The 71,642-nt window shown below is 46.4% G+C and overlaps 4 protein-coding genes across 4 annotated transcripts; 2 read left to right on the forward strand and 2 right to left on the reverse strand.

The window, feature by feature from the left end:
• Positions 1-11,106: 11,106 nt before the first annotated feature.
• Positions 11,107-29,223, forward strand: LOC144933575 (interferon-induced GTP-binding protein Mx-like). Its single transcript, XM_078858504.1, has 14 exons — positions 11,107-11,249; positions 18,538-18,750; positions 19,114-19,257; positions 20,067-20,221; positions 21,185-21,323; positions 21,633-21,831; positions 22,766-22,847; positions 23,228-23,350; positions 23,811-23,955; positions 24,549-24,707; positions 25,283-25,359; positions 25,898-25,990; positions 27,907-28,092; positions 28,723-29,223. Exons 1-14 carry the CDS (start codon positions 11,231-11,233, stop codon positions 28,945-28,947), a joined length of 1,959 nt encoding a protein of 652 aa, XP_078714630.1. The 5' UTR covers positions 11,107-11,230; the 3' UTR covers positions 28,948-29,223.
• Positions 29,224-32,534: 3,311 nt separating this feature from the next.
• On the reverse strand, positions 32,535-39,428 carry LOC144933351 (glycine receptor subunit alphaZ1-like). Its single transcript, XM_078858034.1, has 9 exons — positions 39,371-39,428; positions 38,814-38,881; positions 38,037-38,272; positions 37,183-37,265; positions 35,780-35,917; positions 34,703-34,917; positions 32,998-33,115; positions 32,887-32,904; positions 32,535-32,662 (listed from the first exon to the last, which is right to left on the reverse strand). The coding sequence occupies exons 1-9, from the start codon at positions 39,426-39,428 to the stop codon at positions 32,535-32,537; spliced, it is 1,062 nt and encodes a 353-aa protein (XP_078714160.1).
• An 11,281-nt stretch (positions 39,429-50,709) lies between these two features.
• Positions 50,710-60,115, reverse strand: LOC144933285 (glycine receptor subunit alpha-2-like). Its single transcript, XM_078857978.1, has 9 exons — positions 60,060-60,115; positions 58,830-58,954; positions 57,343-57,410; positions 55,940-56,175; positions 54,857-54,939; positions 53,760-53,897; positions 52,674-52,888; positions 51,518-51,652; positions 50,710-50,838 (listed from the first exon to the last, which is right to left on the reverse strand). Exons 1-9 carry the CDS (start codon positions 60,113-60,115, stop codon positions 50,710-50,712), a joined length of 1,185 nt encoding a protein of 394 aa, XP_078714104.1.
• Positions 60,116-66,058: 5,943 nt separating this feature from the next.
• ATP5PF (ATP synthase peripheral stalk subunit F6) lies at positions 66,059-69,633 on the forward strand. Its single transcript, XM_078857979.1, has 4 exons — positions 66,059-66,173; positions 67,273-67,443; positions 68,405-68,529; positions 69,503-69,633. Exons 2-4 carry the CDS (start codon positions 67,274-67,276, stop codon positions 69,532-69,534), a joined length of 327 nt encoding a protein of 108 aa, XP_078714105.1. The 5' UTR covers positions 66,059-66,173; position 67,273; the 3' UTR covers positions 69,535-69,633.
• The last annotated feature ends 2,009 nt before the right edge of the window (positions 69,634-71,642 follow it).

Here is a 71,642-nt window from a genome sequence, read left to right on the forward strand (position 1 = left end):
CCACACTCATTGAACGTTTCCACAATCATAGAACGTATCCACACTCATTAGAACGTTTCCACAATCATAGAACGTATCCACACTCATTAGAACGTTTCCACACTCATAGAACGTATCCACACTCATTAGAACGTTTCCACACTCATAGAACGTATCCACAATCATAGAACGCGTCAACTCTCCATAACACCCATATACCTAACAGTCACCAGCTCACTCTCACGAGTTCATGGACGTGAACTATTGTGCTAATGAAACCCGTGCAGCATCACCGCGCGATCGCAGGCGGTGCGGGGACTGGGACCGTACGCCTCCTTGCCTGCTGTGAGAGAAGGCCGTGTCTTTCTAATGCAGTTACTGTCTCGATGATGGCATCTGCTTTACTGGGAATATTTAGCAGTCATCATCCGGATCAGCCCAACGATAGACACGTTTGTAGCGACTATGCAGACCGTGAGGTCAACTTTCAGCACAGGAGGTCGTGGATTCGATGCCGACCCTGACGCCTGCTTCATATTTGGAGTGCGCGTGTCTCTTTCCCTATTGGTCGCGTGGATTTTTCTCCTGGTCTTCTGGTTGTCGCCTCCGCTTATAGAAACATGCGTTTAGAGTATTTGACTGCTATACATTTCCACGTGATAAGACACTTCGTTGGGCTATCACTTGTGCCCAGGTTGCTTCTCATAAAATATATCTCCATATATATAAAAGGCAAAGTTGTGATTATGTGTGTCTGTTAAAAATGTTTAGCGTACTTCCCGACATGCAACAAACTTGAAATTTTGCCATGTTGGTACTTTCCAGACTGTACACCATGCAAAAATGAAAAAAAAATACACAGCAAGTGAGCTGTGACGTCAAAGAATTGGAGCTCACCCCAAAATAGAGAGCTTCTGGAGTGGCGCTATCTTGGAAGGGATATGATCCCTAGAGAAATTGTGTTCACGATTTCATAAACTCCTTTCATGACCAGTTTAAGGAAAAAGACTGCAAACTGTTTGCAAGGAGAAAGGTGGAGTGTCGAGACGACACTCATTATGTGGGGGAGAGTGTGGCACATTAGGAATGGATCACTCTTTTAATTATGTCCTTGTGCAGCAAGGGAGTAAAGTGTGGTTCTGTGAAAGTCCTGATGTGCTGTGCAGTGCATCAATGCATTTGTGTACAGCAGCATGTGATGACTGAGTTGGGCCTGTAGGTGGCTCGCAGGGTTAATGAATAACCGCACGGATACACCAGCCACATGGTTAATGGCGACTCGGAATAATTGCTGTGTGTGACACGTGCTGATGCATTTTACAGATAAAGGATCCAAAGGTTGTTTTTGATCGTTATATAAATGTTCTAAACTCGTTCTAGACTTGTTCTAGACGTTAAGCTTGGCTTTGAATTGTTCGTTTGTGATATATGCAGTTAGAGGGGTTTTAGCACTGTGCATTGTAAAGGGATGACGCACTGTAATTACCTACTGTCATTGTAATTCTCTAACTCTAATACTGTTTAGTCTATAACCATGCCCATGTACCCAGAGTATTACTACTTGCAATGCTGTTGAGAATAGAACACATGTAAAGTAGTAAGCTGTACAATGGTGATATACAGTACGTATACTGTACACATACAGTACATATAATGGGTGTAAGATATCGATATAAGTGGATGGTATAGATAGACATACAGCTTAGGATTAAAGGAATATTCGAATAGTGATGTGCAAATGTGATTGTCAAAGACAAAGATGGTTTATCAGTAGTAGAAAAGGGTTAATACAGGTAGGAACAATGTTCCACACTGCCCACCAGGAATTATTTGTCTGTCTGTCGTGCATATATATAATATAAACAGCTCTTTGATTGATGGAGACCTACTGCCGGGTACGGAGAAAGGAGGTGCCTAAGGGAGGAGGGTCAGGGGAGGGGCCTAAGGAAGGGGGGAGTCAGGAGAGGGGCCTCGGGGGGGGGGGGGGTCAGAGGAGGGGCCTAAGGGAGGGGGGGTCAGGGGAGGGGCCTAAGGATATGGGGGGGGGGGTCAGGGGAGGGGCCTAAGGGAAGGGGGGTCAGGGGAGGGGCCTAAGGATATGGGGGGTGGTCAGGGGAGGGGCCGATAGTTATGGGGGCTGGCTACCTGGCTGGCTGCCTGGCTACCTTAAGTCAAGTTATCTTTTATACAGGTAGGAACAACAGTTTCCACACTGCCCACCAGGGATACAGGTCGGAACAGCAGGTTCCACACTGCCCACCAGGGATTATGTGTCTGTCGTGCATCGGAATGCAGCCCACCCATACACCCCCCCCCACCGACCGCCTAGCAGGGCCACGATTGGTTGAGGATGTCGGGGAGGGTGGGGGGAAGGTAAACACGCCCAATCATCCAACTTCCCCCCCCCCCTCCCAAACGCCGAGCGGGGCTGCCATTGGTAGAGGTGGGGTATAAACACGCCCACTCATGCAATCCCCTCCCCCACCGAACAACGAGCAACGCCGCAATTGGTTAACAATGTCGGGGAAGATGGGGGGTAAACATGCCCACTCATCCAACTGCCCCCCCCCCCCCTGAACGCCGCGCTGTCCAACCGAGTTCCTACCTGCCCACTCCGAAGGAACGCGTTGAATAACCGCATGGATACACCAGCCACATGGTTAATGGCGACTCGGAATAATTGCTGTGTGTGACACGTGCTGGTGCATTTTACAGAGTGACGGTGCTGTTCTTCACAAGATTGCTATTAACCACAATAAATGTGCTTGCCCTCGATTTGGAGCACCTGCCCACGTCTTTCATTTCGAGTGTGCAACTTCGTATTTTACGGTTAATACCACATCGCATTTATTCACAATCGGAATCTTTATAACATCCTGGACAAATCCGATGAGCTATGAAGTTCTTTTTCACACGTCCAGCGGAGGCGTGGGTCAGAAATTTACAATATAAAAAACCGTTTGGAGTCCAAATTATAGCAGAGGTAATCAAATCACTAAACATAAGTACGTAAAAAATATATGAAGTATGAGTACAAATTGGAAAAGTACATTATTCACCAAGGGGAACGCTGGATTCGAACCGTGAACTTCTACAACCAGCAGCAAACACGCGACTGCTGATTCACGTGTTGTATATGTCGGGTCATGAAATTTTGATAACAATTATAAAAATAAGAAAATGTGAAAAAAATGCATATTTCGTGGGAATTATGCAAATGTATGCAATTATATGCATAAATTATGATAATCACGGAGATGATCGTATTAATGTATGCAAATGCTTGAGATTATGTTAATGTGTGCAGTTATGATAATTAGGCTGTGCTTCGTTATCCAGAGTTGTATCAATCAGGATAAAACGATTATCTTTGATTAAACATTTATTGATTATCTTAGTGTGTTTATGTTATGTTAGGTCTCCAAATTCATATCTCAACGCAGGATACAGTTCTTATAAATAAGAGTTTTGCATGGACTTGGAAAGAAACACTCAACCACTTTGTGTTAAGCGATTTTAATTCTAAACAAACATATGACACTCTAATATGCAAAGGCAAAAGTATACATCAATTGATTCATCGGCAAGATTATGCAATTAACGAAAATAAATGACTGAAACACTTCTTATTTATGTAACTCGACGGCAGCAACTGCTTTGCGCGATCAGTTGATATTGAACGCATCACCTTGAAATTGCAACCCTTTTCGAAACACAAAGATAACTTTTTGAAATAGTCTTATTCGTGTGCATGTTGTGTTTGCGTTGTCCCCTTGTAAAATTATTTATTATTATTTTTAGAGCCGGGAGTCGTGTTGTTAGCTTGCGGGGGGTGGGGGAGGGGTATACCACCAGCAGCAGCTTCCCGCCCTGCTCCCTCACTCGGGCGTGTCCCTGCTCTTTTGCCCACTCTCTCCACTGCTAGATGAGTGGCGTCGGCACGACGCTCGCTGTCGTGATGCGCGATGATTCCGTCGTCGGATAGCGCGCAGCTCCTTCACTGCTAGATGACGAGTCGGCACGACGCTCGCCGTCGTGGTGCGCAATAATTCCGTCGTCGGATAGCGCGCAGCTCCTCCACTGCTAGATGACGAGTCGGCATGACGCTCGCCGTCGTGGTGCGCGATGATTCCGTCGTCGGATAGTGCGCAGCTCCTCCACTGCTGGATGATGAGTCGGCACGACGCTTGCCGTCGTGGTGCGATGATTCCGTCGTCCACTGCTGGACGTCTTGTCTGTTCTCAGCGGGTGCTGGTCGATGTGTGTGTGTATTAAACACACGGCACATTCGATGGCGCTCTCCTCTTCCTCACGGGCGGTCGATCAGGCTTTTTCCCCTGTTGGATGATGGGTTGACAGGACGCTCACCACTTGTCCGCTGATGGCTGACACCCTTTTGTCGGTGGCGCTCGGTGGCGCTCGGTGGCGCTCGGTGGCGCTCGGTGGCGCTCGGTGGCGCTCGGTCGCTGGCGCTCACACTCTTGCGTTTCTACCCTTCCTCGCGGCTGATTGCTTGTCAGCGCAACTCTGTCGGCTCATACCGAACTCAGCCCCTAACGACCCCTCCTCGTCCCAACTCCCCTCGAGGCACGGCACCCATGGTTGGTGTTGATGCCTCGGCAAGCCTCCGCCACAACTCCCTTGCGAGCCTCCCTCGCAACGCTGTGTCGCAAGTCGAGTCAAGAGACTGAGCGCGACTCGAACCAGACTGCACTGCGTGATGTGCATTTGTGTTTAAAACCCAAAAACGTGAACCCCTCCCCTCTGCGCATCTCTTGCGAGAGAAGCAACAACAAAAGAAAAACAGACGTCCCAGGAATGAACCCTTTTCGCGACCCTCTAACTCCCTTGCTCCCCCTGCGTGGGTCATCCCGAGGCTGGCATGTTTGTGCTGAACTGTTGGAAGACAAAGGTGGCGGGGAGGTCTTGACGTTTGCTGTTTTTGATGGCATTCCACGTTTTCCAGATGCCCGGCGTGGAATGTGACGAGTAGTGGGTTGTTCTCATTATTTAATAATATATATATATATATATTTTGGCCTAATTATTCTTAATATTAATTTTTGAAAAAAGGGGCATAAATACAACACACGTCACCACATGACCACTGCAGGTTCCAACCCAGATCGTCACATCCACACAATCTGAATGAGCGTGCAAAATCACCGCCACCATCACCATGGTGTGGCGGTTTGCTCGCGCGTTGAGTTCCAGGATTCAAGTCCGGTTAGTGGGGTTTTTCCAACCACTCCCTTGGGCATTTGCCCACTTTTCAATCGGGAGTTATCAACCAATGTTGGGCGTTGGAATCCGTCCATAACAAGCTGCACCTGGTTCATTACATTCACGGTGTCGTTGTTTACCCAGCGAAACCTCACCGAGTCTAAAGACTCTTTTCGGTAAGGTACTGCTTATATTTTGGTTGATTACAAGACACATCAGTGTCTTATAAGACCCACCCCCACAAACGGTGGGGGTGGGTCTTATAATCTGGAGCATCTAACCTATTTAATTAGTTTTTTGTCTGTCCGTCTGTCTGTCCGTCTGCGTATGCTCGCTTGCGGGGGATTTGGCTCTCGGACCGTGGGGTTCGCTGAGAAAATGTTTTGCGGGGAGGCACGCCCCAGCCCCGCGGTAGGAATAGGCATTCCCGTTTTTTCGTTCCTAAACTTTAAAGTGGTCTGATTATCGATTTAGTGCGATTTCTATTTATTTATTTATTTATGTTTGCCGACCAGCGCGCGACGAAGCACACCGGATGCTGACCGAGGGTTGCCCCTGGTAACGGGCGGTTGCCCCTGGCAACAGGCACCACGCCGTCGCTGCCGGGGCGGACCCCATTTTGCATTCCCGTCAAAAATATGCACAAGCATTAACACGCGACGCTGAGGTAAATTCATCAAAGTTTCATGTCCTCTCCCCCCTCCCCCACCCCAATGTGTGCAATTACTATTATAGGGTCGATAGATAATAAAATTATAGCGATTAGACAGTATTATTCTAGCGCGGGGGGGGGGGTGTAGCGGCCCAGCCCCCAGCCTCGGCCGGCTGGGCAATCTAGGCAAGGCTAGAGGCTCTGCACGGTACTAGGCCTCGACACACCACTCTTGTCAGGCGAAGACTTTGTGCTGTAAACTCGATATACCCAGCGTTGCTCGGGGGAAAATACATTTAAAATCTTCTGAAAACTTTAAAACATAACATACCAATGAAAATAAAACTCTGTAATAAAAAATGTAAACCCCCAGCGTGCCAAGAATCGATTATTTGAATCGCGCAAATGAATCGAAGGTTGCAGATTCCTTTAGAATCGGCCTATTCCCGTTTAATATAAGTTGGTTATAAATGTAGACAGTAGAAATAGTTATTAAACTGGGTGAGTGTACTGGCAGTCTATAATGTAGACTGTACAAATAGTTATTAAGCTGGGTGAGTGTACTGGCAGTCTATAATGTAGACTGTAGTATGGTTATTTAGCTGGGTTAGTGTACTGACAGTCTATAATGTAGACTGTAGCCTGTTTTTAAAGCCAGGTGAGTGTACTGGCAGTCTATAATGTAGACTGTAGCCTGGTTATTAAGTAAAGTGAGTGTAATGGCATGCTATAATGTAGACTGTAGCAATGGTTATTATAAGCCGGGTGAGTGTACTGGCAGTCTATAATGTAGACTGTAGCCTGGTTATTAAGTGAAGTGGGTGTACTGGCAGTCTATTATGTAGACTGTAGCCTGGTTATTAAGTAAAGTGGGTTTACTGGCAGTCTATAATGCAGACTGTAGACATTGTTATTAAGCTGGGTGAGTGTACTGGGAGTCTATAATGTAGACTGTAGCAATGGTTATTAAACCATGTGAGTGGACTGGCAGTCTATAATGTAGACTGTAGCAATGGTTATTAAACCATGTGAGTGTATTGGCAGTCTATAATGTAGACTGTAGCCTGGTTATTAAGTAAAGTTAGTGTACTGGCAGTCTATAATGCAGACTGTAGAAATTGTTATTAAGCTGGGTGAGTGTACTGGCAGTCTATAATGTAGACTGTAGCAATGGTTATTAAACCATGTGAGTGTACTGGCAGTCTATAATGTAGACTGTAGCCTGGTTATTAAGTAAAGTGGGTGTACTGGCAGTCTATAATGTAGACTGTAGCAATGGTTATTAAACCAGGTGAGTGTACTGGCAGTCTATAATGTAGACTGTAGCCTGGTTATTAAATAAAGTGGGTGTACTGGCAGTCTATAATGTAGACTGTAGCAATGGTTATTAAACCAGGTGAGTGTACTGGCAGTCTATAATGTAGACTGTAGCCTGGTTATTAGGTAAAGTGAGTGTACTGGCAGTCTGTAATGCAGACAGTAGAAATTGTTATTAAGCTGGGTGAGTGTACTGGCAGTCTATAATGTAGACTGTAGCAATGGTTATTAAACCAGGTGAGTGTACTGGCAGTCTATAATGCAGACTGTACGAATAGTTATTAAGCTGGGTGAGTACTGGCAGTCAGTAATGTAGACAGTAGAAATTGTTATTAAGCTGGGTGAGTGTACTGGCAGTCTATGATGCAGACTGTAGCCTGGTTATTAAGTAAAGTGAGTGTACTGGCAGTCTATTATGTAGACTGTAGCCTGGTTATTAAGTAAAGTGAGTGTACTGGCAGTCTATAATGCAGACTGTAGCCTGGTTATTAAGTAAAGTAGCAGGTACCACCACAGCAGTATGCACTGCTGTGGTCATAGCAGGAACCACCACAGTCCGTATGCACTGCTGTCGTGAAAGCAGGTACCAACACAGTATGTACTGCTGTCATCATAGCAGGTACCAGCAGTCAGTATGCACTGCTCTAATCATAGCACGTACAACCACAGTATGCACTGCTGTAATTAAAGTAGGTTCCACCACAGTATGCACTGCTATAATCATAGCAGGTACGACCATAATATGCACTGCTGTAATCATAGCAGGTACCAACACAGCAGTATTCACTGCTGTAATCATAGCAGGTACCACCACAATATGCACTGCTGTAATAATAGCAGGTACCACCACAGCAGTATGCACTGCTGTAATCATAGCAGGTACCATCACAGTCGGTATGCACTGCTGTAGTGATAGCAGGTACCACCACAGTTGGTATGCACTGCTGTAGTGAAAGTAGGTACCACCACAGTCGGTATGCACTGTTGTAATCATAGCAGGTACCACCACAGCAGTATGCACTGCTGTAATCATAGCAGGTACCACCACAGTCCGTATGCACTGCTGTAATCATAGCAGGTACCACCACAGCAGTATGCACTGCTGTAATCATAGGTACCACCACAGTCAATATGCACTGCTGTAATCAAAGCAGGTACCACCACAGTCGGTATGTACAGCTGTCATCATAGCAGGTACCACCACAATATGTACTGCTGTCATCAGAGCTGGTACCACCACAGTCGGTATGCACTGCTGTCATCATAGCAGGTACCAGCAGTCAGTATGCACTGCTCTAATCATAGCACGTACCACCACAGTATGCACTGCTGTAATTAAAGTAGGTTCCACCACAGTATGCACTGCTATAATCATAGCAGGTACCACCACAGCAGTATGCACTACTGTAATCATAGCAGGTACCACCACAGCAGTAAGCACTGCTGTAATCATAGCAGGTACCACCGCAGTCAGTATGCACAGCTGTAGTCATAGGATACCACCACAGCCAGTATCCACTGCTGTAATCATAGCAGGTACCACCAGTCAGTATGTACTGCTGTAATCATAGCACGTACCACCACAGTATGCACTGCTGTAGTGAAAGCAGGTTCCACCACAGTATGCACTGTTGTAATCATAGCAGGTGCCACCACAGTCAGTATGCACTGCTGTAGTGAAAGCAGGTCACACCTCAGTCGGTATGCACTGCTGTAGTCATAGTAGATACTGCTATCGAGTTGGTAGATACTAAAACAGTCAGTATATACCACTACAGTCAGCCAATACTGCTACTAAGAATATATTACTGCTACAGTCAGTATATACTACTATACAGTCAGTACATACTGCTACGATGAGTAGCGACTAGAGTCAGTAGATACTACGTTAGAGTGAGTAGATACTGCTATAGAGTTAGTAGTTACTACTATAGTCAGTGGATACTACTATATAGTTAGTCGTCACTACTATAGAGTCGGTAGATACTACTGTAGGCCCAGTAAATACTACTACGGTCAGTAGTTACTACAGTCAGTAAATACTACTACACAGTCAGTGGATACTACTGGCTCAGTAGATACTACTGTACAGTCAGTAGATACAACTACCGAGTCAATAGATACTACTTCCTCTGTTGTATGTAGGGTGTGTAGGTATATATACCTACGTGGGGTCCACAATCTTCGGAAACCTTTTACATTAATTATTTACCCCACACTTTCTATAACTTTTTGGACTTGTGCAAGCCTCATATAATTTTGTTGGTGAAGAAATGGACAAACGGCCCACCGGGCTTTCACAATACCTTAGTACCTCTGTATATGTAAGGTTTTTAAGAGAAGTTTTGAAAGATATTTTTCACCCGGGCAACGTCGGGTACTTCCCGCTAGTCTTATATATATGTAGTGTGGTGCAACCACGCGGAGACGAGGAATGTTACTCGGGCTGCTCGTCGTTTATTTACGCACAGCACATCCAACACTCACACCAGCTGTAGGTGCACGCTAGCCTCGGTCCTTCACACAGACACCCCGCGAACATTACAACGCCCTGCTACGGCTACCCCTATCTCTACTCACTCGTCTGTCCCGGGAGGGGGTTTAGCCAACACCGCCCGGCGACGAGGTGAGATGTCCTACACAGAAGGTCCTCCTCACCCTTGCCCCAACCACGAACGCAGGCAACGGGGGTCCCTTTAAACCTCCTGCGTGGCTCCTCCCTCCGGCTAGGCTCCACCCACTTTCGGAAAGTACTTTCCGAAAGTTGGTGGAGCCTAGCCGGAGGGAGGAGCGTAAGTACTTTCCGAAAGTTATTCACGTCACCTCTCAAAGTTACATCTTCCATGCCCTTACGTCACCTCTCAACCAACCCGCACTTCCCTACGCTCGCCCTCATTGGCTATTCGCGATACTCCTCGACATGTATAAAAAAAGTCAGGATCGGAATCGGGATGAAACCCACACGCTCATGCATACCAGGCGAGGGAGCTAACATCTCACCACTGGAGTACCCCGATAGGTGTATACGGTAACATTGTCCTACTGCACCTCTTCTCCAACCCACTGTCTTTATATATTTTTACACCCCCCCCCTTCACCTCGCTAGGGGAGGTGGGTGACTGGAAGAATCACTTCTCTGCATCGCAGCTGGAAGCGTTTGAGCAAGACTACAGCAAGAAGATGCCCGCTGATGGGCCGAGCTTGAGTGGCACTCTGCCCTGACAAACTCAGGATCCACTCAAGCCCCAGAGTTCATTCGACTTTGTTTTGACTTTGTTCTGACTTTGTTCTGGCTTTTCAACTCCGCATCTACAAGTGAATGCGGATAACTCGCTCCGTACTTTTAGTTTAGTGCATTCATTGTTTGCACCTCAGATCTTCATTGGGATAGAGATGTTGTCTAAGCGAGACCTCCCCCCCTGGCTATAAACGTTCACCTGAGAAACTGGAGATTAAGAGATGCATTCAACGCCTTGTCATGTTTTTTTTAAATTAATTAGGTAACGCACTGCGAATAATTTTAGGGAGGTTTACTTTAATGTTGAGATTGAGTGTTTGAGGCACGAATATTGCCGGCGGTATGGGGTACAGAATGGGTCAGGAAGGTTTGACCAAAGCAACTGGAGGAAAACACGTGTGATGTTTCAATGTGGATCTCACGGCAAGGGTAAGCGAGTGGATTATTAACTTAGCTTTTGTGTCCTGGTCACAAAAGCAAAGTTTGTGGGGAATAATGGCCATTTTCTGTACTTTTGAGGCATAAGCAATTAGGAAATAACATTACCCAGTGACAATTTTTGGTTTGTGACAGTTTTATCGCGGGGGTGGGGCGGTCGAAATCTGAGATTGGTGGCTCGAGACGCGTCGATTCTCAGCAATTGCGCGTCCCTCTGTTCAGCGGCAGGGCAGGCGCGCAATGACGATGTCGGGTGACGGGAAAATCCCGACGGCTTCATAACGTACTGTTCGCGGAAACGACGCTCACACCACCACCACCACCGCCGGTGCCGTGAACGAAGAGTTCTGCTTCATCCAGCGCTCCGGAGTGTTCGTGCGATCATGGATCCGTCCGACTCTGGTAACGTGGCGGGTTGTATTCACAGGCTCTTTGAGTGCGGTGCGAGTGTGACAAGCCAGACGTTAGCGTATCGCCCTGTGTTGTTTGAATTGCAATTGCTCGTCGCGTAGCTGGTCGTTGATGTGGAGCCACAACCACAAGGTGGCGTTGAGGTTGGTTAAATGACGATGCGAATAAATGATGCCAGGAGTGAAGTGTCTGGCTGCGGCGGTGATGCCTCCTCCTCCGTGTTTGTGAATCGTAACGACGCGCGTACACAGACCACCGTGAACCCACATTTTTTTGTTTGTTGAACATTTATACAATGCCGGTGACACCCGAGTCGGTGATGTGACCGAGCGAACAGTACCCGCCTCAAAAAAAGTAATGAGAATCAGTGGGCTTTCCTGCTGAAACAGTGCAACAATGATAACAATAATAACCTTGATCTAACGATTAACGCGCCTTATGGGATGTTGAACTTCTTTCACATCCTACGTAGCCAACCGCGGTAATCAGCTAAATAAGACAAACAAGTTAAACATGTTATATGAATGCAAAATATGCCGAGGATATAATTCCAGACCAGAGGAAACGTGGGTACAGTATTTTGAAGATGCAATGAGGAAGATGGGTGACGTGTGCAAGGATGGAGGAAGCAAGATTTAAGCGACACCGCTGCCTTTACAAATACAAGCCCGGCCCTGGTCTGCAGGAAGGGGTGGTTGGGGTCTTGTGATGCGGGGGAAGGGGGGCTGAAGCGGGGGGTGGGTGGGGCTTGAAGAGGATGAGGCCTGAAGGTGGGAGGGGGGCTAAAGAGGAAGTGGATGTTTTCAGTTTCAATTTCATTTATTTGGTTTTGCCCTGTGAGGCATTCGGTTCTTGTATCGGGTGCAACCACAACAAAAAAAATTAACCCGTTAAAACAAAGTTTTTCACTATAAATCCTTTATATGCGTGGCATCGGTTTTATTTTATTATTCATTTCTGTTTTTCTTGAGTAAGAGTTTCATTTTTATCACATTGATATTTTAAATTAAATAAAAAAATTCCTAAAAAGTGGAAAATTTTGGAAAAAAAATTTCACGAAAATAAATTGTCACGCACAACGAGTCTGTGTGCAAAATGTCAGCTCGATTGGATCACGGGAAGTGGGTTACAAAACGACCAAAAGATTTGCACGGTCGTAAGCGCGCAAGCAAGCAAGCAAGTGAACTTAATATAAAGGATTTAAAAACACGAACAAGGAAACATCATAAAGTGACAATGTGACTGTGCAAACAGAAAATCCTGGAAAAAACAGCAAAATATTCCAGAAAACGCACCGTACACCAACGCTGTGTGCAAAAATGCCAGTGGGATGCAAGTCAAACAACAACAATCACAAGACAAATTAGATGTAGGCCATCAGTCTAACTCTGTACTACAACACACAAACATGGCCAAACCAAAAAACTTTTCTAAATCACCAAAATAAAGCCGTAAATGCAATGTAACAGTGATCATAGGAACTGTGACCGATTTTTTACAACAAACGACAAACACCATGTACCACCAAACCCTGCAGCCATAGCTGGCTGCATGAGTCACTCCACAACAGCAGGAGCATCAGTCGGAGTATCAAATTTTCCAATGCACCTTTAAGATCAGCACACTAAATCAAAATACAGATAATACTTTGCAGCGGTCATCCGGAGCGAAACATTTTATTTTATTTTAGGCCACTGAATAGCAGTGGCAGCGAGGGGTGTACAACTCTTCTAGAGCAGTTTTAAGTGAATATCTCATAAGTAGTGATTCAAGTTGCAGTTTATTGGCAATAGCATTCCAGACCCTGGGGGCATCAATAGCAAAGGCTCTTCCTCCAGTATTTGTACGGCAATAGGGAATGTGAAGCTGGTAAATGAGCGAAGACCTTAGGTGAAATTTGCTCTTTGAAACAGAGAGGAGATCCAGCAGGTATTCTGCGGATTTTATTGTAAGTACATCGTGAATAAATAAGATATGATGCACACGCCGTCGATCATTAAGAGAAGTTAAGTTTGACCCAATGTAGAGATCACAGTGGTGAGTCCTATACAGTGAGGGAAAAAAGTATTTGATCCCCTGCTGATTTTGTACATTTGCCCACTGACAAAGAAATTATCAGTCTATAATTTTAATGGTAGGTTTATTTAAACCGTGAGAGACAGAATAACAAAAAAAATCCAGAAAAACGCATATCAAAATTTTTATAAATTGATTTGCATTTTAATGAGGGAAATAAGTATTTGACCCCTCTGCAAAATATGACTTAGTACTGGGTGGCAAAACCCTTGTTGGTAATCACAGAGGTCAGACGTTTCTTGTAGTTGGCCACCAGGTTTGCACACATTTCAGGAGGGATTTTGTCCCACTCCTCTTTGCAGATCTTCTCCAAGTCATTAAGGTTTCGAGGCTGACGTTTGGCAACTCGAACCTTCAGGTCCCTCCACAGATTTTCTATGGGATTAAGGTCTGGAGACTGGCGAGGCCACTCCACGACCTTAATGTGCTTCTTCTTGATCCACTCCTTTGTTGCCTTGGCCGTGTGTTTTGGGTCATTGTCATGCTGGAATACCCATCCACGACCCATTTTCAATGCCCTGGCTGAGGGAAGGAGGTTTTCACCCAAGATTTGACGGTACATGGCCCCGTCCATCGTCCCTTTGATGCGGTGAAGTTGTCCTGTCCCCTTAGCAGAAAAACACCCCAAAGCATAATGTTTCCACCTCCATGTTTGACGGTGGGGATTGTGTTCTTGGGGTCATAGGCAGCATTCCTCCTCCTCCAAATACGTCGAGTTGAGTTGATGCCAAAGAGCTCCATTTTGGTCTCATCTGACCACAACACTTTCACCCAGTTGTCCTCTGAATCATTCAGATGTTCATTGGCAAACTTCAGACAGGCATATATATGTGCTTTCTTGAGTAGGCGGACCTTGCGGGCGCTGCAGGATTTCAGTCCTTGACGGCGTAGTGTGTTACCAACTGTTTTTTTGGTGACTATGGCCCCAGCTGCCGTGAGATCATTGACAAGATCCTCCCGTGTAGTTCTGGGCTGATTCCTCACCATTCTCATGATCTTTGCAACTCCACGAGGTGAGATCTTGCATGGAGCCCCAGGCCGAGGGAGATTGATAGTTCTTTTGTGTTTCTTCCATTCGCAAATAATCGCACCAACTGTTGTCACCTTCTCACCAAGCTGCTTGGCGATGGTCTTGTAGCCCATTCCAGCCTTGTGTGGGTCTACAATCTTGTCCCTGACATTCTTGGAGAGCTCTTTGGTCTTGGCCATGGTGGAGAGTTTGATATCTGATTGATTGATTGCTTCTGTGAACAGGTGTCTTTTATACAGGTAACAAGCTGAGATTAGCACTCCCTTTAAGAGTGTGCTCCTAATCTCAGCTCGTTACCTGTATAAAAGACACCTGGGAGCCATAAATCTTTCTTATTGAGAGGGGGTCAAATACTTATTTCCCTCATTAAAATGCAAATCAATTTATAACATTTTTGACATGCGTTTTTCTGGATTTGTTTGTTGTTATTCTGTCTCTCACTGTTCAAATAAACATACCATTAAAGTTATAGACCGATCATTTTTTTTTTATCAGCGGGCGAACGTACAAAATCAGCACGGGATCAAATACTTTTTCACTCATTGTAGCTATTTTGCAGGAGCGTCCTGACCACAAATGGAGTTCAAGGACGTGGCTTATAATGTGGAAATTTATAGCAGCCAAATACTCTAAACGGATGTTTCTAAATGTGGAGGGAAAAACCAGAGAACCCGGAGAAATATCCACGCGACCACGGGGAGAATACGCAAACTCCAATTATACAGGCATCAGGGTCAGGATCGAACCCACGATCACCTGCATACCAGACAACGTAGCCAGCACTACACTTGGCCGCCTTTGAATCCCCAGTGGTGGTGTTTACACACCGCACCAGGTACTCATTTGAGGCTGAGTCGACCTAGGGGAGGCCCAGGACCCATTCAGATCATTGTCACTGGTGTTGGTCGTGAGCGGGAATCGAACTCGGGTCGTGAGGTCTGTTCGTGCAGTCCGCTACCCGTTGCATTATCGTTCCCCCCCACTCACACACGTGGGGGGGGGGGCGTGCATGTACACACACACTTTCAAACAACAACATCCACACGCCACGAAGTGGCGGAGACGTGACTTTGTCGCTTGTGCCATGCTCGGTGCATTTTGGGGCTATGTGAAGTGTCGAAGGCCCGTTCGCAGGTCAGGGACCAGACCCAGCTGCCATGGTCTGACTGAGATGGCTGGCAGATGCACCAACTGTGCTCCCCACTGTGCCAACTTACACAACAACAACCGCCATTCGCCACTAAGTGGCGGTGACGTCACTACGACGCTTGTGCCAGGCTATGTGTACCTTGAGGCCACGTGAAGTGTCGAACGCCCGCTGGCAGGAGGTCACGGGGCAGACCCAGGTGCCACAGGTCGACTGATTGAGATGACCCGGCTGATGCACCACCGGTGCCCCCAACTGTGCCAAATTGCTGTGCTTTATCCACCCGGCGCTCCACTCGTTGTTGTGAGCGTCGCTCCTCTGTCCTCCGTTGCTGTTGGAGGGCGACTGCCTCCAACTGCCCAATAGCGTCCTTCACGAGCCTCCTCCACCGAGGCCGATCTTGACACCGCTGGTACCAGTCATCGGCAAGTCCACTCAGCTCCACATCCTCCTGTACCACATCACTCCATCTCTTTTCTAGCCCGTGCCGCGCCCGTTTAGCCCCCTCTATCCGGCCGAACAAAAGCTGTTTAGGCATGCGGTGGCTGGGCATGTGGGCTACATGACCCAGCCAATGCAGCCTTGCCTGCCGGAGGAGCTCACCGATGGAACTTTGATTTAAAGCTTTCGTGACTGCAGGGATTCATCTTCTTGGTTCTTTCGGTAAAGTCACGTAGAAGGGAAGTAATAAAATAATAAAAATAAAACATAATAAAATAATTCTCATGACGTTTCGGCCACAACGCAAGCAGCCGTCCTCAGGTGAAAACCAGGTCTGTCGAGGCGACAGCGTCTGAATGAAACAGCACCATGCTTGGAGCATATATTTAAGCTGGGTGGGAAGGGGGGGGAAAGGGCGCCTTGACAAAATTATTTGCATATCAAGAGGAATTTAGCATATTTATGGAACATGCAGGTATATGAAAAGTACTACTTATGCCCGTGCATTATGCAGGATTAGCAGCATCAAAGGGAGGGGATTTGGGAAATGCAGGTATGTGATTAGTACTACTTATGCCCGTGCATTATGCAGGATTAGCAGCATCAAAGGGAGGGGATAGGGGTAGCATTAATAAAGGGAAGGAGTGTTAAGAGTATGTAGCTGCAGTAACTAAAACCACCACGTAAACAACTAAAGTATAAACTACATAGTATCATCAGTATACTAAATATACTCTACAATAAGCTGAGTTACTAACAGTAAGTAATACATTACAATTCTACGCCGTAAAAAATATAATATGCTTCCATCTATACTTTATTCTCTTACATCACATGAGTCTACACCGTACTATATACTGCCATAGACAAACCCAACATTAAATTATATACTGTATTGCTATTAACCGCCTTATACATTTAATATAACACTATGTATTACTCTACCCACCCTAATGTATATCACACTGCTGTATATTCACTATACAATTACGATACTATATATTACTTTGTACATTGTATTAAGCATATACATTTTATACTATTTGTTATTATACATTGAGACAATTTCAACCGAGAAGATGGATTCTGGCTTAGCAATCATTGGAAGGACTAATAAACCATTTCGGATCTTAACTGATTGTGTTCACGTTCATGGTGACTTTCAGACCGCGTTCCACTCACTATGATATTGGCTTAATATTGACTTAATATTTGTCGCAAATTTTTGAACTTTAAACCGTTGTATTAAGGGAAACGAAAGAAAAGTAATTATATATGTCTCGTGGCGCCTACTGCCTGTATTGTGTGTGGGTGGGGGGGGGGCTTTTGGAGTGGTGGTGCGACCTTAAATCTGGTTAGCCACGATCGTGAGCAGAGGGTCAGGGACTCCGAAAGCACGAAGAACAAGCCAGAGCCCAGGCCTACTGATGGTATCATAGGCCTTGACCAGGTCAATAAAGCAGAGATGTAGGTCTTGTTGGAATTCCCTACACCTCTGCTGTAGCTGACGGACAGAAAATATGGCATCTGTGCAGGACAGCCCTTTCCTGAAACCGCATTGGGGCTCCGCAAGCCTTTCCTCAGCGTGGCTAGCAAGGCGATGTTGAATAATCCTTGCCAGGACTTTTCCCGGCACACTGAAAGAGGGGGACCACCATGGCATCCTTCCAATCCTGCGGAACCCGTCCAGTGGTCCAGACTGTTGTTATGATGTCATGTAGGGCAGTCTGTGCACAAACGCCACCCTCCCTCAGAATTTCGCTTGGGAGATCATCTCTGCCCAGTACCTTTCCTGGTCTTAGACTCTGGATCGCCTTCAGTACTCTGGATCGCCTTCAGTACTTCATCAACAGATGGCACCTCAGCCAGCCACTCACAGGGGGTGACTTCTTCTTTCAATATTTGAGGCACCGCAGTAAGGTCATCCCCACTTTGTGCCACGATGTTTTCCTGGCTGAGGGATTTCCCCTCCCCCAGGACGTCACAGAAATGCTCAGCAAATCTGCAAACCTGTTCCTGGGGGTCGGAGATTGGATCACCGTTTTTTACCATAATGATGTTAATAGGTGTGGCGCTGCAGGTAACTTTTTTGATGGAGTTAAATTGGGATTTGTGATCGCGGGGCACTGAGGCAGACTCCATCTCCTCAGCAACCCGCGACCACCAACCATCGTTGCAGCGCCTCACGGCTCTCCGAACCTCCGATCGAAGGCTGCGGTAAGCCTCCTCATTCTCTGACGTGGGATGCTGTAGACTATTAGAGTGGGCCTGTCGCTTTTTCTCAACCATCCACACACATACATACACACACACAAACACCCTAGGCGGGTTGCTGTGACTAATTTAACTCGTGGAGGATCGCTCTGCTGAACAAATAGTTCCACGGTTCGGTTCACAAGTGCGAGTTCGTATATCCAGGTCGATGTAAAAATAAACTCTTGGAAGCCGGTTCACGAGTGTGGATGTTCATAAGTCGGGTGTTCGTAAGTAGAGGACAGCCTGTACTGTTTTGTATTAACATCAATAGTATTATGATTTCAAAATTGAAACGATCATGTTCATTTCCTGCACACTTTCATTTGCAGGCAACTCGTCGTGCTCAGCCCCCCAGGGTGCGTCTCTGGTTCACTCTTTTGACCGAAAGGTTCGTCCCTACATCGACCTGATCGACCAGCTGCGCTATCTGGGCGTGGACCAGGACGTGGCCCTCCCCGCTGTGGCCGTCATCGGGGACCAAAGCTCGGGCAAGAGCTCTGTGCTGGAGGCTCTGTCTGGGGTGCAGCTTCCACGTGGCAGTGGTGAGCGAAAAGACATCGCAACACCCCAATATAGGACCACAGAGCTTGGGCAATTGTTGGCATTGGTTCTGGTTGCCTTCCCGCTTGTCTGTAGGCCTTTGCGCTTCTGCACGCAATCTGGGCATGTTAGAACTCTACAGCGTTTTGAGATTCAATTTGCATGAATGCTGCTATAGCCAAGTAAAATGATTACTAATTAACAGTACCAGACTTTGACATCGTTGCCTTTTGTCAGATCCTCGCACCTAATTTTAAAGACCACTCACAATATCTCACGTTCTGGCTTTAGGTCTTCCCCGACTCTCCTCTACCCTGCACACGTGTCCCACTGATCACAACCTCCTCCTCTGTCTCTGCGTGCAGGCATCGTGACGCGCTGCCCGCTCGCCCTGAAGCTGAAGCGCGCACCGGGTCCCTGGGTTGGACGCATCAAGTACCGCGTGCAGGGCCGCACCGTCAACACGAAGCTCGACTCTCCAGAAAGTGTGGGCGACGCCGTCCTGCAGGGTACGGCGCCGTGGGTCGTGACACAACGAGTCCGTGAAATATGGAGGGATCATGCAATGCATGACCATCGTCTATCCAGTGGAAAGGAATGCCACACGATGGGTTGGAGCAATGGGATCAGTCTGGCGTGGCATCGAGCATGGATTCGAAATCGCTATTATATCTATCGATTTTTGTTCCGTAATTTCTTATATGGGCAAGGACGTGCCCAATGTAACCTTAATTGGGGATGACACACCCAGTTTACATTTCCCTAATGTGCCCCTCAATATTTCAAGGACTCGTCATATCTCTGTAGAGCGCCCTGCACTCCTCCACACCCACACGGAAATAAACATTTAAGAAATGCAAAAAGCATGCTTATAGCATCTCGAATGTGCATTGCTGTCTGATCAGACTGCATTCATGAAGTGGTTGAACTCAAGGTTTTTTGTTCTTGTGTTTGTCGGGTAGAGGATTCTGTGTGACAGACCACCGCTCCCGTAGTAGGGGGCGGATGATCGCTGCCATGTATATCGCAATCGAGTCGTTTGAGAGTACCGTTCAATTCCTCACTGTGGCAATATTGGACCGTGGCGCCAGCACATAATGGGCTACTCAACTTTGAATGATGTCACAGGATCTTTAACGTACACCGACGTGTATATTTATGGTTAATACATCCGCAGTATTAGCAGGCGGTTTTTTTACTCCATGTATTTAATGCACAATGATAGACTCATAATAAAACAAATAAAACGCGATTGCATTCACATCTTCTTCTTCCTGCTCTCAGGCTTAATATTGACAACGTCCCTTGTTTCTCACAGCCCAGTCAGAGTTGACAGGAGATGATCTGGGCGTGAGCAAGACCCTCATCGAGCTCGAGGTGACCTCTAATAGTGTTCCCGATCTCACCCTCATCGACCTGCCCGGGATCGCCCGCGTAGCCCTTGCTGGCCAAGCCGTCGACATTGAGACTCAGGCATGTGCTCACCACACCAATGCTCACCACCTTGTTGAACGTAGCGGAGCGTACATTCCGGAACCCGCTCGTAATGGACACACGGCACCATTAATTGCACAACTCAAGCCAAACCAACAAAATGTCATCATTGTGTAGGGCTTGTTTACCCAGGAAAGCCTCACTGAGTCCGAAGACTCTTTTTCAGGAGGGTCCTACCAAGTTTTTACAGGAGGGAGTGACGATTGCTGCGTGTGTTTCCCAAAGTAACGTGAGGAGGCCAGGTGGATAAGAGGTCAGGGCATGGAACTGGCATCAATAATATGATGAGTTTGAATACAGGCAGCCACTTGGGATTAAAACCGGATTCTCAAGTCTAGGGAGTTGACCGTCTCAACCTAGTCATCAATAACAATACACCAAAAAATAAATTTTCTCATTTGATTTAGCACTTAATTGGCTATATTTCATCTCTGAGAATGTGAATATTGGTTTGAATGCCATGTGACCATAGTCGCCCCAACATGGCAGAGTGGGTGGAAAAGTGCTGCCCCTAATGTGTCACCCATATATCGCTTACGAGCCGCTCGCTCTACCACTGAGCCACATGGACGTTTACACAAATTGTCGCGGGATGGCATTGGAATGGTGGCTTCACCTCCACACGTTACCACGGAGACCATCAGGGCCTGTTTGACAACTACTGCAGCAGGGTGTGCCCAACATAGCGTGCTGCACGCAAGGCACATTAACCTCAGGAAAGACCCAAGGCCAGATGGTGGGAGACCGTCAGGGCAGATCTTGAAGGTCGCGCGTCCACAGTGCAGCGTCTGCCGAAAGTAGTGGAGGGGAGAAAGCGTTGGCGAGGTGCGGTGGTGGCATCGGTGGCTTTGGCCATGATGACCTCTTGACGTTGATCTTGACCGTTCGGCGACAATGTAATCTTGACTACATCAGCTTGTTTGACTCTGCCTTCTCCTTTAGATAAAGGACCTGATTCGTGACCACATCGGCCGGCAGGAGACCATCAATCTGGTGGTGATCCCCTGCAATGTGGACATTGCTACAACTGAGGCGCTTAAGATGGCTCAGGCTGTGGACCCCACTGGCGAACGTACCCTTGGTAACGACAACAGTCCTCGGCGCACCACAAGCTGCCTTGCAAATGATTTCTCCAATTGGAAAACTTGGCGGGACCTTCCTAAAAAATTATTGCGTCTTAGTGAGGCTCAACTGAGTAAAGAAGTGTAATAATAATGGACACATGGACGGTCTGCCTTGTTTTCCGCCGTTAGCAGTTTCCATTCTGCTTTTAGACGCGCTCTTTATTAAGCAAGCGCGGACGTTTTTCACGTGAATAATGCACCAGTGCCCGGGGCGCAAGTGGCGCGTCGTTCCTACTTATTTCAGAATGGCAACTTTTCCACCCTAGGGGTCCTCACCAAGCCAGACCTGATGGACGAGGGAACCGAGCGCAACGCTCTGCGCATCCTGCAGAACCAGGTGTTCCCGCTGCGCAAGGGCTACGTGCTGGTCAAGTGCCGGAGCCAGCGCGACGTGGAGGCAGAGCAGACGTTGGCCGAGGCGTCGCGTGTAGAGGCTGCCTTCTTCAAGAAGCACCCCATCTTCAGGTGCGTGCTCAGTGCCTGCACCCGCCTCCAGCCCACATCTTCTCGGGCCGTGATTGTGGCCTATTTCTGTTTTTAACCCAAGGTGTCAAATTTATTTTTTGTAAGCAGGCGAGCACTCAAGGCTACCCGGATGAGTCTCATTTTAACGAGTCACCTGGGTCACCAATATAGCAAAAGTGATTTCCGTGTAATAAATCGCAACGATGAAGCAAATAGAAACGGGAGCAAAGACCGCTGAGTGGCATTTAGAGCAACAACAACCACATGACAGTAGTCATTTTAAAACACCACAAGCATAAATCAATATGAAATAAAATAACTGTCCCGTTACGAATGTTGGCTCTGACAAATTATTTTACGAAAAAAATTCCACGATAAATATTAATTTACAGAAATATCAAAATGGATATAGGGTGATTGTTGCAGTTTTCTGTAAACGGGTAAGGGGATACATGCACATGAAATTTCAAGTGATGAGTTCAGTCTGGTGTGATTCAATAAAGACAACAGCATTGTAAACACATTTTGACAACAATCTTTCCACCAACAGTAAATCCCCGTTTAACGCGTGGCGCTCACGCTGTGCGTTTTCACTTTAACGCGTTTTTTCTTTAATGGAACTTTTTTTGTCTTTACTTGCACCGCTCCCACTATAACGGGAGCTTAGCGCGTGACGGACTACTTTTCTGAGTGGCGTGGGTGTTCGCAGCATTTTTCGGTGATGCTGGCAGCTGGTACTTTGCGTGCCTTCCTCTTCCTCAGCCTTTGTTCCACCGTCTTTGTGTGCGTAGGGTCGTCTCACTCCCTTATCTTTTCCACTCTCCACATCTCTCACACTGCGGGTGGAATGCTGTGAAGTATGATGCGTAGTTGACTTTGACCGATGATATCTGCGATTGACCCTTGCTGCACTGTGGTGTCTCTGTCCCGTTAGCCACGTGCACAACGGTGGGAAGATGACCACCACCGCCGTTTTGGCTGCCAAGCTCACCGAGGAACTTGTGGACAACATCAAGGTGGGCGGAAGCAGGGTGGCGACGCAGTGGTAACGCTTGTGCCTCGCAGCAAGAAGGGGGCCTGGGTATGATTCCCGACTCGGGCGCCTTTCTGCGTGGAGTTTGTATTGTTCTCCCAGTGTTCTGCACGGTTTCTTCCAGGTTTTCTGGTTTGCTCCCATAGCTAGAAAATAACGTACAACAACCCAGTGATGAAGAATAACCTGTAAATAACTGCAAATAGATCACTGCGCGTAGCAATGTCAACCCCTGCTACAAACACTTTGCAGGACCCTCCTGGGAAACATTGTTGAGGTTTTTTCTGGGCAAACAAGTTTAACAACAAAAACAACGTACAAACTGATATCTGTTCCCTCGCCGTGAATGATGTCGCGTCGCAGCGCACGCTGCCAAAACTGCGGAAGGAGCTGGCGGAAAAGCTGCGTGAAGCGCGCGCCGAGCTGGAGAAACAGGGCGAGTCCATCCCGGACGACGCTCGAGCGAAGCAGCTGTTCATCAACGCGGTGCGTGCACACGACGAGCGGCAAGTGCGTTGCCGCTAGGGCCACTCTTCCATTTGTTGCCTTAATATATTTTTTGAAAATCAATGGCGATCATTTATTTGAGGAACAGGGCCCCCCCCCGCACACGGTCAGTAATATTTATTTCATCATGCATAGTCAACGAAGCACCGTTGCGCCAAACGTGTGACCTATTTCGACAGCATTCTCATAAACGGCTCTTGCTGCCGTACATAGCAGCGGTGCTGAACTCATCGGCTGTGCGCGGCTCCTCGTTGCAGGAGACGCCAGGAGGAAGCGTCATCCATTCTTCACCGCAGACGCAGCTCGCGTCCTGGGCCTGGTCACGGTGTTTTCCCCCTGTAGCGCTGTACCGGAGGCGGTTCAGGCATCGTCAGTTTGCACCGCTGGTCCATGTCACCGCCTTCAATGTCTCGCGTGTGTGCTTGCTGTGTGTTCACAGCGCGTGATGAGATACAATGAGGACGTGCGAGGACTCGCGCGGGGAGAGCCCAGCCGTAATCTTCCACGCAACATGATGCTGTACACGCTCGCGCGAGAGCACTTCCGCACGTGGCTCAAGGATCTGAAGAGAGCCGAGGAAGCGTGTAAGATTATCGCCACTGCAACGGTTGTGTTCACATACTGTGAATTTTTTTTATTTTGCATTTTTCTGGAAGGGTTCAATGTGTAAAACAGCTTACAGCTGAATGTTTTTTATCTGCATCAACAAATTATATGAAGTCACGTGGAATCGAGTGGACCTCACTTTTGTGGGCCCAAAGACACATATGCATCAAACGACATGGAAAATTTTCAAGCAAGGGGTAACAAAATTCTAATTTTTTCCATTAAAATAAAAAACCTGAAGTTATACTTCATCAGAAACTCATCCCTAGTATTTACTGGTGCGAATTTTTGTCTGAAATAATTGAATCTGTGAACTTAATGGGGTATTGTATTGGTCTACACCAGTGCTTCCCAACTCTTTTGAACTCACTGTCAATGTCAACCCTCAAATAATTTCTACGGACTACCGTGCACCAATAATCTATTTTTATAAATTTCAATTACTCCAAATCGTAGTAACTGCCCGCTTCTCATGCCTTTGTGGACAAGCAGTGATCTGCGGACCATAGGTTGGGAACCACTTCTGTAATTGTTCAATCCGACGTGCTGGTTGTGTGCTCATTTCTCGCAGGGCTGGAAGAGCTGGATGTTTTGATTCGGGAGTACATGGACAATCGCTGGGGGCGAGAGCTGCCGGGGTTCGTGAGCTACCACGCCTTTGAGAACCTCGCTCGAGTTCATCTGCAACGCTTGGAGCAACCGGCCCTCGACATGCTCGCTGTCACCTGTGGTACGTGCCGCAGCGCCGATAGTCACAATGTCGAGAGAGAGTGTGATGTGTTATTATATTTTGTCTTTCCCTTTGTTTATTTACTGTCAAAGGTCTCCGCTATACTCTTTTTTCCGCCAAGTTGTCACAGTAAGGGGTAACAATTGCTCGTGTTTTCGTAATTAAGTCATTTGCGTGTGAATAAAATAAAAATGGCCACAGTTTTTAAGTTGACACCGACGCACAGTGGGGAGCAGTGGTGTAGCGGTTCGCGCGCTGTGACCCGAGTTCGATTCTCGATCACAGGCAACACCGGTGACGATTATCTGAACCGGTCCTGGGCCTACTCTAGGTCGACTCAGCCTCAAATGAGTACCTGGTGTGGTGTGCAAACATCGCCACTGGGGAGACAAAGGCGGTCGGGCGTGCTGCTGGCCACCCACCCCCTCGTGTGCCATTCCGGCCTTGATAAGTGCTTGCTAACAGCACTTGCCCCAACATTCTGTTAAGGCTATAGGGGGATATGTCTTGGTGGGTTTGCGTGAGCAGTGCTTAACGTGTGTGCGCATGTGTGTGGGTTTGTGTGAGTGGTGCAGGGAGCGTGCAGGATGTGTGCATGCGACTCGCCGATGACGTGTTCCAATTCCTTCCCGAGTTTAATCGTCTCGTCAAGGTGACCCTTCTTTTAACTACTTTCTTACGATGTCCTTCGAGCTCAACAGCAAAATCTTTCAATCCTGTGTTTGATTCAATTCCATTGCATGTGTTTAACAATGAAAATTATCAGTTCCAGACTTGGCCCGAGGTTCCCCCATCCCCCACCACCCCTCCCCTCCATCCCCCACTGCCCTCCCCGATTTCCCCCACTACCTCTCCCGAAAACCCCCCAAACATCTCCATATCATTTCTCATTGCCCCATAAACCAAGTATTCAGAAAAAAACCTCAACATTTGTCAATAACACTGTGCCCTTTAAATGAAAGATATACAATCGATGACATTTCAAGCAATGGCCCTTCTTCACAGCACATACATGAGGATATTTTACGTGTCATAATCACCGTCAACGCTGGACGATTTCCGTCCACTCGGTATCACCGTTGACCCAATGAAACCCAGGTCAGCTTGACGAATATTCTCGTCGCTAATTTCACTGATTGAACGAACGCCGACTTGTGTGTTTTTGCATGCTCATCCTTGCCTGGAGGCAGGCAAAGGTGGGAGCACAGGTGCAAGGCCAGGAGCAGAGAGCAAGTGTCCTGATTGTCACCCTCTTCCGCATGGAGAGCATGGTCTACACGCAGGTGCCCGCCACGTGCACCGCGCGCCACTCGGCACACGCGCGGCGCAACTCGTAACACCAACTCTGCCAAATACGTACAGAGGGAAAAAAGTATTTGATCCCCTGCTGATTTTGTACGTTTGCCCACTGACAAAGAAATGATCAGTCTATAATTTTAATGGTAGGTTTATTTGAACAGTGAGAGACAGAATAACAACAACAAAATCCTGAAAAACGCATGTCAAAAATGTTATAAATTGATTTGCATTTTAATGAGGGAAATAAGTATTTGTTCAAATAAACCTACCATTAATATTATAGACTGATCATTTCTTTGTCAGTGGGCAAACGTACAAAATCAGCAGGGGATCAAATACTTTTTCCCCTCACTGTATGTGTAGTAGCATGGTTGGGCACTGTGTACATTTCCCATTCATCCTTACCTGTAGTAGCAGACATGTGTCAAAAGGGGGTGGTATACTGAATGGGTAAGATGAGTCGGCCCGTTGGGCAAATAGGGCTCCCCAGACCCCAAGAGAGGGGCTGGGGGGGTATTCCAGAGCCCCCTAGAGAGTTCCAAAAGGAACGCGTGGCTAGGGGCAGAGAGACCCTCTAACGGGTATAAAAGCCGGACCTCTGGATGGGTCCGGCAGTCATCGTCAAGCTGAAGGCTGAAGACCTGCTTAGGCTAGGACCCTGGGAACCCTTGGACCCAACGTCATTCTAAGGGCCGGGACTGAGTGCACCAGTGGTCGGACTCTGGGAACCCCTGGGAACCCGACGTCCGACCAAAGGGCAGGGACTGAGTGGGCCAGTGGTCGGGACCCGAGGACCTTGGCTGGGTTGTGTCAGCTAGCTTCCCCTAGGACCCCTTAGCTGGAGGGCTGGGAGTACGTAGCCCCAGTTGATAGGGCACACTAGCCCGGAGGCTATACCTCCCCAGGTATCAGGTGGAGGGGCCGCTTCCCCTCTGTTACTGTTGTTATTGGAATAAACGTGTTGCCTCTACAAGCCGTCTCTACTCTCCTTGACCGCACTACATCTGTAAGAGCCATCGTGTAGGGACACATTGGGGCTATGCGAGGGCACAGAGACACCCCCCCCCCTCCCGAGATGAGTAGGAAAAGAAAAGGTGGCGAGAACATCCATGAAAAAGAGCTTCATAGCTCATCGGATTCTTCCAGGATAAATAAAGATTCTGATTCTGAACGCAGCCGGGAAGAAGAAGGCATGGGATTATCTTGAGGACCGGAGAAGAGATTTGGCAGAAAAGAGAAAGGAGGGAGAGGAAGAAGAGAGAGGCCAAGGGACAGGATTTGTAGAGAGCAAGGGAATGAGAGGAGCTTGCTGGAAGGTTCCAGAAAGATCGTGGGGGGTGGATAAGGGGGGGGGGAGATATAAACAGGGGACTATGTGACGTGTTTCTGGGGCTCCCGAAGGAAAAGCTTCTTGTGAGGTGTGAATGTGTTGCAGTGTGTGGGGCTTAAATAAATCCCTTGCCCAAATATCGCCTCGTGTGGACTCCCTTTCACAGACACAGTCCATGGCCCAAAGCACGAATTGGTACCAACGAAAGTAGCAAATCTTTATTCGTACCCGATTTACGTATACGGCCAATAAGAGTGGTTTACACAAGAACACACTCATTTCAGCCTAGGTCTATCAAAACTGTGGCATACTGTAATAAAGATCAACACACCACCATATGATCTTTATGGCGGTACCCCGGGGTACCAAATAATACAAAATGGCCGAGGCAATTAAATATTTTGTTTCTAGGACACTTTTTTCCAGGGGTGTACTTAACTCCGACTGGGGTACCAATCTCTATGGCAGTTACATAAAAAAAATATATTCCGCTACCTATAGTATATACATTACAGCAGTGTTTGTTACTTATTGGACTGTGTGTTGCTACGACTGTCTTTGCATGTGTAGGATATGCTCTATCAGAATAACCTAAGAGAAGAGCACCAGCATGATCTTGAAGTCAATAAAGATACTCAAATTTCCTCCAATTCCCACAAGTATCCCAACATGTATAAGGACAAAAGTCTACTTGATGTTGGCGGCCTGGACGAGGATCTGCGTGTGATGAACAAACATCTGCGCTCATATTTCAAGGTACGTTAAACACATGCAGACAGGTTCGTGCCCATACACATGCACATCCCCAGAAAGAAAAAGATCCCCCTTATCATCTGTAATAGACTGTTGGGGCAAGTGCTGTTAGCGAGCACCTAAAGAAGGCCACAGCAGCATACGAGGGGGTGGGTGGCCAGCAACCACGCCCGGCCGCATTTGTTTCCCCAGTGGCAATGTTTACACACCGCACCAGGTACTCATTTGAGGCTGAGTCGACCTAGGGGAGGCCCAGCACTAGTTCAGATAATCGTCACTGGTGTTGGCCGTGAGCAGGAATTGGACTCAGGCCACCAAGTTCGTAGCGCAGTGCGCCATCCGCTACACACACACATACACATGTATATCAAATATACACACGTGTACAAAGGTTTGTCAGGACCCCCCTGAAAAAGAGTCTTGGGACTACTCAATGAGGCTTTCCTGGGTAAACAGATGTAGTAGTGATCATTGTGTTTAGTTTGTTGTCCTTCCCCAAACCTCCGAGTAGCATAATTGGCTACGCATGGTGCAATAGAAGTCCAACATGCATATTTACACAATACTAAAACAATAAAGTGAAAAGGAACTCGATCCGATCGGGCGTGCGGTCCCCCCCCTCGCGTGCCGCAGATCGCGCTGACGCGGCTCATGGACATGGTGCCCATGACGGTGCGCTTCAACATGCTGGACGAACTGGTGGTGGCGCTGGGCGTGGAGCTCACGGCGCTCGCGCAGGAGGGCAACCTCGCCGAGCTGCTGTGCGAGGATGAGGACACAATGGAGAAGCGGCGCATGGTGATGGAGCGCGTGGAGCGCTTGCGCAAGGCGTGCTCCACCATCGAGAACGCACTGTGAGGCGCGCGGTGGCTCGCACGCTCACCGGTGGACAGTCGACTCCCCCGTCGCTGTTCCTTCTGTTGCTGCGCTGGCCTAATGATCAAACGCATTGGAACATCGACAGGCCGATGCGCACATCCCCTTCATAGATGGAAAATTAAAGACATGCCTCAGTCGTGTGACAGTGGTCATAGAGTAAGCCACTGTTGCCTGTGCTCCTTCCGCGTCAGATTCCTGATTATTATAGACATGTATGCAGTAAAAGTCTTGACCAATAGTTCTTTGGAACGTGTTTACTCGTAAGCGTTTTAATGTTTAAATCAAGCTTTTTATTTCAATAAACAGCATATACACGGATATATCTTCTCGCGTGTTACACCACTGACATGGAAAGGATCTTCATTTCATAAAATGCTACAGTATACAATTCCCAACATTTTAGCATAAACATGATTGTTTATCCTAATATGTAAATTCCATAAATGCAACCTACATAGATTTCTCAGCAAGATGTAGATTTATATGAACACACTTAATTTGCATATTTGTCAAAGCACGTTATATTAGTGTGTAAAAGAGTGTACACTGTTGAGAGTGGAGCTGTGCATAACATCGTTTGACCCTCATCACAGTATTCGAAAACGTGGAAGTAAAAAGTGACTGGATTTATGTTCAAGTCAAATGTTGACTCCCAGCTCAAACCGAGCATTTGACTCGGTGCTCATCTCGTGTTGACAGCCGGTAGTGGGAATTCCGCATTCCCGGTGGCGCACAAGGCTATCCATGTAAGACAACCACGACCTGATCTCCCCACAAAGTGGTACTCATTTTAATCAACCCCAGAGGGGTTGATGTGTTGATTCAACCCCCTCAGCCAAGATTTGAACCTACAACCTTCCAATAAGAGCTGCTCGCGCTGGGCCCCCCGACCAGATGATAGACACAGAATGGTCTGTTTGGTTAAATAGAATGAGTCAAGAGATGAATTCTTCGGGCTGACTGAACTGCTGCACTCAGTCAAACAGCTGTCCCCCCACATCCTGTACCTGCACGTGTCTCGCCTCGAATTAATTTGCTGCTTTGGCAAAAACGTTGCTCCACAATTATTTTAATGACTTTGTTAAGTGACACTTGCTTCTGTTATGACAGTGTGTTTTCATTAGTCCTGATTATTATTGTTGCTACCTAAGAAATGCAATGGAAAGCTGTATACCCAGCAATCAAAATCGGTCAATTACATTCAGATTACATTTAGATATTTAAAAGGCCCAGCCTGTCTTAATGCGCTGCCCTTGTACAATGCGGGTAATCACACAATTTCTGTTTTGGAGGTTGACGCAGCCCATCATCTCTCCGGGGTCGATAAAATTACTAACAGTTTGTGGAGAATTTAGCAGCGGTTGTCTGATGGAGAGAATCGCTGGCAGAAGGGCGTCCGCAAGCGTGAACTAAACAGGGCATTTGGTCCACCCTTCCACATCGACCAGGCGTGTTGGAAGAGGTGGACGTACCCCCACTTCACCCCACCCCACGTGACCTGCCGATTGACGTAACTCAGGGGTGGGGAACGTCCGGCCCGCGGGTCGTATAAGGCCCCCGAAATCATTTGGTCGGGCCCTGCCAAGGCAACCGCAGGCGGGACTCGAAATTCAATAAATCTAGGAGCAAATCTGGAAAAGCAGTTGCGAGTAGCAACATCATCAATACCAGCTAACATCACACGACTAACCAAAGAGAAGCAGTTCCAGCCATAACATTAGGGGTGAGTTAATTAAATGTTTGACCAAATATAACAGACTCATTTATAAGTTGATAATGTTGTGTTGCCCGCGAATGATGTTATTAATATCCAAATGGCCCTTGGGAGAAAAAAGGTTCCTCACCCCTGAGTCGTAACTGGTTCGTTCCCGTTGATCCTGCTGGGTGGACAGAGGCACCAGCGGGGCGAGATGAGGATATTATTGCGTTGTTTCGACTGCCGCGTCAGGAAATGGAATCGAACCGGCAATCTTCGTGCGCTGAGCATTACCCCACTTTGGCAGCTCCTGGGGAAGCGTGATGTTTTTTGGTGGATACCTTGCATGTACACGCGTGGTCACAAACACGCATATATATAACCATCTAGAGGCAGGCAAGAATAATCACGTAAAACTAACCTGGGGATGATCTCAACTCCCCAGTATCATGGGCAAATCGTACAAGGTGAATGTATCTGTGGTTACCGTTTACGTGCACGTGTCCTGTTCCCAGTTTTTCAGAATATTCATGAGAATGGCCCACGGAATAGGATATCACAGTTACCTCTGAGATCCCTTCGAATGATCTACGGCCCATACATTAGGAGGCAGTACTTTCCCATATGCTCTACATGTGAGAGCAACATTCATCGCATGACAGTCGAACCTATGTTTTCGATTCTCAGAGCTGGAACTTAAGGCAAACGCAGCATAAAACCACAGTTAACGTGATGGTCATTCCAAACTGGACTTGAACCAGGTTTCATCAAAGGTGGCTGCCCGAGTTCGAACCCAGGACCTCGGCACTCTGACCTCTGAGCCACCGGAATGGACATAGGGGAGGCATTAACACGGGCCTATCAATTGCTTTCTGCTGTGTGCATTAATATCAAAAATTCACAGGGCCTCGCAGAAAGTGGCATCACTGGGTTCTGCTCCGAGATAGAAACATTGCTCTTCGGATCAATCGTCTGAGCAGTCGGTAGTCATAACTCTCAGCACTACGGGTAACACGTGACTGAGGATTTTAATGCGAGTGCATGAATAATGATGCGACAGTGGCCGTGTGTCCGCGTGACCGCAGAGTGCACTCGCCAAGTCCATGATTTTCATATCAAACGAGTGTAAAGAGGATGTTTGAGGCAGGATCTCTCTGTGTTCCTGTGTGGATCAGGAACACATAATTAAGCTGCTGTTGTAATAAGTTGTTGGAAACGGTGTCTGTGATGGATGCTATGCATTTTGCGGGGAAAAAACAGGATAAGCAACGCATAAGTCGTGAAGAGAACGCGGCAGATGAGTGCTGTAGACAGGATCAGGCGAAAACGGTTCTGATGGATAGGACGTGTGTCCAGGATGGTGGAGGGCCAATTAGCAACACAGACATTGGAATGGTCTTCAAGAGTCCAGCAAACAAGGGAAAGAGAAGACTTGAGGCCACAGGGTGGGAGGCTGTCAGGGCAGATATTTGGAGGTCGCGTGTCTACTGTGTAGAGAGCGAAAGCAAGGTTGTGGTGGCATCGACGACTTTGACCATGATCATCTCTTGATGGTTTGCATGCTACTGTCTGGTTGAGGACACCATAATGAAGCGACCACTTGTCGCGAATGGAGGTTAGAGGGACCATATTTTGGGCTCTACGCAGATGGATGAATAACGATGGAAAAGAAACAGACGAGACGCACTCACACATGCACACAGAGACATACGTTGGACGTCATGTGGGGCCCTAAATGTGTGTGTGTGGGGGGAGGGGGAGGGGGGGTGTTGCTGTGCAGCTGCACGCGCTGAGCACGAGCGGCACCGGACCTCGTGTTTGGATCGGAGACACCTCTCGTGTCGCTCTCACCGCGCGGCCCAGCGCGGTTCTAGTGGAAGGAGAGCTTCAGGTAGATGACCCAGTAGAAGATGTTGAAAACCATGAAGACGGTTGGGAAGATGACGCGGGAAATATAGTCGATCCGACGAGCATGCAGCAAAGACTGGTAGCGCCATTCTTCATCGCTCACCTACACAGGGACATGAACACACCACGCCTCACACACCTTGCCGTACATTTCTATTTTGACTCGTGAAATAATTTTCCATCATTTGTACCGCGTGCACTCTCCTGGCATTATTCCCATCAAGACGAATATTCGTGTGAAAAACCCCGGCCTTGCCCTGCAACCGACATTCCCTCTCTGGTCTATGGCGTTGAGGCCGCCTGACAGAGGACACGTTCGCGTGCCGATGCCGCTTCCACTCTCTCGGAAGCTGAAACGTATTTGGAACCTTTTGCAAAACAAACCCGCACCTCTCCCTTGGTGCAATGGTCGCCGTCGTGATGGCTGGGGCTGATTCCGTGTCGTCTGGTGGCCATGTTCACAGCGGCAAACTCCAGCAGGGCAGAAAATACGAACACTTGGCATGCGCCCATCCACACGTCGATGGCTTTGATGTAGGACACCTGGGAGGACAAGTCACAATTCGTGTCGTTAAACCAACACAACTCTCACGATTGCCTTCTTTGTATTTGACGGATACCTGTCAAATAATCACTCAACACGCCTCTTGATGAGTTTAACTCGTAGGCTTTGCGCCTCTTAATGTTTCTGTAACTTACGAAGAACGGTTGTTTTAATGTATTTGTCTGAGCTGAATTTTGTTTCAGGAAATGTCTTTCATTTATTATTGATTCGTGTTTGTGTACTGCTTCGATCCCCTCTGTTATGTGGTTGTTTTCCCACTGTTTTATAGTTGCCGTATCATTGTATTTATATTATTCCTCTTGTAATTTTGGTGACCCAAGTCACTCTGGCAAATTAGACTTTCCTGGTCACTTGAGTTATCACCTGGCTAAACAAAATAAACGTAGATGTAAGTGTAGATGTGGGTGTGGATGGAGTGGTTCTGTGCTTTGTTGGAATGGACATTTTTTTACGCAGTTGCTGACCACATGGCCCAAAGGCCCCAACGTGTGAAGCGGTCAGCAAAACAACAGCACCATCGGAGTTGCGATGAAGAGCTGATCACGCGTTTCTTTTTTATTGAGCAAGGTGAGCCGTGCTTGAAAAAGAGAGAATGGAAGGACATTCAAAGTGAGCAGTGCGAGGGAAGAAGCAGAAAGAGAAGCGTTTTGACAATTGACGCCGAGTTAGTTTCACTCGCGTATATGTGAGGCAGATCATGAAAATATCCTGCAAATGGGTCCAAATGGATCATACCAGTTGCATTAAGTTTATTGTTATAAACATTGTGAAAATTCACGTGGCCTGAGCTATTTTTACTGAAAATGTAGATGTTTAACAAAGCAATTGTCGTTCATCTCAGATCTCGTAGGTCACGTGGCTACCGGGCAGCAGCTGCAAGGGGAAGACAGTGCCGGCGCCGCGGTACCATCAGGAGCTTGTCCATGGTGACATCTTGATCGCAATATCATAACAAAGTAAGAGCTAATCTTCATTTTGCTGGGGCACTGTCCTGACAATGAAGCTCGAGGGACTCAGTGACCCGGACAACCCCACTAGAGAATGACACCCTCGGCAGGCACATCTTACATCTTCACCCTTTCCCGTTCCGAGACGTCTGCAAGTTGCAGGGTAGGTCCCGTTCACCGCTGAATCTCTGAACCAGCAAGCCCTTAGCGTTAACTTATTTAAAAATAAATCATAGCGCCGCTGTTTTTAAATACATTGTACTCACTGCAGAGAAGTGTAGTGACACGACCGCACTCTATCATAACTGTCTACAAACTGTAGCACACACCCTTCCACATGGCCGTTTTACTAAAAACTGATGACGTCTCAATACGTTTACATACGTCATCGGAATGGGAAAGGGTTAATCAGGGCCCCCAGAGGTTCCTCGAGCCCCAGGGCAAAATGTCGCATAGGGCCCCTGATTCTACTATCCACAGGCCCGTTGTGGGGCCCTCTTTTGTGAGGCCCGGGCCAAATTTCCTCTTTTGCCTCTACACCCTTCTTTTTCCTCTGAGTGGCCCTGATCTTCATAACAGCCACGAGCAAAGTTGATTTGTATCGTAATCACAGAGCACCTTGGGCAGGGCGGCATTCGCTGAGGTCATCTGCGTGGTGACGGTGAGGATGGTGGTGATCCCCAGGCCCACGCGAGCCGGCGCGGCTTCCACGTTGAGCCAGAACGAAAGCCAGGAGATAATGACCAGGAGGCAGCTGGGTATGTAGACCTGGATGAGGTAGTAGCCCATGTCACGGTCCAAGAAAAACGTGGCCTTGACGCATGAGAATGTACCTGTAAGAAGTCAGTTGGCATCATCATTATCGGCATCTTTACATTGATCTCACCATCGACAATTTATAATTATAAGCAAAAGGAAAAATTCACAATGTATTTCTTGCTCAAACATGTATGTGGAGGGATTAATCTGCTCTTTAAAGTCCTCAAGCAGCGGTGGAAATTTCGATTGTGCTCGGGAAATGTCGGCAAAGCTTACAAATACACAACATAAATCATTACTTATTTTTGGGTTAGGCCGTGCAATCGATCCAACCAAATTCGTGTGGTTAAGGTCCAACACAACAGCTAAACACAAACAATTTCCACCTAGAGCACAAGCGTTTAGGAGTGCGCCGATTTTCATCGTTTCAGCTCACTGGGAAGTTGAAAAACAATTCTCACAACCAATTTAATCAATAAGATATGCAACATTTCGTTTTAATTTGCGACAAACATCATCAGGACATGACCCAGGAAGTCATACTCCCTGGATCATGTGCTGCATCTCCATCTGTCTCTCTCAGTAAAGAGAAACATGGAGAATTTGTTAAAATTTAATTTTGCCAAAATAGGTGGGAAAACTAAATAAAATATGGCTCAATATTATCTCTGAAAACCTAAGGGTTAAGTTACATGAGATAAAGTGACAGCCTCGCTAACACTGCCGTGACTAGGGGCATGGACATATGATGTCTGTGTATTTTGGCTAAAATAACCTGGGGGGGCAAGGGGGTTGGGAAGGTGGGTGTGGGGACCCGTGGTCTTGACGGTCTTGATGCCATCAATGTTGAGTACCACTGGGTTAAAAGCAAACGACGCGACGTTCATCCCCGTGCACGTTTGTCGTGTTGAGCCGGACGAACTGCTTCCTACTCACCGTACGTGTACTCCTTCGTGCATTCACCGAGGAACGTTTCGTTGGAGAGTGTGAATTTTGGGGTTGAAACGCCAGCTCCGAAACTCACGGGCTCCGTGTCATTCCACTGGAATATCAGGTCATTCGTCGTATATCCATCTGAAAGTGCACAATGAAAGTTACGTTTTTTAAAAAACCGGATTTCATCGTTAAAGGGGGCGATGATGCTACGTATATTCCAACGGTGTCATTTCGAGGTTATTTTCCACAAGTCTGACAATGACGCCGGCGCACAACGGTCTCCTCTTAAGAATGGCATCACGGGACCTTTAACGTCCACCGTGAAGCAGACGGAGTGTATTTATTTCATACCCAGAATTAAACAGGATGGCTGCTCTGTAATTTAACTTCCGCGACGAGCGGCTACCGCTGAGTCACGCCACCGACGATAGCCACAAACAACACGAGGGCACAGCTCAGGATGAGGAAACTGGGGCCCAGCAATGAATCCCAGGGCAGCTCCTCGCCGCCAGAGGCAGCCAGGGCAGCCAACGCAGCGCACACAAGCGGAGTGTAACGTTTCGTGAGGGCGTGGAGCCGTGTCTTTAGATAAATATCAGATTCCTTTATGTTTACCAATAATTCCAATTATGCTATCGGTTTCATGTCATGAGACAAGGACATTTTATTGGGACCTCTGCAGCTTGCCGAGCAACAGCCGATGTGTCAGAGAAAGTGTCTGTGTAGGTTGTTTGTCACAAGCTGGGATAGGCCGAGCTGGATTAGGCCAAATTGGAAGAGGCCAGATTAGGCGACAAACCAAAGATTATGTTACGGTGTTTTTGTGTGCACTAGTCGAAAACTGGATCAGGACTTTCAACTCCCTACACCTGAGAACCCAGTTTAATGCAGGTGCCACTTCATCGCTCTGGGCCACGCAGCCACCTCCAATGTATGTTTATTTTAATCACATATTATTCTTAAAACGTTTGCAATTTTTTACGCAATTTGATCCCAATTGCACCATTGACATCGCGTCAGGTGATGCTGAACCCATTAGGGATCTCTGGAAGAGCAGTGCGATGCTTCGTGTGAAGAGAGGGAGACCGGATATCACAGAGGTACCTCTGAGATCCCTTCAAATGACCTCTGGTCCACACAGTAGATAGAGGGCAGTATTTTTCCACCCACCCTGCATACGAGAGGAATTTTCATCGTATGACAGTGAAACCGATATCTACATTTCAGAGCTGGAATTTAGCTAATTTAGTTGCATTGGCTAATTTGCCTAAACTCGTTGCACCTGAGAACCCACTTTGAATCATGACTTGGTGACTAAAACCTGGATTGGAACCCAGGATCTCAGCGGCGCCAGCCAGCCACCTGCTATGCGATGATATATTGTTTAATGTGCTTTCACTCACAACTCTCAAGATAGATGCTGCAATATTGTGCATCCATGGGATAAACCTCCAGACTCATGGGGCACGCAAGTACGAGAGACAGTCTGAAACACAGAAAACATGTTATCCACACGGCAAACGTATATATTTTTAATTAAATAAACATAGATATATACGACAGTTATCCACTTAGTATATCGATGCAATGAATATAGTGTATTTCTTGGACAAAATTAGCATAATTTCCCTCTTTATACCTTTGTGGTGGTGCTTTTGCTTCGGGTGGAAGGTTAATGACCGTTATTTTATGAGTGTGCATGGCCACTATAGCACACTCCGACCACGTGTTTCAGAGGTGGAGCAAGTGGCTTGCAAGCGGAATGTTTCGAATTCAAATCCCGGGTTGATAAACTCATGAGAGAGATGAACCGAAACAAAGCCAGGACACGAAAATTAAATTAACTGGTTATTTATCTGAATTTAAATCGACAACAGAACCAAAATTGCATTTGGTGCTCCAGGATGACGCTCCCATAAATTAATTTGGCTACATATCTTAACTGGTTCAATAAATGGTTGGGATTTTAAAAGTGAAATTTGGCCTTGATCACTCAGCAAATTGCACTGTCATCTCACGAGAGGGCATTGCCACCGTGGTAGCTCAGAGGTAGAGCGACCGGCTCTTAAGTGGAAAGGTCTGAGTTCAAATTATCATTAATTTTAATTCGCAACCTTCCAATTGCGAGCCGCCTGCCGTACCGCTGAGCCACCAGGCCGGTTACCAGCAGATACATTCTGCAGATTGTTGGAATACATTCTCCCCCCTTATTTGCCAGATGCCAAAAACCTCAGTCTTTCCCTCCCAGAGAGCTCACCTCACGGAGTAGAACACGTCCCCATTTCTGAACACTCTCAGCATCTTGTTGTCCGTGGTGACGGTGTGGAAGGCTGCACTCTTCTCGTTTTCAAAGAAGAGGTCAGGCTTCCACACGGAGTCAACAAAACTGTTCCCAAGATCCAAGAAGTCAGTGTTGTATTCGATGCTCTTCAAGACGCTCATGATGCGGGGGTCGTTCCAGGTCTGACGCAGGAAAATGTTGATGCTGTAATCCTAGGGAATAATATGGCCACCGTTATTTTATTAAAGACGTTCGTCATTAGCAATGTTTGAATTACCATCACCACGTTCACCATCGCCACCCACTGGACACCACATACCTGGAAACCCCTTATCAGTGTCTACTTTATTACAGACCAATTAAGACTTTATTGGTCACCCCGTACCCTTATAAATCTCAACGTTCGTCCTACAAAGTCCCATCACAAGGGAAAAATACAAAAAAAAGCCAAATGTTGCCCTTATTGAAACGGCTATACGCCGTATGGACCTGAAAACTCAATTTCCCTATACAAAAATACGGGAAACCCGTATGGGTTGACAGGTATGTATATATATAATCTCGTTGATCATACATAATAACAACACCACCACGGTGGCTAAAGGGTGCGTCGACCCCACAGTAGGAGATGCGCAACCAACATAAGATCCCACCGAGTCTAGATCGCGAAAAAATATTGCGGAGTTTGTGTACGTTGCGAACGTTTGTGACGTCATACGTCACGTGAAGGAACGTCACCGCCTCCAGACTCACCATGGTCGCCTCTTCGACGGGCCCAAAGCCCTTCACCAGAATGCTGCAGTTTACGACAACGGGAGGCCCTACCATTCAAACAGAAAACAAAATAACTAATTCATAACCAGGCGCACACAATTACAGGGTGCTTCAAAAATATCACACTGTAACATGATAATAAATGCATGTTAATAGCTTCAAAAAGTCAGTCTCCACTTGTTCGCCATCATTGTCAACACGTGCCTGGAATCTTCTCCAGGTGGTCTCCAAGGGTTCCCGCGCTAAATGCGTTCAAGCTATCAATTCCGGTTCAGCGGTTCTGCACTTACTAATACTATAGTACTATACCGCCTTCTACTTTTATGAACGACTGGGTGTTTAAGGTTAGCGATTTGCCGTATGATCTGGCTGTATATCAAATGAAAAAATACAAATACTTTACTATGAAAGTAACAAAAAATGTGTGTTTTAATATTAATGTTTTGTTTTGAATTTAGGGTCCCTCTATAACATATGGCTCCAGGCCCTGCACGAGCTTCATCCGGCGGCACTTGGGAGGCCGGCCGCTCTCTCACCGTCCACGTTGGGCCGCATGCGGCTGTCGTAGCCCGTGTCGCGGATCACGTTGTCCATGGACAGGAAGGGCGACGGTTTGTTGTTGTTGCTCGAGTTCCCAGGCGCCTGGGCCGAGAGGCTGGAGACTCGGAAGAGACGCGACCGCGCTGTTACACAGCCGCCGCCGCGAACTTCTCGACCACCGTATAAAGCCTTAACATACTGTTGGGGCAAGTGCTGTTAGCGAGCACCTGTGAAGGCCGGCACGGCACACGAGGGGGTGGTGGCCAAAAACCACGCCCTGCCGCCTTTGTCTCCCCAGTGGCGATATTTACACACCGCACCAGGTACTCATTTGAGGCTGAGTCGACCTAGGGGATGCCCAGGACCGGTTCAAATAATTAATCGTCACTGGGTGTTGGTGGCCGTGAGCGGGAATTGAACCCGAGTCGCCAGGTTCGTAGCGCAGCGCGCTAACTGCAACACCACCGCTCCCCACACACACACGCGTTAAAACCGGTGGTACTCAACCTTGCTGGACCTGCTCAACCCACTGTCAGCGCTCACACAGTGATCACACTCTCGGAGTAAGCATGCACGCTCCAATAAGATTTTTCCAAATGAACACTACGTTTTCCAAAAGGGCTGTAAAAAAACAAGTTCAATAAAAATCCGTACAATTTATATATATATTAACTTGTGTTTCTGAGACTTACAATAAAGAGGTGTGCAATGGACAGGGATAATTGTCGTGTTTTGTGTAGCAGCAGCAACAACACAAAACTGCTGTATCTACAAAAGTTGAGCGCACCACGTCTCACGCACGGCTCTGCGGCCGAGCAATGGCCCGTGGAATTAGACGTTGAGATCTACTGCAGAAGACAACTCTTGAGACACGAGGCCACCTCGCAGGGCTGCGACGTCTCCAAACTCCTCGCATCCACTCCTTCCTATACTCAACTTGCAAATGCAAGCCTGTATCTGCTGACGAGACACTGAATGCGTTAAACCAATGCTGCTGAAGACAATGCATTCCCAGGAGGCCGTGTGGCCGATGGGATGTTCCAAGTATCAAGAGTGTTATGTACTTTTGAACGTGGAGACACAGATACGGGAACGAGGCGAATGTTCTGATTATTTATTTTGGTTGTATTAAATGGCATCACATGCCCTGCGGTGTTCCACTCACGGGATTCAGAGCCAATTTTAACGTATTTTTCCTCCAATTTTATCATTGCACACAGTTTGTTGTTGTAACTACAATTTGTGGCCCATTCTGGTGACTTGTAGTCATTATGACAGACATAAACTAAACTTTTTTTTTTATTTCATCAGGTAAGGCCAACTGAGCTGTATAGCTATTTTTTCAGAAGCGACCTGGCCATAAATGATAGCTCAACGAAGTGCCTCACCATGTAGAAATGTATTTCAGCGAAATACTTTAAACGCACGTTTCTAAATTGGGAGGAAAACACCGGAGGGAGGACCCGGAGAAAAATCCACGCGACCACGGGGAGAGAGAGAGACATTCAAACTACAAATATACCTCGCGTCCGGATCGAGATCGAACCCTGCTTACCAGGCGAGGTAGTTAACATCTCGTCACCGAAGTGATGTCTCAGATGGGGGTTGCTTTATCCTCTCCGTTCACCCGAGCATTCCAACTTAACGCACTTTTTTCCGCCAATTTAAACAATTCTAGATTTAATACACGTTTAAAAACGTGTAGTAATAACGATGGCTTGATGACCAACACTACAGGCCTATGTAGCCCTTTCGCGATTGTGCCGTATGGCTCTGTGATGCGTTTTCGGGTTGACACGCGTTTTTCTCGGGATGATGTCCGACGTTTGAATTAGGTTCCTGGAGAAGGTCCAATGCGGCACGGTGGAGCAGAATGTTCAGTTCCTCAAGATTCTTCTGAGCACATGGAGCGAAACGTTGGATATCGTGCCCAAAAATACGCAATACAACCCAAAAACACATCATAAAACAAGTCAAAAGGCAGTGATTTCCTGGATAAAAAATGACCATTAAAGCAATGCCCATATCCTATCAACAGCCCTGAACCGGTGCTCAACATTCCACAGTCATATGGCGGGGGCGAGGCTATCTATAGAACAACCAGTACATACCATCATTGTGCGAGAAACGGTCTAGTATGGGTGTGGTAATGGGAATACGACGACGCAGTGTGGTTTCTATCGTTGTTGTTGTTGTTATATTCTTTGGTTCTTTCGGTAAAGTCACGTAGATAGAAACATATTATTTTTTATTATATTTTTATTCACTTTCTTTTTTATTATAATTGTTCTATCTACGTGACTTTACCGCAAGAACCAAAGAATATGAATTCCTGCAGTCACGAAAGTTTTAAGTCAGTCGTTGTTGTTGTTGTTCTGTTACCTAAAGAGAGAGATGAACCACGCCGAGACGCACAGCACGGCCACGCCAGCCATCCTCCTCGCCGCCTCCAAGCCCTCGTCAGCGCGACGCGACCGGCGCCACGAGTTAATATAGCCGCGACCTCTGAAACCCCATGGGCTCAGCTCAGTCTCCACCCATCTCCGCCCGTCGCGGTTCGAGCTCCGGGGCCGCCCTGGTTAACACCGCTGGTGTTTAACCAGTAACTCGACCCGCCGTCTGCTTCACAGTGGACCTCAACGATCCAGTGGCGTCGTTAGAAAAATAGCAGTGAGCCATTGCGTGCAGGAGTCACGGTCCGAATCTGTCAAATTTGAAAAATTACCTGAACATTACTCGATATGGGATTTGCGCATAGCAACATCGCCCCCTACTGATACAAGTTTCAAGTGTATGTATTAGGTATAGCCCTGTGAGCCACTCGGCTCTTGAATCGGGTGCAACCGCAACAAACAAAAAACAAAAACATGAACAAGAAAACATCTTAAAGTGACTATGTGATTATGTATGTGCAAACTGAAAATCCAGATCGTGTATTTGAAAAGATAGTAGTGCCTTCCTTCGTGATAAAAGCCCTGCGCTATGAGCGTGATAACGTGAGCACTTATGGTTTCATTTCAGCTCCAGCCGTCAGCGAGAGACAAGGCGACTCGGAATTGTAATCAGTGCTTGATGTCAGCTGGAAGAGTCCAGAACAGTCCAGATCTCTGTCTACTTTGGCATGGGATATCCATCTCGCCTTTTTCTGTCCTCATGCTACTTACAAACCTGCTCGTATGATTATAAGAATCCAGGACTTAATAATATTCCGGCAGCTGTGTATAATTATGGGCGAATATGGTTATTATTGATAGGCGTATATTGCACTCAAGTGGTCGTGTCTTCCACCAATGATCTCTGGTCCGAGTCAGATTAACAGCATTCTGGAAAATATGGAGTGAAAAAAAAAACAACCAGCGAGTGTGATGCCTCGCGTGATGCGACGTCGTCGAGCCTGGAGGATTCACTTAAACTTTCATCCGTCAATCACATGGTGTGGCGCTCAAAGCGAAAATATGAAATAGGTGACGTTTCAGGAGATGAGCTTATGAGAGAATTTGCGAAATGTTCATAGTGACGAAATTTAACGAAAGTTCGTGTTTATTAAAACCAAGGCAGAAAAAGCACGCACACGCATGGATTCTGTAACGTTTCTCATACATACTACATAGCAGATAGCGTGCATTCATTGTAACAAAAATACTCGGGAAGACAATCACACGTTGGAAAACGTTACAGAATACACGCATGTGCAAAATATTTAGGTTGACTTTAATAAAGATGTAATTGTGCCGCGTATCCTGTTGTCCACTTTCGATATTGGATCAGTGGACATATCGCAGATTGCCTTTCAGCGTCAATTGTTGGCGAGACTATTTGCAATTGATAAGTGCGACCTTGGTAATGGGGCCCAATGTGAGCGGTGAAAAGAGCAGCTGCCACAAAACAAACGAGGGGCGTGCGTCGTGTCGGAAGCGAGCACGTGTCAGCAGCAGCATCTGCAGCACCTGCTGCCCGTTAGTGTTTGCGTCGGGCTTAAGAGAGGCGCTATGTTGTTATTATCGTCCACTTTCGAGTGCTCACCCTGGCCAGAGGCAGTTATTGAAGGCGTGCTGATAGACAGACGCAATTAAACATCCAGCTACGAGCATAATGCAAGCTTCGCCCGAGCGCACTACACACACACACGCACACACCACTCTGGACACCAGATACGTTGGGATATTTTATTTTTCAAAATACGGTGCAGAGGACATTTGCAGTAATGTGTTGTTCTTAATAAACGTGTACTTAACACATCACTCGATCCTGTGGTGTGTGCGTGGACTATTACACATTACTCGCAGTCTTCTTCACAGTGGACGGTTACAGAACCCGCGCTGTCATTAAAAAATGACGAATTTCACCGCAAATCACTTGACTTTGACAAACCAGCGCATTGCAACATCCGATCCATCCCGCGACAACTTGGCAGGACCCTCCTGAACGAGTCTCGAGAGTGAGGCTTTACGGGGCAAGCGAGTGTACAATAACGAAAACGTTTACCGCCGCGCAGAAAGCCCACCCAGCTCACGGGCTGGGCAGAAGTGGCTCGGACTTGAACGACACGGGGGGGGGGGGAGGGGGCATTGCAGGGTGGCCACACGCGGCTCGTGTGGCCAAACCACGGAGACGGCCACGTCCCGACATCTTCCCCGACGAGGCCACTCGCAGAGGCGCGAGTTATGCGCGTGTCCTACAACGAAACCGCGAGCGATGGGAATGGGTACAAATAAGAGCAAGTATGTTCTTGGTTCTTTCGGTAAAGTCACGTAGAAAGAAAATACATTAAATGAATTAAATAATAATATAATGCATTATTATTATTATTATTATATTCTACTATTATTTACATTTATTTTCTTTCTACGTGACTTTACCGAAAGAACCAAAGAGTAATTCCTGCAGTCACGAAAGCTTCGAATCGGTAAAGGGGTTGTTGGATCACACGGAGTCGTCACCATCCGAGCTTGCCAGGGTATGGAGGTACAGCAATTGTATTAATTTCCATCTGTATTCCATCTGTGAGAAGATTGAGCGTTACCCCCCGCTCGCACACGTACGTTTTCTCCGCGTACTCCGCTTTTTTCCCACGCTTACAAACACTGTTTAATGGAGTTATCCAAACACCCCCAATATAGGAACACAGAACCGTAGGCAATTGTTGGCATCCGTTCTAGCTGCCATCCCGCGCGTCTGTAGTTACTCGTGCCTCTGTGCGTGACAAACTCCACAGCGTTTAGAGATGCAATCTGCATGATAACGCTCTGTAAACCAAGAAATGTATTATGACTTAAAGTAGAAAACAATCTATTTGGGATGGCAGAACTATAACATGGAAGAAGGTTACTTTAAAATGTTAAGCGAGCCATGTCTTGTTAGGTGACAGAATACCCTCGTGTATGCGTGAACGCCCTCAAGTACGTACATCAGGTAAAAACACGTGTCATCCGCACGTGTTATCCGGTCACCCGACACACACGGCCAATTAGGTCCGCGGTAATCCAATGTGATAGCAGCACACCAAAGTAAATGTTGCAGGGGTTCCATGTTACGGTCATTAATCACTTTATTTACAAATAAAACATATAATGTTACACAACAAATACAGACAGTACGTCTCCTTCCCATATGTCTCTCTATACATTTTTTTTTTATCTTTTAATACCAATCGGCCACACGACCTTCTGGAAGTGAACTTTGGGCCAATGTAATAATTCATCATCGTGTGAACTTGTATTGCACACAGTATTTGCTCCCGCTCAGAGAGAGAACGATTCAGAAGAGCGAGGAAGAACCACAGACAAACGGGAAGGCTGTCAGGCAATGGACCGGCGCACACACTTGTCCACGCTCTGAGGTCCTCTATATATGTGTAGTGACACAGCGCCGACTACTGTCCAGCAGCGGCAACTGCGGTGGACAGTTAGCGCACACGCCGTCGAGCATATACACGGGTGGGCCGGCAGGGCGGAAGAACTGGGGTAAGGGTCACAGAAGACCTCATCGGGTAGCCCCTGGAACCCTCTATTGGGTTCGAGAAGGGAGGCGCGGCCAGGGCGGAGCCAGGCCACGCCAAGTAGGATAAAAGCAGCGGAGAGTGAGAGCTCCGGACTGGCGGTTCTGGGAGTGAGTGGACTCATCTCGGCGTCGCTGTCCTCTTCGCCGCTTTCGTCGCTGCCGCCTTCGCCCGATAATTGCGTGGCCCGGACAGTTGTTGGCTGTGTCGGTCAACGCCGTTGGTGTAACGCGGTCATGTTTTCAGCAAAATGATGTGTTATATGTAGGGGGGGGGGGGGGGGGGCGGGGAAGCCAGAGCACCCGGAGAAAATCAACGCATGCAAGGGGGCAACACTCATACGTAAGGGACAGGTGACATTCGTCCAGAATTTTCCGTGCCGTTTTCTCCTGGCCAAGTCAGAATACGGGGCACATCGACGCCCACGGGAAAGGAGTTTCGCAACATTTGTGTGATCCACCAAGCCTCACTGCCTCCATAGTGCTGGGTTATGGGCGTGCATAACCGCCACCGGGGGGCGGTCGTGGTGGTGCACTGGTCCTTGGATATAAACGTCTGGAAGTTCACCAGTATTGGTTTGAGAAAACCCGAATGTCGAAACCGTTTGCTTGTGCTGAACCATAACTGCAGAGAACAAAATAACTCCCAGACACGGTGTGGATTGTATAAATGCACACTCGCACGTTTTACGTGGAGACACAACCTTGGCAAAACATCGCGTCGCCACTTTGCTGAGTTGATCACTTCACGTCGGGGCCCGTGGCTTTTTCGCGATACGTTGCGCCTTGCGTTTTGACCGCGTGGCTTCACAATCACGGCGCGCGGTTCGTCTGATTCATTAACCAAATAACTACAGAAGGGTCCGTGCCTTTTGCGGTACTAAGCGTCGCTCTCCACACAATTGTTGCTTTTTTTCTCTCTCGGCTACAAACGGCACCGCGCGTTGAAGCCCATAATCAACAACGACGAGCAATGATAATAGCAAGGAAGGTTGAGCCTGCGAGTCATACCCAGGACAACAAGTGCATAGTTGCCACGGCCATTTCTCCAAATGCTGAATCTGAATCGGTCGGTCGATCGCTCTCCACCCTCTCCACTGTCGCAATCGTTTACCCATGAACTCTATTTGAGGAGGGTCCTGCCAAGTTTTCGCAGTAGGGAACTGCGACTGCTGTATATCCAAAATAAGTGATGTGTGCATAATTATTAAAATCTGGGCCCAAATAGCCTACATTTCTTCAGAGAACAATACGGGATATTACTGGTAGGAACCTCCTGGTTACACCAGCCCACAGGAGATTATTGTGTCCGTCCGCCCGTCCGTCGTGCATCCAAAAATGGGAGGGGTGGGGCTGGGTGGAAGGGGAGGGTGGGGAGGGGCTGGGTGGGGAGGGTGGGGCTGGGTGGGGGGTGGGAGGGTTGGGGCTGGGTGGGGAGGGGCTGGTCACCCCGTGGTGCCCTTATAAAACTCAACGTTTAACCTACTCACGCCAGCTTGTGCCCGCGCTCACAGTCGGCCATATTGCGGAATACACCACGCCGCTGTTGACCCTGGCTATTGACCATTCCGCAGGAATGTGTTTAATGTCCACCGAAGCACACTGCGCGTGTTGACGGTTTAAAAAAAACCCCAGCAGTATTAACCAGGGTGACTTTCAGAACCGAACCGTGAACCTCAAGCGACGAACGTGCCATCGCTGGCCTCGTCAAAGGCGAGGTTAAGTTGCAGAGGCCATGACCTGTGCACCAGGTGATCTCCACAGCCCGCAGATGGCCCAGGGGATATCCACAGTGACCGCTGTGCGTGGCTTGCAGCAATACATTTTTGTATTCTGGCGCAAGTGGAATTTTAAATGCAATTTTGGTGGTGGCCAATCAAGTAAATGTACAGCAATTGCGCACTGGTGGAAGGGCGTTTAAAAGAGTGAACTCCGCAGTGTTTTTGGTCCAATCTTCTACGTCGACCAGACGCGTTGGAAGAGATGGAAGTACCCCCATTCCCCCCACCTCCCACGATCTGCCGATAACTGGCTGTCATGTATCCATTTAAACTGCTGTGTAGACAGGGGTGTAGCATATTGAAAAACTTGACCGTTGAGCATAATTTCCTTCAGCCTTCACATTTCAAATCACAAAATTCAGGTGTTGATGAGTGTTTTAATAAAGCAAGCCACAAAATATTTTTTTTATTTTCGTTTTAATGCAATCCTGAATTATAAACTCGGCCTCTTGACTAACGCTGACTCGAGCTGGCGGTAACTCTGAGATTCTATCCGGCCAGTGTGCATGGCTCCAATACCGGTGGACAACACACTGAATGGAGGCTCACGATTGATACAATTACTGAAATTAAAACCATGAATCATAAATCTAAGCACATTTACTATTTGTTACAATTCCGAAATATGTTTCACTTCATGAAAAAGTTAGCCTCTGAACGGCTTTGCCAGTACATCCTATGATATATGCAATATGGTTAAAGTGTGTAAGACGTTTACGCAGTTTTCATATACTCTGAAGTTATGTATATGATCATTGCATGACACGTTTGGAGAGACAAGGATCACATTTTCAGACAACTCATGAATGTGCTTTACACAACCCGACAACAAGCAAGCAGCGATGAACTTGCCGTGAGTGACTACACAACGGCATCTACGCGTACGTGTGTGCGTGCGTGTGTGTATGTGTGTGTGTATGTGTGTATGTGTGTGTGCGTGTGTGCGTGTGTGTGTGCGTGTGTGTGTGTGCGTGTTTGCGTGTGTGTGTTCGTGTGTGTGTATGTGCATGTGTGTGTGCGTGTGTGTGTGTACCTGCTCCATACGCCGTCGTTAACAGACAGGGAGAAAAAAGGCGACAAGCATGCAGCACAACTCTTTATGACCGCATCATAATACTAATAATACTAATAACCTCTATTTGATAAAGCGCATTTTTATATTGAAGTATCTCAAAGCGCTCTACATGAAAATAAAACTACACTCCAAAATATAGGTTAAATTTAAGCGAAATAGAAAGCTAATACTAATAACAATATCAATGACGACTCTGAAAGTTCCAATAAAATTAAGAACTATGATAAAAGCGAATTATAATGGTTGCAGAGTAATCCAAGCAGGACCATTTTTTTTTCAATCTTGAGTTACAGGGAAAGCCTGGAGTACAAATAGGTGCGATTTAAGACGGTGATTTCAAAAGTGAAACAGATTCAGAATCCTCAATGGACCGAGGAAGAGGATTTGACAATCGCGGAGCCTGGCTGCTGAGTACTCCTTTTCTCATCGAACAACACCACCACCACCACCACGGTCTTGTCTTTGGGATGATGAGTAGACCAGAATCAGCCGACCTAAGTTTTCGCGGTGATACATACAACTTGAGCAGAGCGGTGATATATCTAGGAACCAGCCAAATGAAGGCCTTAAACGTGAGAAGTAGAATGTTGATGTCAATTCTGTACTTGACAGGAAATCAATGCAGGGACGAAATAATTAGTATTATAAAGAGCCAAGAATGTCTGTTTGTGTGTAACGCGCGTGACGTCACTCCACATGCCGCACCCCCCCCCCCCCCGTCATTAATATTCATGATAGGGTGGATGTTTACACTCACGCAGAAGGTCGAGCGGAATTTTTTTCGCAAATTCGCTTTAAGTTTGAGGTTTCTTTATTGAAAGTGAATCTAATAAATAATTCTACGCAGCAACAAAGTGGATTTGGTGTCTTTATTTATTGCTTCAGCACTTTAAACAAAAGGTAAGTCTAATTATGCTTCTACATTATGGTAAAATAGACTTTTCTCGGTGACTTTACATATATTGTATCGAATTCCAATTTATTTCAACCCCAGCGACCGAAAGCAGAAGAGGATAAAATATCAGAGCAGGGAATTTGAACAAATTGAAGGTCAGTTATATACAGTGCTACAGTGATATGAAGTGAGGTGTTTAATGACGTAGTTTTGTGCAAGAATCACTGCCATTAATACAGTGAAATGAAGTGAAGTGTTTTATGACTTCGTTTTGTGCCAGATTCACTGCCATAAATACAATGCTACATTGAAATGCAGTGACGTGTCTTATGACTTCGTTTTGTGCAAGAATCACTTCCGTTAATACAGTGAAATGCAGTGAAGTGTTTGATGACATACTTTCGTGCAAGATTCACCGCCATTAAATTTACACAAGATACAATTATACTCTGCTCAATTTTTTCGTAAATATTACAGCTTCCGTCCTAGGCCGGGCAAACAAGCTAGTATGAGTAATATGGTCATACGATTTAGATCTGGTTAAAACCCAGGCAGCTGAGTATTGGAATATATTGTCATCTATTTAAAACACTTTTAGAAACGTCATAGTTTTGATTTAAAACTTTCGTGACTGCAGGGATTCATATTCTTGGTTCTTTCGGTAAAGTAAAATTTCTTGCTGTTGCAGTCGAAACGTCGTGATAATTTGTATTGTTTATACTTTGTATTATTTTATTATTTCCCTTCTACGTGACTTTACCGAAATAACCAATAATATAAACGTCATAGTCTTTGTTACTTATAGTCTCTACAACCACGCCAATTACTATGTTGTGTTACATGTTTTTCCGTTTTGCATTGAACCAAGATCCATATCTAAACATCTGACAGTTCACTAGCATAGATTCCAGACAAGCCTAACTCTGGATGTCAAGCCTGACTTTCCAAATGAGAAACTGAATGGTGAAAGCAGTGCCGACTTTGCTTGTGATTAACCAATGTTTGTGATTCATTAATAAATGTAGCTTAAATTATGCACTACCAGATGGGATGTTTAAGTAAATTCGTTTTTGTATCCATGGAGCGATAGATATGTGAACGCTGCGAATTTTCTGCTCGTTTATTTTATTATACTCTCCAGTACTCACATTCTCCACAACCATGATAATGATTCAGTTGCCACATTTATTACCGCAATACATGGCGAAATCCCCACGGGAATTCGCCCATGTCCTGTCAAGTTACTGTTGTTCAACCGGGTGAGAACTCAAGAGAAGAAGATGAGTCGCATCTACAACAGTGGCCTGGGTATTAACCTGGTTATCGCTGTGGTTACGTAGATCGATGCGGTTGCACGCACGAAAAGCTGCACGTGAGCCACTTTGCACAAAACGCCTCTTATCCACAGATTACCTCGTCCAAGAGGGCCACCGTCCGCAGAACGCCACACAGTAATTTCATGTTTTTTTATGCATCGTGGCAATGCATTACTTAAACGTGGATGGCAATGTGCGCGTTGGATGGCCCAACATTGAAAGGCGCGGTCGAGTATGTCCAGCAGAGGAGGGCCTCTCTCTTGCTGCAGCGCTAATCGAAGAAGGGTGTGTTCTTGTAGGAGAACCAGTAGGTGGTGAGGAATATCACGAAGGCCAGCGGGAAGAGGACGCGTGAGATGTAGTCGATTTGACGGGATCGCACCAGCGATCTCTCACGGGCCTGCGTGGACACGGTCACATTTCACGACGCGGCTGTTACTCGTCGTACCATTGTTGTAAGAAACATCATCAGCAGGTGACATTTGGTAGATTGCACGCAGATGGGCAAAGACACCGACGGTGTATGCAACATCCTAGACGCATGTAAGGAGCCTTGCCCGCACTCGCTGCTGTCAGTTGCTGTCAGTGTCTGTCAGTTGGGAGATGAACCAATCATGTGGCTGATTGACGACGGAGGTCGTACGTTTAGCTGCCTAGCACAAGGCTTACACGAGCTTTGACGTTTTGTCTGACCCTGCCCAATGAGCGAGACCGATTATACCCCGCCACGTCGTACAAGGGATTGAAAAACAAGTCCCTGAACAAAGAAGTCCTGCACATTGAAAAACTTGCAAATTGGAGTTTATATTTGGATTCTCCATAACCCCACCACCTCTGTTTTTAGCTCTGGATTAAACTTCACGTAAAAAAATGTTTGCATACATTTTAAAAAAACGGTTTTACCCAATAGTTGAGAAGTATGCATGCGAAAAAGTATAATCAAACGTGTTACACAATAATTCGGAGACATTCCGCGTGAAAAAAACTAAACATACTTTTTTTACACAAATAGTCAAAGACAGAATCGAGAGAAAAACCACTCGAATCTTAAACAGCGAAACAGCGAAACGTGCCCGCACCTGATCCCTGGTCTCCGCCTTGCCACTGATGACGTGCTGCTTCGTCACGCTCACCACGGTGGACTCGAGAAGAGCAGCGAACACGAACACCTGGCACGCGGCCATCCACACGTCCATCGCTTTGATGTAGGACATCTGCACGGGGACACGTGGGCATTAGGCGCAGAGTTCGGCTCATCAGCAGCAGCAGCGTCGGCGGCGGTGGTGGCAGTCGTTGTATATCCACTGTTGGGTAATGCCCCCTCCGCACCAAAACCATTCATCACAGCTTCATTAGTCAAAGTGAAGTCTTACTCAAATGAGCAATGAAGCAGTGCTCATCTCTTGTTTACAACCTTGAGGTTCCACATTACTATGGCGGGGAGCGAGGACAACCACCGTTCACTTTCCCGCAAAGTGGCACTGGTATGCAAGAAACTAATTTCACTTGACTCTGCCTCCGTGCTTCATGGCTGTCCTCACTTTTCAGAGGTTTTGACCTTGAAAATTTTGAGCAGTGCCCGTGTTTCTGGTCCATGCTGTAAGTCTGCACCCTTATTCTCACGCACTCTCATGAGTCCAATTTATCACGATTGCGCCGTGCGGATAATACACAGTCAGCTCCTTGGATCAATTTAACACGCAGGCTTTCGCGACCAATATCATCCATAATAGAGTTTTTTTTATCAACACTGTTTTAAGTGTTTTTGCAAAACTGGCTCAGATTCAAACATGGATCCCAGTATCCCAGTAGCGTAACTAGCGTGGGGGCAGGGGGTGCCTTACCCCCCCACCTCCCCACGTACGAACATGCTTTCATTTAGTGGTGGCGGCATTTTGCGAGAACGGAGCACCCCTACAGCATCACATGTTGGAGACCGTGAGCGTAATGATGAACCGGTCCTGGGCCTCCCCTAGGTCGAATCAGCCTCATATGAGTACCTGGTGCGATGTGTAAACATCGCCACTAGGGAGACAAAGGCGGCCGGGCGTGGTGTTGGCCACCCACCCCCTCGTGTGCCGTGCCGGCCTTTATAGGTGCTCGCTAACAGCACTTGCCCCTATAGTCTGCTAAGGCTATACGGTGGATCTTTGTCTTTGTCCACACGATGGTCCACACGTCGGCGAAAAGCGAAGAGAGTCGAAGGGTGCTCGGCGTGGAAAATGAGGATTGCACCTTGGGCAGGGCGGCATTCGCCGAGGTCATCTGCGTGGTGACGGTGAGGATGGTGGTGATCCCCAGGCTCACGCGAGCCGGCGTGGATTCAACGCTGAGCCAGAACGAGAGCCAGGAGATGATGACCAGCAGGCAGCTGGGACAGTAGATCTGGACGAGGTAGTAGCCCATGTCACGGTGCAGATAGAAGGTGGCGTTGATGCAAGAATGCGTACCTGCAAATAAGCCAGTTGGCATCCACAGTATAACCATTGTGGTCCTGCGATGCCATAAATTATCTCACACCTGCACACTACTTCTCGGAATAAAAGTAGCAAAATAGCAAAATAAATATGGAGACAACGTATGCCTTCTTCTAATTGCCCACATGGTCTTTTTATGTCGAGAGTCAAACATGGAAAGGAGGCATATTTCCCGCGCCTCCAATGAACATGGTTGGCTACATATGATGCGAAATAAGTTCAACATACATATTTATCGCAATGCAGTGGTAATTTCCTGAGGTGCATTACTCTTTGGGTACTATTCTAACGTCAGTCTCCACCAATGGCCATCACCCCAGCGATGGGCCCTTCACGAGCCCACTTAGTTTGATTTTGCTTCATGGCAATAGGACGTAAAAACACATTATTGTTGTGCATAACAAACATATATGCAACACGCATTAATTGGGTGCAAATTAAAACTGCTGCCGTGGCTTTCATGAGTTCTGTCCCCCTTGCCATGGAGTCGGTGGATCCAGCCGTTTTAACTTTATGATAGAGCGACATTGCACCACATTGCAACCGGCCAATTTAAGGCAATCGAAGAACCAACTTATCATCATCATCAGGCATGGCCCATGGTCATTCCACTGCTGTATAAAGGCCTCCCCAAGCCGCCACCACCTTGCACGTTCCTGCGATGCAACAATCCATCCAGCACCTGCACATGGCCTGATTTTACCACTCTATCTCTTTGGCGAATGTACAAAAAAACGACTTGGAAGCGTGAAACCCATCACGGCTGCACTCATTCGTGAGGCAGCCTAGACGGGTTGTGACGTGCAGGATGATCAGAGTCAGGTTGATTTCTTAAAGTGCTTACCAGTCAAGTACTCTTTGGAGCAGTCGCCCAGGTCTGTGTGATTAGACAGCTTGAACTTAGGAGTGTAGAGGTTTGTAGCTACAACGAGAGGCTCTTTCTCGTTCCACTGGAAAATGAGGTCTTGAGTCGTGTATCCAACTGGTAGATCCACAGTAAAACCCACAAACGTGAATCTCAAAACACAGTCAACGTAATAACATTAATGCAAATAGATAAGGATGTCAACATAAATCAAATGGTATCGTTGGGATGTTCTTTCATATCTATTCACACACAAGTAGTCGAACGCGTGCAGAGTATCAATATATTCATTCTAAATCAGCGATTCTCAACGCAGCTTGCAGACCCCGTTCAATCCTCAAACTAAAATTTCGCAGCCACCGTGCAGTCATACATTCTGGTGTTCTGTCAAAACAAGATTGTATGCGCAACGGCTCCGCGAACCACTTCTCTACAGAGCCTTGCAGAGCAGCAGCAGTTCGGACCCACTGCCCTTGCCGACTGACAATTACAAACCCAAAGGCAGCCCACGGTACCGCTATAATTGTGAATTGTATGTGGGCCGGAGGTTTAATAACCAAAAGTTAGAATTATCCACCGTCCGAATAGAGAAAAAAAGATCAATGAAGGTAGGTATTATCAGGGGTTGCATGTGGCTGAATGAAAATAGCGAATCGCTATCGAACCAGCTGCGTTGAACGTCACGAGAGTTGGTGGATCACACAAACTAGGGAAACTCTCTCCCCTACCAGCAGACGTCGAAGGCTCCCTGTCGCGCATACGGCGAGGGTTTTACGGCAATACAGCAAGCGGATTGATATCCACACGGACGGGGAATTGAATGTTACTTCACACGCACACGTGGGTTTCCTTCCACATATAAACTCTCTCAGAAAGTAACTTGGTGAAGCATCCCAATATAGGGCCACAGAACTTGTGTAAGTGTTGGTAGCGCCCGTTCTGACTGCCTTCCCGCTCGGCTCTGGTTTCCCGTGCCTCTGAATCTTGCTCTCTCGCTAGCTCGGAGCGAACATAAACTGTGCGCTTTACAAACCCTACAATGTGTGTTATTAACTTCACATTGCGGTGTCACTCACAGCTCTCCAGGTTTATTGTGCACTCCTGGGTGTCCAACGGATAATATTCCAGGTTCATAGGACAAGCGAGGGTCAGTGACAATCTGGAAAAAAGACAAGGCGCGTAACGAACCGCTTTTTCTTTCGTACGAATGCGGAGAATGCCACGCGAAGACTAAAACCACGCATCTCCCGGGAATTGTGTGAGTGTGGCTGACGCCTCCGTTCCCACAACACGTGGGCACACGCATCTACACGTGTTGCAACACGCGCGCGCGGTGCAGCACGCGTTCATTGGATTGCCCACACGTCGCACACACGCATTCTTTATTCTAATTATTATGTTAGGTTATATACCCTTTCCGGCAATGAAACAGGTGTTAAGATTGATTTGAAGCGTTCGTGACTGCAGGAATTCATACTCTTTGGTTCTTTCGGTAAAGTCACGTGGGTATAAAATAAAATAAATCACGACGTTTCGGGTGTTGTATTTGACAGAGGATGTTTGTTTGCATTGTTTTCCCACAAGTACGTGTGGTTAATGCAGACTTAATTCCATGCAAAATGTTTATATTTGGTGTTTGAACATGTCAGCACCTGTTTTATTGTCAGAAAGGGTAAAGCCTATTCTTATTTTTTTACAATGACACTGCCAAAATGTCCCGTTATATTATTGTTGCTTAAATACTGCAAAAGCGTCTCGTTGCAAAGGCCTCTTTCCCCCAGCTCTTATAACCGTACTCGATTCAAGAAACGCGCTACCTCGTGTCTATTACATCACAACTTTGACATGAAAGCCTTAACAGACTGTTTGGGCAAGTGTTGTTATCGAGCACCGATGAATGCTGGCATGGCAGACGAAGGAGTGGGTGGCCAGCACCTCGTGGCGATGTTTACACACTGCACCAGGTACTAATTTGAGGCTGAGTCGACCTAGGTGAGGCCCCGGACCAGTTCACATAACCTTCACTGGTGTTGGCCGTGAGCGAGAAACCGAACTCGGGGCGCCGGGTTCGTAGCGCAGCACACTAACCGCTACACCACCGCTCGCCATACATATATACACACACGTACACATATGACACTCATTTCCATACATCTGACCTTATGGAGTAGAACACGGCTCCGTTTCTGAATATTCTCAGCATCGTGTTTTTCGCGGAGACGTTATGGAATGCTGCACTCTTCTCGTTTTCAAAGAAGAGGTCGGGCGTCCACACGGTGTCGATGTAGTTGTTTGCGAGGTCCAAGAAGTCCTTTTGATAGTGTCCGGCAGAGTAAATGCTCTCAATGCGAGAGTCAATCCAGCTCTGCTGCAGGTATATCAACACCATGTAGTCCTACGCACAAATAAACCAAAAACGATTCACGCGCACGTGGCACGAGAATTGTCACCGCCGTTGTAGCCGCGAACATCAAGCCAATCGTCTCTGCACCTCGAAGAGACATTCTCTGAAGCTGATAACAGCCGCCGTGTCACTGAGTGGTGCTATTGTACAGGGCCTTTGTTTTGACCTTATTTATCTTGAGTCCCGTTTCGCAACTTTGTGTGGAAGGAAACCGGAGTACCCCGAGGAAACCCCGTGCATGGAGAGATACACTCAAAGCTTCACACAGATGGATTCACTAATGCGCATGCTGTATTGTGATCTTCTGGCTAACTTGTAGCCCAGTGAGTTTGCGAGTTTAACAATTATCCACACGATTCAACCCTTACTGACAGAGTGCTGGATGTATTATAGGTGTGCACAACGATAACACAGAATCAAATCGTACGTTCAGATACAGCATAGCTATCACAGTATATTTGGAATAATTATGATAGTCACCTGCACTTCGAGTGTAAATAATAATTGGTAGTTACTGATTCATTCTCCGAAATAGACTTTTATTTCGATGGTTAAGATTGAAGATTTTGTGGATGCGAGCTTATTCCACAACGGTGCCATCAGACTTAACAGATATCTTGTAAAGTTCCACTTTCATAACACAACCACAATTTAGAGTCATCAATTTATTGCAGTCAACATCATAAGCAATTGCCATTAATGCTGCTTAGTGAATTAAACACGGACTGCGATATGTTTCTGTAAGTGAATCGAATGCAAGTTGCTCTCTTGTGCGTTTGTCTTCTATGTGCGAGTGAAACTTAATCGCCAAATCAGCCCGACTCCTGAAACAGGAGAACTTCTCTTATCCGTGGAGATGTGGGGGACCAATAACCGTGGGGTTATTTGTAATATTACTCCACTTATCCTTGATTCAATAATGTGCCAGTTTTTTTTTTAATTCACAATGGCCTACACGTTTTTAATGACGTCACATGATACAGTATTTAATGCCCACGGCGATGCAAACGGCGCGTATTTTTACGGTTAATACACCCACAGTATTAACGAGGGTGGCATGCTGGATTCGAACCCTGAACCGTCTGCAACGAGTGCGAATGTGTTGTCACCAGACCATGTCACGGCCCCGTGACCCGATAGCTCAGCCTGCGCTGTTACCATTGTGTTTTCTTCTATAGGCCCAAAACTCTTCACTAGGACGCTGCAGTTGACAAGAACTGGGGACCCTGAATATGGGAGAGAGGGGTTGGGGAGGTGGAAATATAATCAATTACTTCCTTTATATATAAAAACTATGCCGGCTACAATCACGCAGTCGTACAACTACAACGTGCATGTTCAGCTAGAACGTACATTTTTAATAGGTAAATTCACTTTAACTATTTAATTCACAGACACAGAAAAGGCAAATCGAGGATTAAATATAATACAGATGTTTTGGGTTAGATCGCGTGAATATATAGAAGTGTCGTTAAACCCACCACCACCCGACACAGCCAATTAGTAATGTTTGTCACGTAAACAGAACATGGTCATTCGTTACGAGCACAGCACCCCGGTGTGTTGGAGAGCAAGCCCACAACATTTACAATGCCACAACATTTACAATGTGGCTATGCTCTCAGACACACTGGTGTGCTGTACTATGGATGATATTGGTCGCGAAAGCCTACGTGTTAAACTGAGGATTAAATACCAACGTATAATATGCACTGCCGAGTTTGTCAATCAACCCCTGGATGAGGGCTTCCCCACACCTTGCAGGCCATGAGGGATACTTGGTCAGACTTTGCCCGCTGATCAGCGTGGGTTGAAGGTGGATTTTTATGCACTGCCTTTTCTTGCTTAGCTTCCGAGATCTGACGCGATCACGTACATTCCATGTGCTTTGGTCATTGTAACACCACCACGCCTAATTTTTTCAATGAAACCCATTTCATTGATTGGCATCTGAAGAGGTCATCCACACAATTAATCAAACAACCTACAAATGAGGAACCAATACACTGGAAAAACTTAAATCATGAGGAGTGGTACATTGAGATACTCATCACGCCTATCCGCAGCAACGGTTGTCAAAACATTAACGGGCTTTACAGTGGCTCTATAAAAAAATGATATGACGGACACCATATTCTCTGAAAGCCCTTTCAGAGTTAAGCAGAAGTCAAAGTGATTTCCAGCTCAAGAGAGCATCGAGACAGCGCTCATCTCCAGTGCATAGCCAACGGTGGCAATTCCTAATTCCTATATGTCGGAACAGAATCTATCCATCGGACAACTAAAGTTGAGTTCCTCAGAAAGTTCTGCTCATTTTATCGGCCCCAGAGGGATGGCGGATGGGCCGCGTCAACTCCCAGCCAGGATTTGAACTCGAGACCGTCCAATTGCGAGAAGCTCCCTTCTACCACTGAGCCACCCGGCGGCTTCAGGCTTGATACGCTTTGGACGCCTCGAGTAAACTGTCTGTAGTTTGCATACGCGAAACGTAAGGGTCAGAATGAATCGCAAGGTATTAGAAATCAACTAACATATTGCTATGCAAACAGTTTTGTAAAATGAAGTGGTGAATCCCTTCTTCAGATGCAGAGATTGACATCCTGTATCTAACATTCACGTTGCATTGTTGTGAATTGCACACTCACCATGCATGTTAGGCCTGAGTCTACCATCATAGCTGGACTCTTTTATCAACTCATCCAGTCCATCTATGCCTGACCGCTTCACGATATCCCTCCTCTTCTGTTCAGACTCCTGGGAGAAAGCAATCCTGTACACACACGGGACATCCATTCGTAACAGACAAAAACACAGCCATCATCATGAGCCATTGTCTATCCACTGATGATATGAAGGCATCACCGACCTCATTGGCAGAGCTCACAGTCCTGCAGTAGCCTTTAATCCTGCATGCGAACCGACCCAAAGCCCCATCGCCGTGGTCGCAATCCTCAGTCACTTGCAATTTTATTTTGTATCATCGCCACTTGGTTTCCCCCAGGAAATCCCCTAGTCTCGAAACGTCCCCATTCATGCTCAGTCTTTGCAGTAAGGGGACAACAATTGCTATGGCTTTCCGATTATATAATTTTGCAGTCATTTTCTCAAATTTGGTCAAATTTTTATTGTGCCAAAAATGTCACTGGGTTGTTAACGCCCACTTTGAAGCAGACGGCACGTGTTTGTATGGTTAACACACCCGCAGTAATAACCAGCGCGGCCAACTAGATACACACCGCGGACATATTAACAAGCGGCAAACGCGTTACCGCTGGGCCATGTCACCGCCCCAAAGTACAATCGTATCGGACTCTTCGCGATTCAAACATTGGTCGAGGCTTCTCAGTAAAAACACTCTCTATTGTAAAAGCAACACCCTCCTCTCAACTCCGCTACTGGTTACTCTCATCGTCAACTAAAACTAAGCAATGAAACTAAGCCAAACTATGTTTATTTTACCAGGCAAGGCCCACTCAGGAAGGGGAATCGGGAAACGGCCACAAATGATAGTTCAACGAAGCAGATTATCATGTGAACATTTAGAGCAGTCAAATGCTCTAAACGCGTGTTTCTAAACATGGAGAGAAAAACCGGAGGACCCAGAGAAAAATCCACGTGACCACGGTGAGAACATGCAAAATTCAAATATACAGCAGGCGTCAGGGTCGGGATCGAACCCACGACCTCCTGTATAGCAGGCGAGATAGTTAACGCGTGGCGAGATGTACACCGGTGTGTGGCACGTGTGCCGCACACCGTCGTACGCCACTCAATTCTCAAGCCAATTGTCACAGCCTACATTTGTTGCAGGATATCAATTTTATTTGACACCGATTGCAGCGATAACCGCACGGGCAGAGCCCTCCGTCGTTTACCATGTCTGGCACACGATCCACACCAAGCTCCACGCACGAATCGCCGGAGGAGCCATGCTCGGGCAGGGTTTTGCCGATCGACCGGGGGGCGATGTCTTGGCAGGGCTTTATAAGCGGCAGGAGGCAGACCGCGAGCCGCCGTCACGCATCGCAAATTATGCCGCGCGTGTCCGTCCCCCATCCCCCACGCGTCCGCCGAGTGGGTAGAGCAGGTGAATCGTGACCGACACACACACGACAAATGAAAGAGGCGCGATTTCGAAATACGATCCTGGATTCTCATCACGAATAGAGTGTGTTTCTGAGCCAAATGTAATGCTATTCACTTTTTGTTTCATGCCCAATAACACGAGTCTGCGGTGCACGAATGATGACCGAAATTGCAAAGCCGGGCAAGGTCTCATTGTTTTGTTCACAATTACCAGTGGATACTTGTATCTACCTAAAGCTCTTTCGTCATAGAGGATGTTTATTTTCCCCGTTCAGAAAAACGGGTTCTTTTATGTGCAGCAAAGCGCCTCCGAACCGCAGCACTCTGTGTGCCAAACCAGAAAACACGAATACAACACTCATGACGATTTATCTCGGATAACTGTTATTCAAGGCAGACCGGGATGAAAATAATGAAGAGACATCAACGAGCAAGCAAGTTCAATGTCTTTGGAAAACCGCATGTAATAATGCAAAGCACGTTTTAATGAGTGTATCTTATCGGGTAATACACGTGGATTAAAACACGGAACTTAATGAAGGGATCGTAACAACAGCTAAACAATGCAAACAAAAACCCAAGTAAGAGAAACACGAATAGATCTATAGACATTAAGTTGGCATGGGTAGGGCAAGGTCCTTCCGGCGCACATCCAATTAGCGCGGTTAGGCTACGTACGGTGCGAAAGAAGTTTAACGTGCATGCAGTACACACGAAATGGACGATGGCCCGTGGTCGAGAAGAACGAGAGAGTGTCCACCACATCGAAGGAGCAATGATGTCAGCTCGCGTGCAGGTGCAAGATGTAATATTGCAGGACCGTGAGAGATGGCTACGGCTTGGGGATGCCGTCGATGCCACTGAGGTCAACACCCCTCGCACTTATTTCCTTCTGCTGGATCCGTCTCCCACTATCGGCTCTGTCTCCCACTATCGGCCATCAAATGCTCCCATTGGTCCCCAAATATTGGATGCCACTCCAGTGCTCGCCTCTGACTTACCCACTTTCTGCCTCCATGTTCTACATCATTCCCAACCATGACCACTTCATATTCAAGATTACTCTTCTACAATGCTTTTTTTTACATTCGAACCCTACCTTGCTATGGAATCTCCGATGCACCTCATGGATGTCACGGTGTTTATGCAGTCGTAATTGTAGTCCCGTGTGAATACTTTATTTTGTATTTATTGTGCAAATGACAGCATGTGTGCGTTACAAGCAACGTAGATTGTAAAGTTGTAATGATTAGAAGACTTGCATGAAACGTTTTGTTGAGCGAACTGCGGCTGAATAACGCTTAAGCAATTTTTATTCGTACTCATGAAACACAAAGCACAAAAACGATACTAAAAGTTAATATTGCAACAGTCTTTGGGAAACTGATCGCGTAATTATCACCGTGAATATTGGCATAGTATCGCATGGCATAGAGAGACATCACTGTAACCACATCGCTTCGAATTAGGGCTCTCATCCCACCCGTTACTCGGGACTAGCAACTGATATGTGCGCTCGAACGTGGTTGCCGCTGCAGGGCGAGGCAGTGGGGATTGGACACAGATTCTGTTACTCACCTTGGGATGCTCTCCGCAGCGGTGGTTCGACTTTTCTGGACTCACAACTCAATCATCGAGGATCAACCGCGCCGCGAATAACATTTCAGCGCGTGTGTAGCGAGATGTTAACTATACAGGAGGTCGTGAGTTCGACCCAGACCCTGACGCCTGCTGTATATTTGGAGTTTGTGTGTAATCTCTCTCCCGGGTCCTGCGCTTTTTTTCCACACCACATTTACAAACATGCACCTAGAGTACTTGGATGCTATAGATTTCAACAAAATCCACTTCGTTGAGCTATCATTTGTGGGCCAGGTCGCTTCTGAAAAAGAGCTATATAGCGTTGTGGGCCTTACCTGCTGAAATAAAAAAATAGTTTTAAATAGTAGTTTAAACACAAATGGAAGAACAAATAACTCATCTAAAAGCGCCGTAAAATGTTAAGTAAAATCCATAACAATTGTTAACTTGCTTTTACATACAGGAGTTGTATTTTATATAGAAACCGTACAGTAAAGGGTTGTGCAATGGGCAGCACAAAAATAGTGGCGTTTTGTGAACAAGACGCGTTGGTGTTTGTAAATGTTCCTTGGCCATGTCCCACGCCTGGCGTTGTGGACCAACAGTGATTTGAATCCGCCACACCGCAGCTTCATCCAACTCCAGGTAAACACGAATCGTGTCCGTGCAATGACTCTCATGACGAGGAGAGATCTCCGTTACAGCCCTTGGGGCACGCAGTCTCATTGACACGTCTCCCATTCGCCAGATTACAGCCACTTTAAAAAAGCCACACGTCATCCTATAATCCTATAATCTTGCGTGGTAAGGTAAGACAGATTCGTTTTATTTGTATGTTTGTAAGTGATTTATTTACCTTTCCTCTACGTTGTACTCCTATCGTGTTTTTGTATTGTTTGTTGTGGAAACTTTCTGACACGCCCCTACTGAACATCTGTGAAAATAATTACATAGCTTATCGGATTCATCTCGTATAAATAATGATTCTAAAAACACAGACAGCCAACGGTACTGCGTTCGCCACTTGTTGCAGATCGCGGTGTGAATTCGGCATGCCGCCCTGGTTAATACTACAAACACGCGGCTTCCGTTTCACCATGGTCGTAAAAGATCCAGTGACGTCATTCGCAAGAGTAAGCCATTGTAGTCCAAATTTACCAAAACATCATTTTACAATGTGCAAATGACTGCAAGTGGGAACCCCTACTGCCAGAGACCCATCACTAAAGCGATACGAAACACAGCCACTGCGGTACATATGCCCGTGCATTTAATATGTTCATAGGTCGCACAGTTTGCATCAGTTCAGTGCCAAACCATCGTCAGTTGTGCCGCAAGAGCACAACACAATTTCCATTTTTTTAATATATATAATTGACGACTTGGCCGGCGAAGCTACGCATGAAGAACCACGAATGAGTGCCTTTTCCTTTACGCACTAAACCACGAGGGCACATTCACACGCAACAGCAAAACCCGGGCTGCTAGCGGTGGCTTACGCACGTGGCCCTGTAACCCAGCACTGTGGGGGTCGAGGGTTGGTGGATCACGCAGATGTCGTGAAATTCCTGTCCAGGTGGGCGTCGAGGTGCCACGCCCCCAGCTCGCCAGGAGACGGCGGCACAGCAAGTGTGGACTATCTGTTCCTTCGACGGGACAGTGTTGGCACCTCCTCGCACGCGTTGGTTTGCTCCCGGGTGCTTCAGTTTTCCTCCGGCGTGTATCACTCAATATTTGGCTGGGGGGGAAATCGTAAAATAAAGAAGCCCGCGGGATTGGGCAATCGATGACATCGCCGGCTTGACTGCGTGATCGTGGCTTCTGTCTGCCCGCTTTGTCTCGTGGCCCCTCACTCGCGCCTCTGAGTCGTTCTGAGCGAAATCTGCTGCGGTGGCGCGCTACGAGTTGCAATGACCGAAACCCCCATGCGCTAAGTTTGTTTAGTTCGCTTTTGCTGCCCCCAGTGGATCACCGTAAACGTACAGTAATTGGCAGCGGTACAATTTAGTCGGCACGTTTTGTTAGTGAAGTCTGCAAGAGCAGTGGTTCTCAACTTTTTTTAACGACTCCTTGTTGAAATTTGTTTCAACCGAGTCGCCTCCTCCCTTGCCCGATCCAACATGGTTTTGAGCAGTAAATGTATGAATAATAAACATAAATATTTTAACCAATTGCCCATTTTGCGAGGTGTCCCAACTCGCCAGTAACTGCAAGCGAATACAAAAAGAAATCAACGACGCTCTTGCATTGCGTGGCGTACTTTCTTCTGGCTCGCTGTTTACTCTTGAAAGCAACACTGTTTACGATCAATGAATCTAGAAGGGTATTTTATATCGTTCTAAGTTACCATATGGATGAACATTTCATCGTAGTTATTTTATATTGCCAGATTCTTACGGGATTATTCACCAGTAACCCCCGTGGCTGATATAATTTGTGGTATGCCCAGTCTTAATCTGTGGATTCCGTTTTAGCAATAGGTAAATGCGTTCGAATGCATATCTGTCAACCCCTTATCAGTGCCCTACCTTATTACAGACCAATTCAGACCTTATTGGTCACCCCGTGCCCTTGCGAATCTCAACGTTCATCCTAAAAAGTCCCATCACAAGGGAGAAACACAAATAGACTAAAAAACACGTTTCGTTTTGCCCGTCTTGAAACCGCTGTACGCCGTATGGACCTGAAAACTCAATTTCCCTGTACAATAATACGGGTGGACCATATGGGTTGACACGTGATGTTGCCCTGTGCAAGGTGTAAGGAAAGAAGAGCATCGTGGCGTCCCACAAGCCAGACCCCCAGACCAATATTACTATATGCCAGTTGTAAAATCACTCTCGGAGCACGGGACACTTGTGTGCGTGTGCCGGTGCCAAGAAGCAGAGCCTCCACAGAGCAATAATTCTTTGTACCCACGTTTATTTGGATGATTTTGTTTGCTATAAATTTTCACACGATAAGGCCACTTTGTTGAGTTGTCATTTGCTGCCAGGTCTCTCTTGAAAAAAAAAATTAATTGCTAAGTGGGCTTTACTTGACCTTTTTTTGTTCGTTTTATTTGTATATTTTAAGATATTTGTTTACCTATACTTTGCACTCATGTCGTATTCTTTGTATTGTTTGTAACGTTCTGACCCGCCACAACTGGACATCTGTGAACGCAAGAGCTTTATAGCTCTTGATTTAGTGTGCTGATATTAAAGGTGCATTGAAAATTGTTGATACTCCGACTGATGCTCCTGCTGTTGTGGAGTGACTCATACAGCCAGCTATGGCTGCAGGGTCTGGTGGTATATGTTGTTTATGTCGTTTATTGTGAAAATTCGGTCACAGTTCCTATGATCACTGTTACATTGCTTTTATGGCTTTATTTTGGTGATTTCGAAAAAGTTTTTTGGTTTGGCCATGTTTGTTTGTTGTAGTACGGAGTTAGACTGATGGTCTTAATCTAAGTTGTCTTGTGGTTGTTGTTTGACTTGCATCCCACTGGGATTTTTGTACACAGTGTTGGTGTACGGTGCTTTTTGTGGAATATTTAGCTGTCTTTTCCTGGATTTTCTGTTTGCACATAGTCACATAGTTACTTTAAGATGTTTTCTTGTTCATGTTTTTGTTTCATGTTTTAGTTTTTTGTTTGTAGCGGTTGCACCCGATTCAAGAGCCGAATGGCTCACAGGGCTATACCTAATAAATGAAACTGAGAAACTGAGCTCATCGGATTCATCCCGCAGTCTGATTCATCAATCTGGGTGCCATGACCCGCCTCGAAAAGCGACCACGACTCGTTACGTAAAATATTTTATTTAAAAAAAAAATGCCTGCAACTGCGTTGTACTAAATTTACTTGGTAATTGGAACTTAATGCGATGGACAAGAAAAATTATAATAATTATAAATAATAATAGTTTTAACGAAAACGTTGATGACATCTCAGCTTAGTCTCATTTCCGGATCACCCTCCTGCCCTTGGCTTAAGCGCGGCATCGATTCTTCACGCACGACACAATTCGTGATTCAATGCACAAGGCCTTTGCCGCCTATGAACAATTCATAAGCGGTGACAATCGCCAACGCTCGCAGGAGGTTAGACGACCCCACGTCGATTGCACATCTGGCGAAAAGCGTACGGATATCGCGAATCAATTGCATTGCGTAAACTCACGTGAATGCAAACGGATCGATCAGTACTCCGCGTCGATTCGATTCTCGCATCGTTAGCTGCGAGAGTCGCGAGAGGAATCGAGGTAGCAGCGCTGAGTCGATTCCGAGCATCACGTAACCCTGAGGCTGTCTTCGTGCGGTGGAGTCGCGAACAAGAAGTAAGTCTCTCGCTTTATCGGCCCGGCTGCCCGGTGTTGATGATGGGCCGAGGTACTCGCCTTAAGAACGCGCCACACCCGTGTGGTGCAGACGTTAAAGAGTCCACGTGGATTTTGTTGTAATCCTGGTGTCGCGTAAAACCCCCCAAAAATCGCGTTTTTTTCGTTCAGCCCCTGAATATCCCAGTGGTGGAAATTACACATTCCCATGGCGGGAGGCGAGGTCGTAAAGGGGACACGCGCTTTTGACATCGCGCAAGGTGCTCACCCCCCCGCTCCGCTCGCGTTATCCGCGGCGGAGGGTCGATGGGTTTGAGTCGGCCCTCGCGACCTTGTGAAGGCGAGGGGCTAGGCGAGGCTAGGCCCGAGTCCGACGCTTCACGGCGACCTCTGAGCGAGGGCGAGAGGCATCGGGGAAGCAACTCGGGGCGCTCGAGAAAATGTTAAATTTCGCCGGGAATGTCAGAATTATGGGGTTGGGATACGTGCGCTGCGCGGTGGGGGAGGGCAGGTTACCGGCCACGGGCATTGGAAGTAAGTGGCATCCAGAGTAAGGCGACCAAAGGGCCATGAGACAGCCTTCATGTTGCGTCTAAGACCTTGCATGAAGGGTTGTCGACCTTGCAACAGTTGAGGGATCTAGCAAAAGAAGGAAGCGATTGCGAGGTGTGCCACCATCAAGGACGTCAGTGTGGTCTTTTACACACGTTCAACATTTGTTCGTTCACAGCATTTTTAGTGACTGCCTGAAGCGTGTCTCTTCATGCCTGCATCTTTCTATGTCTGCCTCCATATGTTTATATATGTATCTGTCTCTTGTGTCTGCATGTCTATAGCTCTGTTTCTATTTTGTCTGTTTCCATGGCTATGTGTCCCATTGTCACGGTATCTTCTTCTGTATTTGTGCTTATATTTATTTTTGCATTTCTCAGTGTGTCTCTTCTGCAGCTGAGTAAGCCGTTCCTGCCTCACTGTCTGCACACAGGGGGCCCTACTTTGTGCCGAGACGCTTCTGGCCATGCCGACCTCTTGACCTTCAAGGGAATCGGCATTCGCCGTGTGACGGAGCTGCGTTTTGTGCGCGCCTGTGTTTGTGCAGAATGATTGTGAAGCGGCTGTTCGTGAGCTCCACTCCACTGCGGGCTACTCTAGCCCTGCAGCTCCGCCGCAACCTGGGCCTCTCGGCCGTCGCCTTTAATACAGCACGCCAACTCGACCCCATCCAGAAGCTGTTTGTGGACAAGATCCACGAGTACAACACCAAGAGCAAGTGGGTCGAGCATCAATAGAAAACACTAAAAACTTACCCGAAGATTAAAGATTGATTGGTTTACCGTTGGAGATCTTACACCTTACACTACAGGGCCCTGATAAATATGGGGCATTTTAATCAAGTTGATCAATGCAACGTTTGGAATTGGCATTGCACACTGATTTTTGTCACTGTTAAATGTTAATATTTTTCTCAACGCCCTGCAGTGTGAAATACATTCGCCAACTGTAAATACACGTTTCTGGCCTTTCTCTCTCATGAAGAAGGGCCATCACCCAAAATATCACTATGTTAATGCCGTTGTCTCCCATCCAATTTTCTGAACATTGATTCTGAGGTACCTCTCGATAACTTTGAATATATATTTTTAAGAAATCACAATACAAAAGATATAAAATTGCAGCAGTTCTTGAGATTAAATATGCTCCGATAAAGAAAAACGGCTGATTCACATAGGAAATGAAGAAATTCGTGGGTTTGAAGTTGGTTGGTGGCTCTCTGCAGCGCACATAATGTAGTGCCGAGTCATTCACCTCATTTAAAGGTACATCAGTCACATTCGTAGAGTGCTGTGGTGCCACTCGGGTGAATGCAGATTGCTTGTTACAGTGATATAACATGACAGGTGTGGGGTGGAGCTCATCTCCAGGTTACAGCCCTGAACCAGTGGTAAAAAAAAAATCACCATTCCTACAACATGGCAGCCATTTTATCGACCCCATTGTTAATTTATGACTTCAGTGCTTTGCACTTGTCATTGTACAACCCCATTGGCTAGATATTAAACAAGTATGTTCTATAAGTGTTCATACTCTTTGGGTCTTTCGGTAAAGTCACGTAGATAGAAAGATAATTTAAAAAATCACGACGTTTCGTTCGCAACACAAGCAATCGTCCTCGGGTGAAAAAATATAGCAGTTTAAGTGTTGTGAATGTGTTTTGTCCTGTTCGATGATAGGGCTGCAGGCGGGCCAGTGGATGCCGGTGCTGAATTTCAGCGGAATCTCGCCGATGAGATGACCAAGCTTCAGCGACTCTTCGGAGGCGGAGATCTCACCAAGTTTCCTGAGCTGAAATTCAAAGGTATGCCGCTGCCATCGTCAGGCTTAGGAGTGTAATGAGTGACATCCTCCACGGTTCAGTTAATTGTCATGATTCCAGGTTAACATTTAATTCATGAACATATTTGTCATGTTTGTAGCATAGTGGTGTAATTGAAATCTATTGTAGTGTGATTATAGAATCGGGAGTATTGTGAATTTGTGGAGTCTACGATTGTGTTATTCTGCAGAATCTGTAGTGGTATGATTCTGTAAATTCTGTAGTAGTTTTGATTATAAATTATGTCGTATTGTGATTATAGGGTAACTACATATGCATTGGAAGTAATTGTTATATAATTTGATATATGCAATGTAAGCCTACATTTTTTTATTTTGAATTGTTATATGGCTATTGTTTGCTTGATGTGTCACACCAGTTATGTATCAATGCTTAACATTGTTTAAGACTCTGCGACTAATTATGCACATGTATTCATGGTTTACAATAGAGCAGTGACGCAGCCCGGCGGTAGCGCAGAGGTTCGTGTTACGAGCCCACAGATACTGCCAGTGTCTTAACCCTAATAATATTGCGTTGTCTGCCTCACAGTGGACGTTAGACATCCCATGGCGTTATTCAAGAGTGTGCCATTTTTTCCGGCGTCGTAGAAAATGTACTCACAAATTACTCAATTGGGGAAAATAGGAATTGTTATCCTGATTGCAGAAACTCCTTCTGAAAAAGTCTTGAGACTGAGTGAGGATTTCTTGGGTGAACAAGCCTAATAATACAGAACTGCTTGTATGGGAACGTCACATTTTTCATAGCACCACGCTGCAAATTGTGCCAATTAAACTTTGTCCTCTGTGCTGTGAAGAGCCATTATCAGGAACAGCCTACTAAATATATATATGTTATCAGGTAGTGTTCCTGATGAGTTTTCTGTTATTTACTGATATATATTTGTTATGTTCATTAGTGTTGATTCTAAATGATCTCTTTCTCATTGCAGAGCCTGAATTTGAAGAGGAACCCAAGAAATGAAGTGTCTGAAATTCGAAACATTGGATGCGTAGGAGTTAATATTTGTTTATCAGAAACTCTTCTGTATATGACTAAGTGAATAAACGATGTAAAACATTGTGATATGAGTGCATGCATTTCTTGGAATTATGGAAATTCTTAAGCACTTGAACATCAAGCTATATCATTAAACATGGTTAAGCAGACTCTTAAAATCCCATATTTTCTAGACACTGAATCAGAATAAAACCAAATATTACTCTCAATACTTGCATCTAATTGTGCATTAAAATATGGGGTTTCCCTATTCATACCACGATACAAAATAAAACATGACAATGTACTGCCATGGTAAATTGTTGTAATTAAATATTAGGCAAGGTGCATCGGTCATTTTTTTTATTTCGCATTTTAGTATTTCAGCTATCTAAAACAAAGTCTTCTCCAATAATGTTTGTTTCAGCAGGCAAACGATCATTTATTAATTTTCTTTTTCTCATCAGCAAGAGTATAGCTTATTAAATTATGTGTTGCATGGTATAGTATAGGCAAGAGCCCTCTATATAGTGGGACCGTACATAGCAAAACAGGAAAATACAATGTTTTCCAAGATGTCCTGCTGTTACATTTTAAGTGGTATGCATGTTAACATGTGGTTGCAAATGGTTCAAGGTTAATACCGATAGATTCTAGGAATGCAATTTTTTTCTGTTAAGTACGATTCCTGATCTTCAGATTTATAGATAATTTACATGAGATTAGAATTTAACTACTTAACCATTAAAAACTTGAAATAGCTGTTTGAGGGACAACAAGAAAACCACGAATGTGTTCCTCGCACAGCTTTTGGGACAACTGAATTTGATCATGACAAGTAACATACCAGTGGACCTACAGGGAAAAGTCTTCGGTGTGTTCTACCCATGATTACGTGGTCATAAAAATGAATGTAAAAAAATAGCTTAGAGAACTGCATGCTTGGAATTAATGTACATTGGAGAGCACAGGTTAATGACATAAGTCAAACTTAACAAAGGTGGGTTGGGAAGGTCACTGATAGAAGGGACAATGACCGATGGTTAAAAAAATAACGGAACATGTCTGAGGTCGTCCATCAAGGAGCAATAAAAACAGCTCGTGGTGCTAAATAAGTCGTTGGATCGTCAGGGCGCCACGGTGGCGATATGTTAACTATCTGGCTGGCGTATACAGGTGAGTTCGATCCCGACGCCTGCATATTTGGACCCCCGATGCCTCGATATTAGAGCAATACAATCAGACAAACCTTACTAATTGGCTGTGTAGGGTGGTGGCAGGTTTATCTACACATTTATGGGATCTAACCAAAAAACATCATGGATAATATTGGTCGTGAAAGCAAGCCTATGTTATCCTGTATACTTGGAGTTTGCATGTTCTTTCCGTGGTCGCGTGAATTTTTCTCCAGGTCCTCGTTTTTTCCTCCACATTCAGAATCAACATCAGGCGTTCAGAGCATTTGGCTGCTATACATTTCCACAAGATAAGCCACTTCGTTGAGCTATCATTTGTGGCCAGGTCGCTTCTGAAAAATACCTAGATAGCTCTGGGCTTCACCTGGTAAGAAAAAAAGTTATTAGTTATGGCTTGTGGAGGCCTTGACCTAGGAGTGCATTGATCATTGCCGATGATGGTCTTACTAATTATATACCTATGCAAAATAATCAGCGTCGAGAATAATAAATGAAATAAGCAGACATGCCCCTTGACAGGCATAAGTACATTTTATGCACCCTGAGCCACATCGCCTCTTTGGAGGGTATAGCATCAGCAGCCTTCGTTTAATAAAAGCAAAACTGAACCAGTTTTGACATTGTCTTTCTCATCAATAGTCAGGCGTCGTCAAACCAATGCAGGTGAACTGGCAGATGTTTGGTCAATGACCCTCTGTTAGAGATGGATCCTAACACTGTCTTCACAAAAATGCAATATTTTTGATTCAATCAGCCTTACGTTTCGACACGAAATTTTATTTAAAAAAAAACTCCCCGGCCTTTGTGCATTCTGCAAACACCATTGGCAGTTGCTGAAAAAGTGCATTGTGACACTCTTAAGCCAACCATCTAAATGTGGGGAAAACGTGACCCGAC

The sequence above is a fragment of the Lampetra fluviatilis genome, chromosome 7 (genome assembly GCF_964198595.1).
Source record: "Lampetra fluviatilis chromosome 7, kcLamFluv1.1, whole genome shotgun sequence".
Classification (NCBI taxonomy): domain Eukaryota; kingdom Metazoa; phylum Chordata; class Hyperoartia; order Petromyzontiformes; family Petromyzontidae; genus Lampetra; species Lampetra fluviatilis.

Bases quoted from the DNA above. Each gene is read 5' to 3' on its own strand.
- LOC144933285 (XM_078857978.1), bottom strand. From the start codon at position 60,115: ATGGCTCCTCCGGCGATTCGTGCGTGGAGCTTGGTGTGGATCGTGTGC. The intron at 57,411-58,829 runs GTGAGTGTGCAA...TCCCATATTCAG, and splicing joins ACTCAGGCCTAACATGCATG to GGTCCCCAGTTCTTGTCAAC. The intron at 56,176-57,342 runs GTAACAGCGCAG...ATTTGTGCGTAG, and splicing joins CTATAGAAGAAAACACAATG to GACTACATGGTGTTGATATA.
- LOC144933351 (XM_078858034.1), bottom strand. From the start codon at position 39,428: ATGGACAACGTGATCCGCGACACGGGCTACGACAGCCGCATGCGGCCC. The intron at 38,273-38,813 runs GTGAGTCTGGAG...ATTATTCCCTAG, and splicing joins CCGTCGAAGAGGCGACCATG to GATTACAGCATCAACATTTT. The intron at 37,266-38,036 runs GTGAGCTCTCTG...TCTGTGTTTCAG, and splicing joins GACGTGTTCTACTCCGTGAG to ACTGTCTCTCGTACTTGCGT.
- LOC144933575 (XM_078858504.1), top strand. The intron at 25,360-25,897 runs GTGACCCTTCTT...GCCTGGAGGCAG, and splicing joins AGTTTAATCGTCTCGTCAAG to GCAAAGGTGGGAGCACAGGT. The intron at 28,093-28,722 runs GTACGTTAAACA...CGCGTGCCGCAG, and splicing joins ATCTGCGCTCATATTTCAAG to ATCGCGCTGACGCGGCTCAT.
- ATP5PF (XM_078857979.1), top strand. From the start codon at position 67,274: ATGATTGTGAAGCGGCTGTTCGTGAGCTCCACTCCACTGCGGGCTACT. The intron at 67,444-68,404 runs GTGGGTCGAGCA...GTTCGATGATAG, and splicing joins GAGTACAACACCAAGAGCAA to GGCTGCAGGCGGGCCAGTGG. The intron at 68,530-69,502 runs GTATGCCGCTGC...TTCTCATTGCAG, and splicing joins TCCTGAGCTGAAATTCAAAG to AGCCTGAATTTGAAGAGGAA.